This window comes from Salmo salar, unplaced genomic scaffold (assembly GCF_965601325.2).
Source record: "Salmo salar unplaced genomic scaffold, fSalSal1 ptg000432l, whole genome shotgun sequence".
NCBI lineage: Eukaryota > Metazoa > Chordata > Actinopteri > Salmoniformes > Salmonidae > Salmo > Salmo salar.
This window is the reverse complement of record NW_027675387.1, coordinates 1451772-1523860: the sequence shown is the minus strand read 5'-3', so window position 1 is coordinate 1523860 and position 72089 is coordinate 1451772. Positions and strand designations below refer to the sequence as shown.

At 40.2% G+C, this 72089-nt stretch overlaps 3 pseudogenes; 1 reads left to right on the top strand and 2 right to left on the bottom strand.

Moving 5' to 3' along the window:
* Positions 1-15811: 15811 nt before the first annotated feature.
* On the bottom strand, positions 15812-22915 carry LOC145876049 (uncharacterized; annotated as a pseudogene).
* Positions 22916-27529: 4614 nt separating this feature from the next.
* On the top strand, positions 27530-41915 carry LOC145876048 (uncharacterized; annotated as a pseudogene).
* Positions 41916-44751: 2836 nt separating this feature from the next.
* LOC145876047 (uncharacterized) lies at positions 44752-46505 on the bottom strand (annotated as a pseudogene).
* Positions 46506-72089: the final 25584 nt, after the last annotated feature.

Here is a 72089-nt window from a genome sequence, read left to right as displayed (position 1 = left end):
TGAAAGACTGTGATTATGCAAACAAGGATGAGATGGTCAGGGACCGTATTGTATTTGGAATACACTCACCGCGAGTGAGAGAGAAACTTTTGAATGTTGGGTCTGAGCTAACGCTGGACAAAGCTATCGACATAGCCAGATCTCATCGCACAGGCTCAGATGAAAAGCATTTCGCGCCGCAGCACGAGCGCATCACGTGAACAAGCAGTGCACGCAGTCAGGCAGACATCAAAGCACACCTCCGGTGCCCGGAGAGAGCGTTTCAGAACGGAGAGAGACATAACTCCAAAACAGAGCGACACAGACTCAAAACATGTGGATATTGTGGATACAAAGTGCATGGCGAACAAGGAAATTGCCCAGCTAAAGGCAAACAGTGTACTAAATGTGGTAAATGGAATCACTTTGCAAAAGTGTGCAGAGCTTACCGTGGAAAAACAGTACACACAGTGAGTGAAGATGAAATGTCAATCAAAGAGTCAAATGATGATGAACTGTTTATTGATTCAGTGACACAAAAAAGTCACATATCAGAGACAGAGCAAGCCTTTGCTGACATTGAGATTGGAATACAAGGCACAAAGCTAAAGTTCAAACTAGACACTGGTGCACAAGTAAACATTATTCCTCTGAATAAGTACCGCAGCTTGACATCTGAGTGCGAGCTACAGCCCACCATGCGCAGACTGACTGGTTATGGTGGTGAACAGCTCCCAGTAAAAGGCACATGCACTTTCAAATGCAAATACAAGGAAAGTGACATGATGTTGGACTTTTACGTTGTTGACACTAGAGCACCTGCAGTGCTAGGTCTTAAAGCATGTTTAGACATGGACCTCATCAAGCTAGTTTTATCAGTAACAGCACCAGTAGAGACAGGAAATGTACTGGAGCAGTTTGCTGATGTCTTTACAGGAATAGGATTATTCCCAGGAGAATGTACCATTCACCTTGACCCAGACGCAACCCCTGTGGTCTACCCCCAGAGAAAGATTCCCCTTGCTCTCCGTGCCCGTCTCCGTGCCCGTCTGAAGAAAGAGTTGGAGAGCATGGAGCAATCTGACATAGTCACCAAGGTTACAGAACCGACTGACTGGGTAAACGTGTTAGTGGTGGTGGAGAAACCACGCACAGGCAAGCTCCGAGTATGTCTCGACCCAAGAGACTTGAACAAGGCTATCAAACAGCCCCATTACCCTTTACCGACGCTAGATGGTATCACGCACAAGCTAGCGGGAGCACACTACTTCAGTGTCATGGACGCTAGATCAGGCTACTGGGCTATCAAGCTCACAGAAGAGTCATCTAAGCTCACAACATTCAACACACCGTTTGGACGCTACAGGTTCCGTCGCCTGCCTTTTGGGATTATCTCAGCCCAAGACGAGTTTCAGCGAAAGATCGACGAAGTGTATGAAGGCCTCGACGGAGTTGTGGCAATTGTGGACGACATCCTTGTTTATGGTCGAACCAAAGAGGAGCACGACCAAAACCTCCGCGCGATGCTGCAAAGGTCCCGTGAGAGAGGAGTCCGGCTCAACCCAGAGAAGAGCACAGTCAGCGCTACAGAGGTCAGCTACTTCGGACATCTTCTCACAGCGAATGGAACCAAGCCAGATCCACAGAAGATCTCAGCCATAAAAGAAATGGAGCCACCAAAGAACCGTGCAGAGCTGGAAACAGTGCTTGGCATGGTCAACTACTTAGCCAAGTTCGCACCCAGCCTCTCCAATGCTAATGCACCCCTTCGTCAACTGCTAAAGCAGTCCAGTGAGTTTCTCTGGGACAAGCAACACGACATTGCTTTCCAGAATTTGAAAGACTTGATCACGAGAGAACCAGGACCAATCCTTGCCTACTACGACCCCAACAAAGAGCTCAGACTCCAAGTGGACGCGTCGAAGTATGGACTAGGTGCAGTGCTACTGCAAGAAGGAAAGCCCATCGGCTACGCTTCCAAATCTCTCACAGACTGTGAAATCAACTACGCTCAAATCGAAAAGGAGCTCTATGCCATTCTGTTCGGATGTAAACGTTTCCATCAGTACGTATATGGACGACAAGTCATTGTGGAATCCGACCACAAGCCCCTTGAGTCAATCATGAGGAAACCACTAGCTGCAGCCCCGCCAAGGCTACAGAGAATGATCCTTCAACTACAAAAATACGACTTCACAATCACTCACCGTCCAGGCAAAGACATCCCTGTCGCAGACACACTCTCCAGGAAGTTTCTGACCTACAAGGACAGCAGCCTCAGTGAGGGCATGGACATGCAAGTGCACACTGTGTACAGCAACTTACCAGTTAGTGACACGAAACTGAAGGAGATCCAAGCTGAAACAGACAAGGACTCACAACTCACACAGCTGAGGGAAGTCATACAGGATGGATGGCCTGAGGAGAGGAGAAAATGCCCTCAGAGCGTCTCAGAATTCTGGAACCATCGTGATGAACTATCACAGATCAACGGAATCATTTTCAAAGGAGAGAAAATCATTATTCCTACCAGTCTCAGAGAAGAGATTTTGACAAAGATCCATGTTGGACACATGGGCATGGAAAAGTGCAAACAGAGAGCACGGGACATTTTGTTTTGGCCTGGAATGTGCAAACAAATAGAGGACATTGTTGGTAGATGCACCATCTGTCTTGAAAGACGCCCCTCAAACACCAAAGAGCCAATGTTACCTCACTGTATCCCAGACCGACCCTGGCAGGTCGTGGCAACCGATCTGTTCACCTGGAACAACGAGGACTACATCGTAACAGTGGACTACTACAGCAGATACTTCGAACTCGACAAGCTTCACAGCACCACGTCTGCAGCTGTGATACACAAGCTGAAAGCAGCCTTTGCCAGGCATGGCATTGTAGAGACTTTAATATCTGACAATGGGCCCTGTTACAAATCAAATGAGTTTGAATCCTTCACAAAAGCATGGGAGTTTACACATGTCACCACAAGCCCACATTACCCTCAAAGTAATGGCCTTGCTGAAAAATCTGTGCAGATTTCTAAATCACTCATGGACAAAGCAAAAGCAGACAAGAGAGACCCCTACCTCAGTCTCCTTGAATACCGCAACACTCCAGTTGACAACTTCAAATCACCAGCCCAGCTGTTGATGAGCCGCAGACTTCGCTCAACCCTTCCCAGCACCAACCAGCAGCTGCAACCTGAGGTCGTCAGCTACAAGGAAATGCATGAAAAACGTGCACAACAACAAAAGCGATACTACGACAGGTCAGCTAGACCACTGCCACCACTGATCGACGGAGAGTCAGTTAGAATCCAGGAGCATGGCCTCTGGAAGCCAGCAGTCATCATCCAGCCAGCTGACACTGAACGTTCATATCACGTCCGCACAGCAGAAGGAGCGGTGTACCGCCGCAATCGTCGTCACTTACTGAACACAAAAGAACAACACACTGATGAGATGAACTGTTCCCCTGAAAGAGAACGTGATGGACTAAACACACACACAGCACAACATACACCACACTTACCTGCAACACCACAAGAGCTGTTGACTGACACAGAAGCATGCTCAACATCATATCGCACAAGGTCAGGAAGAGAGGTCAAGCCCAGAGCTCTCCTCGACCTGTGAAATGTCAAAGGGTGTAGGCGGATCGCTGCCCTAAAAGCGTTCCAGACTGTAAACTTGTTATTGAAAGTTCACTTGACATGCTTTGGTATTGTATTTGTTTGAAATGTTAAGATGTCATTTCTACAGTGAAAGCTGAGTTGCTGAGAATCCCTTGTTTGAAAAGTAACAGTATGTTGGATCATTGTTTCAGAGTCTATGTTGATTAGGTTGGTGTATTATGCAATATAAATGGTTACTTACCTTGAGTTCAAACTACAGAGCATGTATCCAAAAGAAAAGCTTAGAATATGTAAAACATTTGTATTTTGTTTAAAAGAAGGGGGATGTAATATTCATATGTGAATACATACTGAATTATAATTGGATGCATTTTACCGCCGTATCATACTGTGCGGTGATTGGTTAAGACCACCCAGACGGTTAGGTCATGTTCAGTTGATCGTGGTTGGAGATAGGCTAACATGTAGTTGTAACTAGTTAATAAAGAGTTATGTTAAGAAACATCCTGTGGTTCTGCGTTTTATTATTTTGTACAAAGCGTACAAAACAAGACAATATGTATTATCAACTCTATGCTACCGAGTTTGTATGCCAGTGTAACGGTGTAATGAAGTTACATTTAAAAAATGTATTTAACCATTATTTAACCAGGCAAGCCAGCTAAGAACAAATTATTATTTACAATGACCGACCTACCCCTGCCAAACCCTAACCCAGACGATGCTGGGCTACTGTGCGTTGCCCTATGGGACTCCCTATCCCGGCCTGTTATGATACAGCCTAGTTTTGAACCAGGGTCTGTGGTGACGCCTCTAGCACTGAGATGCAGTACCTTAAATCTCTGTTCGTGTGTTTGCATTACAGTCAGTGATAAAGGATGTGATTCTGGGTAACCCAATGTGATTCTGGGTAACCCACAGCAGATTTCTGGAGAAATTGGAAATTGAGTGGTCCTGGGATAGAAATGTATAAAGTTGACATTACATCATAAAATCCACCTTTTACATCATAAATTAGCAATTTATGTTTTAGTAACTTCTGTTGTTGGTTTGGCCTCTCTTTATATGTTATTTGCCGAATCTCAGTTTTCCATGTGGGTTTTATGCTAAAGTTCCCTCTTTCAAGTTGGTAGCAAACTGGAAAATGCATCTTCTTTAGGAGTGCTATTTATATCCTGTCACTACTGATCATTCATCCACACTGCATCTTCTTTAGGAGTGCTATTTATATCCTGATCATTCATCCTCACTGCATCTTCTTTAGGAGTGCTATTTATATCCTGATCATTCATCCACACTGCATCTTCTTTAGGAGTGCTATTTATATCCTGATCATTCATCCACACTGCATCTTCTATAGGAGTGCTATTTATAACCTGTCATTACTGTTCATTCATCCACACTGCATCTTCTTTAGGAGTGCTATTTATATCCTGTGACTACTGATCATTCATCCACACTGCATCTTCTTTAGGAGTGCTATTTATATCCTGATCATTCATCCACACTGCATCTTCTTTAGGAGTGCTATTTATATCCTGATCATTCATCCACACTGCATCTTCTATAGGAGTGCTATTTATATCCTGATCATTCATCCACACTGCATCTTCTTTAGGAGTGCTATTTATATCCTGTCACTACTGATCATTCATCCACACTGCATCTTCTTTAGGAGTGCTATTTATATCCTGTCGACTACTGATCATTCATCCACACTGCATCTTCTTTAGGAGTGCTATTTATATCCTGTCACTACTGATCATTCATCCACACTGCATCTTCTTTAGGAGTGCTATTTATATCCTGATCATTCATCCACACTGCATCTTCTTTAGGAGTGCTATTTATATCCGGATCATTCATCCACACTGCATCTTCTTTAGGAGTGCTATTTATATCCTGATCATTCATCCACACTGCATCTTCTTTAGGAGTGCTATTTATATCCTGATCATTCATCCACACTGTGTGTCTCATCAATGCAGGTAATTTATGACATGTATAAAGTATGTGTTTTATAAACTCATGAACACCAGCCAGTTTATCAGCCCGGTTCTGTTAGTTTAGGTGGATTATACTTCTCCACCACCAGAGGGGGACGTTGAGTAATATTCCAGGTTAATTTGATATATTTTGATACTAAAATGGATGACAGTTTATTCTGATGTAGTGAATATGAGATTACACATGGAAACTATGTATTTATTTTATTATAGTAAATTAGGAATTATTAGGAACTGTTAAATCCACTATATGATCATAATAACTTTGACAGACATCTTGATTGTTTTTTGTTAGTATATTATAGGGCAGATTTATGGAGAATTGCTATGGGAGTGCTATTTATATCCCATCACTACTGATCATTCATCCATACTGTGTGTGTCCCATCATTGCAGCTTTGGAAATAAATGAACTTTCCATCCATTGCTCCTTCCTGTGTTGACTCACTGACTTGAGGGACCAGGAAGGTCACACAAGGTCGATATCTAGCTCAAGCTTGCAAACGTTAAACACATCTCCATCTCCATTAACTACATCACACCTGCCCAGACCCACTAGAACACACCCCCATCTCCATTAACTACATCACACCTGTCCACTAGAACACATCTCCATCTCCATTAACTACATCACACCTGTCCACTAGAACACATCTCCATCTCCATTAACTACATCACACCTGCCCAGACCCACTAGAACACACCTCCATCTCCATTAACTACATCACACCTGCCCAGACCCACTAGAACACACCTCCATCTCCATTAACTACATCACACCTGTCCAGACCCACTAGAACACACCTCCATCTCCATTAACTACATCACACCTGTCCACTAGAACACATCTCCATCTCCATTAACTACATCACACCTGTCCACTAGAACACACCTCCATCTCCATTAACTACATCACACCTGTCCACTAGAACACACCTCCATCTCCATTAACTACATCACACCTGTCCACTAGAACACACCTCCATCTCCATTAACTACATCACACCTGTCCACTAGAACACACCTCCATCTCCATTAACTACATCACACCTGTCCACTAGAACACATCTCCATCTCCATTAACTACATCACACCTGCCCAGACCCACTAGAACACACCTCCATCTCCATTAACTACATCACACCTGTCCACTAGAACACATCTCCATCTCCATTAACTACATCACACCTGTCCACTAGAACACACCTCCATCTCCATTAACTACATCACACCTGTCCACTAGAACACACCTCCATCTCCATTAACTACATCACACCTGTCCACTAGAACACATCTCCATCTCCATTAACTACATCACACCTGCCCAGACCCACTAGAACACACCTCCATCTCCATTAACTACATCACACCTGCCCAGACCCACTAGAACACACCTCCATCTCCATTAACTACATCACACCTGTCCAGACCCACTAGAACACACCTCCATCTCCATTAACTACATCACACCTGTCCACTAGAACACATCTCCATCTCCATTAACTACATCACACCTGTCCACTAGAACACATCTCCATCTCCATTAACTACATCACACCTGTCCACTAGAACACATCTCCATCTCCATTAACTACATCACACCTGTCCACTAGAACACATCTCCATCTCCATTAACTACATCACACCTGTCCAGACCCACTAGAACACACCTCCATCTCCATTAACTACATCACACCTGTCCACTAGAACACATCTCCATCTCCATTAACTACATCACACCTGCCCAGACCCACTAGAACACACCTCCATCTCCATTAACTACATCACACCTGTCCACTAGAACACACCTCCATCTCCATTAACTACATCACACCTGCCCAGACCCACTAGAACACACCTCCATCTCCATTAACTACATCACACCTGTCCACTAGAACACATCTCCATCTCCATTAACTACATCACACCTGTCCACTAGAACACACCTCCATCTCCATTAACTACATCACACCTGCCCAGACCCACTAGAACACATCTCCATCTCCATTAACTACATCACACCTGTCCACTAGAACACAGCTCCATCTCTATTAACTACATCACACCTGTCCAGACCCACTAGAACACACCTCCATCTCCATTAACTACATCACACCTGTCCAGACCCACTAGAACACATCTCCATCTCCATTAACTACATCACACCTGTCCACTAGAACACACCTCCATCTCCATTAACTACATCACACCTGTCCACTAGAACACATCTCCATCTCCATTAACTACATCACACCTGTCCACTAGAACACACCTCCATCTCCATTAACTACATCACACCTGTCCAGACCCACTAGAACACACCTCCATCTCCATTAACTACATCACACCTGCCCAGACCCACTAGAACACACCTCCATCTCCATTAACTACATCACACCTGTCCACTAGAACACACCTCCATCTCCATTAACTACATCACACCTGTCCACTAGAACACACCTCCATCTCCATTAACTACATCACACCTGTCCACTAGAACACATCTCCATCTCCATTAACTACATCACACCTGTCCACTAGAACACACCTCCATCTCCATTAACTACATCACACCTGTCCACTAGAACACATCTCCATCTCCATTAACTACATCACACCTGTCCAGACCCACTAGAACACACCTCCATCTCCATTAACTACATCACACCTGTCCACTAGAACACATCTCCATCTCCATTAACTACATCACACCTGTCCAGACCCACTAGAACACACCTCCATCTCCATTAACTACATCACACCTGCCCACTAGAACACACCTCCATCTCCATTAACTACATCACACCTGTCCACTAGAACACATCTCCATCTCCATTAACTACATCACACCTGTCCACTAGAACACACCTCCATCTCCATTAACTACATCACACCTGTCCACTAGAACACACCTCCATCTCCATTAACTACAACACACCTGTCCACTAGAACACACCTCCATCTCCATTAACTACATCACACCTGTCCACTAGAACACACCTCCATCTCCATTAACTACATCACACCTGTCCACTAGAACACACCTCCATCTCCATTAACTACATCACTCCTGTCCACTAGAACACACCTCCATCTCCATTAACTACATCACACCTGTCCAGACCCACTAGAACACATCTCCATCTCCATTAACTACATCACACCTGTCCACTAGAACACACCTCCATCTCCATTAACTACATCACACCTGTCCAGACCCACTAGAACACATCTCCATCTCCATTAACTACATCACACCTGTCCACTAGAACACACCTCCATCTCCATTAACTACATCACACCTGTCCACTAGAACACACCTCCATCTCCATTAACTACATCACACCTGCCCAGACCCACTAGAACACACCTCCATCTCCATTAACTACATCACACCTGTCCAGACCCACTAGAACACACCCCCATCTCCATTAACTACATCACACCTGTCCACTAGAACACATCTCCATCTCCATTAACTACATCACACCTGTCCACTAGAACACATCTCCATCTCCATTAACTACATCACACCTGTCCAGACCCAGTAGAACACACCTCCATCTCCATTAACTACATCACACCTGTCCACTAGAACACATCTCCATCTCCATTAACTACATCACACCTGTCCACTAGAACACATCTCCATCTCCATTAACTACATCACACCTGTCCACTAGAACACATCCCCATCTCCATTAACTACATCACACCTGTCCAGACCCACTAGAACACACCTCCATCTCCATTAACTACATCACACCTGTCCACTAGAACACATCTCCATCTCCATTAACTACATCACACCTGTCCACTAGAACACACCTCCATCTCCATTAACTACATCACACCTGCCCACTAGAACACATCCACATCTCCATTAACTACATCACACCTGTCCACTAGAACACACCTCCATCTCCATTAACTACATCACACCTGTCCACTAGAACACATCTCCATCTCCATTAACTACATCACACCTGTCCACTAGAACACACCTCCATCTCCATTAACTACATCACACCTGTCCAGACCCACTAGAACACACCTCCATCTCCATTAACTACATCACACCTGTCCACTAGAACACACCTCCATCTCCATTAACTACATCACACCTGTCCAGACCCACTAGAACACACCTACATCTCCATTAACTACATCACACCTGTCCACTAGAACACACCTCCATCTCCATTAACTACATCACACCTGTCCAGACCCACTAGAACACACCTCCATCTCCATTAACTACATCACACCTGTCCAGACCCACTAGAACACATCTCCATCTCCATTAACTACATCACATCTGTCCAGACCCACTAGAACACATCTCCATCTCCATTAACTACATCACACCTGTCCACTAGAACACACCTCCATCTCCATTAACTACATCACACCTGTCCACTAGAACACACCTCCATCTCCATTAACTACATCACACCTGTCCACTAGAACACACCTCCATCTCCATTAACTACATCACACCTGTCCACTAGAACACACCTCCATCTCCATTAACTACATCACACCTGTCCAGACCCACTAGAACACACCTCCATCTCCATTAACTACATCACACCTGTCCAGACCCACTAGAACACACCTCCATCTCCATTAACTACATCACACCTGTCCACTAGAACACATCTCCATCTCCATTAACTACATCACACCTGTCCACTAGAACACACCTCCATCTCCATTAACTACATCACACCTGTCCACTAGAACACACCTCCATCTCCATTAACTACATCACACCTGTCCAGACCCACTAGAACACACCTCCATCTCCATTAACTACATCACACCTGCCCACTAGAACACATCTCCATCTCCATTAACTACATCACACCTGTCCACTAGAACACATCTCCATCTCCATTAACTACATCACACCTGTCCAGACCCACTAGAACACACCTCCATCTCCATTAACTACATCACACCTGTCCAGACCCACTAGAACACACCTCCATCTCCATTAACTACATCACACCTGTCCACTAGAACACATCTCCATCTCCATTAACTACATCACACCTGTCCACTAGAACACACCTCCATCTCCATTAACTACATCACACCTGTCCACTAGAACACATCTCCATCTCCATTAACTACATCACACCTGCCCAGACCCACTAGAACAAACCTCCATCTCCATTAACTACATCACACCTGTCCACTAGAACACATCTCCATCTCCATTAACTACATCACACCTGTCCACTAGAACACATCTCCATCTCCATTAACTACATCACACCTGCCCACTAGAACACATCTCCATCTCCATTAACTACATCACACCTGTCCACTAGAACACACCTCCATCTCCATTAACTACATCACACCTGCCCAGACCCACTAAAACACACCTCCATCTCCATTAACTACATCACACCTGTCCACTAGAACACACCTCCATCTCCATTAACTACATCACACCTGTCCAGACCCACTAGAACACACCTCCATCTCCATTAACTACATCACACCTGTCCAGACCCACTAGAACACCCCCATCTCCAGCGCCCGAATCAGCACCATTTTATTTCTCTCCGTCACTTTCATCTTTTAGATAATAAAGCATTATACCTTTCTATTGAATTAACAACAGAGGATTGGTTGATTTCCAGGTTTTAATGAAGTATAATATTTAAGATGATTGACGAGAAAAGTATCGTCCAACTCTGGGGGTATCTCACTGCACCCTCAAATGCCATGTCCTGAAATATGCAGACAGACGGATTAAAAGTAAGTTTACATTATAATCCTGTACTTCTGACAGACAACTTTCTAACTCCTCCCATAACTTTATGACATCATCACATTCCCAGAAGGATTATTGAGTCATTGTTAGTTTTACACTGAAGACATGACTCTGCCGTTGTGCTGTAGAATTAGGGGATTTTGTCTCTTGTATAATAAGGGACTTTCATCTGTCCCAACATCACAGGCCACAGACTTTGATACAGTTAAAGACTTCCAAAAGTGTTTTAATGGGGTTTCTCCCTGTGCACCTGCCAATGTAAATCCATTGAACGAGACAAGTTACCAGACAGGACATATTGCTAATGCACTTCCCATTGATAACCTGAATGACAATTAACTAGTGGGCGGTAGTCGTGACGACGGCCTATTCGATGACGTCGTCCATCGGGATTCTCCAAAGAAGAAGACACTCTGGATTGATCATCAGGAGTCAGATGTGAAGGAGGAGGTTGATCATCAGGAGTCAGATGTGAAGGAGGAGGTTAATCATCAGGAGTCAGATGTGAAGGAGGAGGTTGATCATCAGGACTCAGATGTGAAGGAGGAGGTTGATCATCAGGAGTCAGATGTGAAGGAGGAGGTTGATCATCAGGAGTCAGATGTGAAGGAGGAGGTTGATCATCAGGAGTCAGATGTGAAGGAGGAGGTTGATCATCAGGAGTCAGATGTGAAGGAGGAGGTTGATCATCAGGAGTCAGATGTGAAGGAGGAGGTTGATCATCAGGAGTCAGATGTGAAGGAGGAGATTGATCATCAGTGAACCTCTAGGATTGTGGCTGGGCTGGCGTTTACACTTCCAGCTTGGTCATATATTCTGATACATTGAATGTTGATATTGTGAACCTATGTTATATATTTGTACCTCATGTTTAATGAAGTGATGTCACTAAGTACTTCCCCAATATATACAGTGCAGTCGGAAAGTATTCAGACCCCTTCACCTTTTCTACATTTTGTTACGTTACAGCCTTATTCTAAAATGTATTAAATCATTTTTTCCCCTCATCAATCTACACACAATACCCCATAAGACATCACATTGCCCCATAATGACATCACGTTGCCCCATAATGACATCACAATGCCCTATAATGACATCACAATACCCTATAATGACATCACAATACCCCATAATGACAAAGCAAACACAGGTAAATAAATGAAACATTTTGATTTTCTTTCAAAAACAAGGACATTTCTAAGTGACCCCAAACTTTTTGTATAGACCTAGGCTGTTCATTATATACATCTACATGATGTATTGTTACACCATGTAGGAGCAGTATAGACCTAGTCTGTTCATTATATGCATCTACATGATGTATTGTTACACCATGTAGGAGCAGTATAGACCTAGTCTGTTCATTATATACATCTACATGATGTATTGTTACACCATGTAGGAGCAGTATAGACCTAGTCTGTTCAGAGAATAACGACACTGAAATGTTTTATGAGATTAGAGAACACATTCCTCCATACAGAATCTCTATCTGTCCTTGATTTATTTTGTCTGCGCTTGTGGACTGCCCTGTTCAATTCAAACCACAGGTTTTCAATGGAGTTCAAGTCCGAAGACTGAGATGGCCATTGAAAATGTGGATTTTGTGCCCAATTAACCATTTCTTTGTGGATGTTGATGTGTCTTGCTGGAACATCCACTTATGGCCAAGTTTCAGCCTCCTAGCAGAGGTAACCAGGTTTTGGGCTAAAATATCCTGGTAGAGGGTAAAGTTTATTTATTTATTTCATACAGTAATTTTAGCTCATCTTTATCAAGGGTACCAATAACTAGGTGCCTATTTTGATATATAGTCATTTGACTGAATCAGAAATACAGATGTGAAGTAGAGGTTAAGTTTGTTTTAAATTTTCATTAAAAATCTGAACTAAACAAACAACACTTGTTGCTCTTTATACGTGTTGATATAATATTCATATTTGATGGAGAGAAAAAAAAACGTTTCCCTAAACTGCTTTATAATATTATAATTCAATGAAGAATAAAAATAGTTTTCCCTCCTCAACTGCGTTTCCTCCCTCCAGACAACAGATGGCGATATGTGTCTTTCAGGCGATGTTTCTAGTGTGACGTATAATCTAGTGGACGGAACGCTTCTTCAACAACTGCAGCCACCTCGGTAGCTCGCTAGCCGACAAAGTCTGAACATTCAAGTTCTTTAGACACTTTCCTGGTTTAACTGTAACTGTGATTTAAACATACTTATGTGTAAACAACTAGCTACCCCATTTAATGTAATATTTACGTTGTAAGTCAACTAGCTGGCTGGTTAAGTTAGCACTAGCCTAGCTAGCTAACATCCCCGACCATGCGCTCACTAAGTTACTCTCCTCCTGCTAAAGAAGCGGGCTGTTGGACGGAGAAAGAAGCTCTGGGGCTGAACATTGTCGTGAAAGAGGAGAAGGAAGAGGAGGATGTCACAGTAAAACAAGAAGTAGAGGGTGAGGCTGTTACCGTGAAAGAAGAAGAGAAAGACGTTACAGAGAAAGAAGAGGAAGACGCGTTCAGAGTGAAAGAGGAGGAGGATGTTACTGTGAAAGAAGAGGAGGATGCAGTTTATGGAGTGAAAGAGGAAGAGGGGGAGATGTTACTGTGAAAGAAGAGGAGGAAGTGAAAGAAAATGAAGACGTTTTTGGAATGAAGGATGAAGAGGGGGAGATTACTGTCACATTAGAGGAGGACGAAGAAGAGAAGACTGGAGAACTGATTAACACCAGTAAATACAGTGAGGACTATCTAATAAAACAGGAACATTGATCTGATTAACACCAGTAAATACAGTGAGTACTATCTAATAAAACAGGGACATTGATCTGATTAACACCAGTAAATACAGTGAGTACTATCTAATAAAACAGGGACATTGATCTGATTAACACCAGTAAATACAGTGAGTACTATCTAATAAAACAGGGACATTGATCTGATTAACACCAGTAAATACAGTGAGTACTATCTAATAAAACAGGGACATTGATCTGATTAACACCAGTAAATACAGTGAGTACTATCTAATAAAACAGGGACATTGATCTGGTTAACACCAGTAAATACAGTGAGTACTATCTAATAAAACAGGGACATTGATCTGATTAACACCAGTAAATACAGTGAGTACTATCTAATAAAACAGGGACATTGATCTGATTAACACCAGTAAATACAGTGAGTACTATCTAATAAAACAGGGACACAAACTCTGCAGTTGTTGAACTAATGTGTGATTTTTAAAAGGGCATTCTACACTTGAATATGTTTTTGTACGGTATGAATTGTTCATGACCTCCAGTGATTTTGTAAAAAACTTTGCCCGTTGAAAAGTGATATAATAATAAATGAAAACTTAACTTTATTGACAACACCCAAATGGATACTGTCATTAACGCGGTTCTTCAATAATTACACATAATACTTAATACTGTAGCTGTTTAGTTACAGTCACATGTTAAACTATCATCAGCTGATACAGGAAATCATTTTCTGAATGACAGTCACATGACAAACATCGCATTTACATTTTAGTCATTTAGCAGACGCTCTTATCCAGAGCGACTTACAGTAGTGAATGCATACATTTCATACATTTTTTTTTTTCCCGTACTGGTCCCCCGTGGGAATCGAACCCACAACCCTGGCGTTGCAAACACCATGCTCTACCATCTGAGCCACACGGGACACACGGCATGCAACAACAACCAAAGTGCTTTTTCATTCATTACTCTGGTAAAGACAGTTATGCCGTGCTCCACATTGGATCCATCATCCCTAACAAATTGATGTTTATAAAGTGTTATTGTCTGCTTGATTTCCAGTAGGGTCTCGTTAGTCCGTTTGACACAGAGATACTTACCTCATAATGTGTAGAGAACTGTTCCTTGATGGATAGGCTACTGTACAACACACAGAGCTATTTTCCTTTATTCAGGACATTTAGAATGACAACACATTACAGAGTAGCCTAGTGGGATTATTCACAAAATGATCTGGTGATCAGGTTATGAAATGTCATGACAAAGACATTTTAGTTTCCATGTTTCACCTGAGATATTTAATATATAGTCCTAGGTCTATGTTATTGTTGTTAGGTGAAGTTATGGGTCCGACAGTAGGTCTATGTTATTGTTAGGTGAAGTTATGGGTCCTACAGTAGGTCTATGTTATTGTTAGGTGAAGTTATGGGTCCTACAGTAGGTCTATGTTGTTGTTAGGTGAAGTTATGGGTCCTACAGTAGGTCTATGTTATTGTTAGGTGAAGTTATGGGTCCTACAGTAGGTCTATGTTATTGTTAGGTGAAGTTATGGGTCCTACAGTAGGTCTATGTTATTGTTAGGTGAAGTTATGGGTCCTACAGTAGGTCTATGTTATTGTTAGGTGAAGTTATGGGTCCTACAGTAGGTCTATGTTGTTGTTAGGTGAAGTTATGGGTCCTACAGTAGGTCTATGTTGTTGTTAGGTGATGTTATGGGTCCTACAGTAGGTCTATGTTGTTGTTATGGGTCCTACAGTAGGTCTATATAAAGCCCTTCTTACATCAGCTGATATCTCAAAGTGCTGTACAGAAACCCAGCCTAAAACCCCAAACAGCAAGCAATGCAGGCGTAGAAGCACGGTGGCTAGGAAAAACTCCCTAGAAAGGCCAAAACCAAGGAAGAAACCAGGCTATGAGGGGTGGCCAGTCCTCTTCTGGCTGTGCCGGAAGGAGATTATAACTGAACATGGCCAAGATGTTCAAATGTTCATAGATGACCAGCAGGGTCAAATAATAATAATCACAGTGGTTGTCGAGGGTGCAACAGGTCAGCACCTCAGGAGTAAATGTCAGTTGGCTTTTCATAGCCGATCATTCAGAGTATCTCTACAACTTCCATTTCACGTAATCATCTACAAAGCTTCACCTTCTACAATATAAACATGGTGTCTACTGGCTACACGTATTTCTAAATAATAATATACAATCATACTTTTTTATCCTTTCTCTTTCTATAGAATCCTAAAACTCACTAGCTTCTAGAACTCTCGTCCCCTTGGAACGAGCCCAAACAAAACTCATCTCCAATACATTTATTGTATATATACAATACAGTGTGTTCTCTGGTGTAATGTCAGCTGGCTAGATTGACCAAAACTCTTCCCACATTGATCACAGCTATAAGATTACTCCCCTGTGTGTGTTCTCTGGTGCACTGTCAGATTGCCAGATTGACAAAAACTCTTCCCACATTGACCACAACTGTAAGGTTTCTCTCCTGTGTGTGTTCTCTGGTGTAATGTCAGCTGGCTAGATTGACCAAAACTCTTCCCACATTGACCACAGCTATAAGGTTTCTCTCCTGTGTGTATTCTCTGGTGTAAAGTCAGCTGGCTAGATGTAGTAAAACTCTTCCCACATTGATTACAGCTATAAGGTTTCTCTCCTGTGTGTATTCTCCGGTGTAAAGTCAGAGAGCCAGATGTAGTAAAACTATTCCCACACTGATCACAGCTGTAAGATTTCTCTCCTGTGTGTATTCTCTGGTGTTGAGTCAGATGGCAAGATCGACCAAAACTCTTCCCACATTGATCACAGATATAAGATTTCTCTCCTGTGTGTGTTCTCTGGTGTAGATTCAGAGAGCCAGATGTAGTATAACTCATCCCACATTGATCACAGCTGTAAGGTTTCTCTCCTGTGTGTGTTCTCTGGTGCACTGTCAGCTGTCCAGAATGACCAAAACTCTTCCCACATTGACCACAGCTATAAGGTTTCTCTCCTGTGTGTATTCTCTGGTGCACTGTCAGCTCTCTAGATTGACCAAAACTCTTCCCACATTGATCACAGCTATAAGGTTTCTCTCCTGTGTGTATTCTCTGGTGTTGAGTCAGATGGCAAGATTGGCCAAAACTCTTCCCACATTGATCACAGCTATAAGGTTTCTCTCCTGTGTGTATTCTCTGGTGTTGAGTCAGATGGCAAGATTGACCAAAACTCTTCCCACATTGATCACAGCTATAAGGTTTCTCTCCTGTGTGTGTTCTCTGGTGTAGATTCAGAGAGCCAGATGAAGTAAAACTCTTCCCACATTGATCACAGCTGTAAGGTTTCTCTCCTGTGTGTGTTCTCTGATGAATTTTAATGCCTGATGAGGTGAATCTCTTCCCACAGTCAGAGCAGCAGTGAGTTCTCTTCCCTCTGGGTCTTTGCAGGTGTTTATTGAGGTGTTCTGATCTGGAGAGACTCTTCTCTGCCTCTTCAGCATCACGAGGTTGTTGAGGCTCCCCAGAGGACCCACGATAGTCACGTCTCTCTCCTGTGTGAACAACAAAGTCAGACAGATGATTAAAGGCCCACAACAGCGGAAATCCACTGTAAAAGGTGATGCCAACAGTGGAGCCATGATGTTGTACAACAATTGACGTCTGTAATGAATGTTAAAATGATTTGACAATTGTCTTAAAATGAGTAGGAATAGTCATATTTTGTCTTCTTTTCACATTAGTAGTGACATCGATGATTGTAGGCTAGAAATAAGTTATTCATGTTGTTGAAACTCTAAGCAGTGTGCCAGACGACTTTTGGTCTCCAATATAGGCCCCTTTCTGTGTTAGGACTATAAGGGCGACACAATTTGGTTGCAGAAACTCCTCCCTGCTAATGAGGAAACCACTAGTTATGGATGTAGTATATCTGGTAATGAGGAAACCACTAGTTATGGATGTAGTATATCTGGTAATGAGGAAACCAGTAGTTATGGATGTACTATATCTGGTAATGAGGAAACCACTAGTTATGGATGTAGTATATCTGCTAATGAGGAAACCACTAGTTATGGATGTAGAATATCTGGTAATGAGGAAACCACTAGTTATGGATGTAGTATATCTGGTAATGAGGAAACCACTAGTTATGGATGTAGTATATCTGGTAATGAGGAAACCACTAGTTATGGATGTAGTATATCTGCTAATGAGGAAACCACTAGTTATGGATGTAGTATATCTGGTAATGAGGAACCCACTAGTTATGGATGTAGTATATCTGCTAATGAGGAAACCACTAGTTATGGATGTAGTATATCTGGTAATGAGGAAACCACTAGTTATGGATGTAGTATATCTGGTAATGAGGAAACCACTAGTTATGGATGTAGTATATCTGGTAATGAGGAAACCACTAGTTATGGATGTAGTATATCTGGTAATGAGGAAACCACTAGTTATGGATGTAGTATATCTGGTAATGAGGAAACCGCTAGTTATGGATGTAGTATATCTGGTAATGAGGAAACCGCTAGTTATGGATGTAGTATATCTGCTAATGAGGAAACCACTAGTTATGGATGTAGTATATCTGGTAATGAGGAAACCACTAGTTATGGATGTAGTATATCTGCTAATGAGGAAACCACTAGTTATGGATGTAGTATATCTGGTAATGAGGAAACCACTAGTTATGGATGTAGTATATCTGGTAATGAGGAAACCACTAGTTATGGATGTAGTATATCTGGTAATGAGGAAACCACTAGTTATGGATGTAGTATATCTGGTAATGAGGAAACCACTAGTTATGGATGTAGTATATCTGCCTGGAGCAAAAATGGTGAGAAAAGATTTTAGTTTTTCACGATTTATTCTGAATGGGGGAAAACTCAGGGGAGTAACCTCCATTACCAGGTTGCTTATGAGTTCATTTCACACTACTTTGGATTATAATTGTAAGGCTCGTTTTAATGTTCTATTTAATATAATGTTTGTGTTGTCATCGCAAATCAACCACTTTGTACTTAAAAAACACTTCAACCAGTAAAATGCTCTTTGGCTTTTCCATCAGCCTGACAATGAGGGTTTGTACACTGTTTGCCAAATTGGCCCATAACTTCACCTAACAACAAACATACCTATGTAATGAACGAAGCACTTTGGTTGTTGTTGCATGACATACATAGTGTCCTCTAGGACCCATAACAATAACATAGACCTACTGTAGGACCCATAACAACAACATAGACCTACTGTAGGACCCATAACTTCACCTAACAATAACATAGACCTACTGTAGGACCCATAACTTCACCTAACAACAACATAGACCTACTGTAGGACCCATAACTTCACCTAACAACAACATAGACCTACTGTAGGACCCATAACTTCACCTAACAATAACATAGACCTACTGTAGGACCCATAACTTCACCTAACAATAACAGACCTACTGTAGGACCCATAACTTCACCTAATAACAACATAGACCTACTGTAGGACCCATAACGTCACCTAACAACAACATAGACCTACTGTAGGACCCATAACTTCACCTAACAACATAGACCTACTGTAGGACCCATAACTTCACCTAACAACAACATAGACCTACTGTAGGACCCATAACGTCACCTAACAATAACATAGACCTACTGTAGGACCCATAACTTCACCTAATAATAACATAGACCTACTGTAGGACCCATAACTTCACCTAACAATAACATAGACCTACTGTAAGACCCATAACTTCACCTAACAACAACATAGACCTACTGTAGGACCCATAACAACAAATATAGGAAAATATCTCTGTGTGTTGTACAATAGCCTATCCATCAAGGAACAGTTCTCTACACATGATGAGCTAAGTATCTCTGTTTCCAAACAGACTAACGAGACCCTACTGTAAATCAAGTAGACAATAACACATTATAAACATCAATTTGTTAGGGATGTTGGATCCAACGTGGAGCACGGCATAACTGTCTTTACCAGAGTAATGAATGAAGAAGCACTTCGGTTGTTGTTGCATGTCGTGATGTTTGTCATGTGACTGTCATTCAGAAAATGATTTCCTGGATCAGCTGATGATAGTTGAACATGTGACTGTAACTAAACAGCTACAGTATTATGTGCAATTATTGAAGAACCGCGTTAATGACAGTAACCATTTGGGTGTTGTCAATAAAGTTAAGGTGACTCTCGGTTAGAACCATTGGATTTAGCAAACTCTGAAATGATTTAGGATTTCTGTGCCCATGAAAACTATTTTCCCAGCGTCATATAAGGAGACACTAAATGTTACGTAGTTAGAGAGCATTTCAGAGATCTGAATACAAAAAACTGTCCTAACAGGACAATAACCTAAACCACAAGGCCAAATCTACACTGGAGGAGCTTACCAAGATGACATTGAATGTTCCTGAGTGGCCTAGTTACAGTTTGGACTTAAATCATCTTGAAAGTCTATAGCAAGACTTGAAAATGGCTTTCTAGCAATGATCAACAACCAACTTGACAGAACAGGAAGGATTTTAAAAAGAATAATGAATATTCACATGAAGATCAGTCTCCTATTGGATGACATCACGACTTCCCATCAAGCCAACTCCTTGGAGGCCTTACTATGACATCATTCACTCCTTCTAGTTTGCAGTTGTTAAAAAAACACTATTTTGCTCAAAACATTTATTTGTTTCCCTTTAGTGTGTTTATAATTTACTGCATTTATATCACTTTTCAACAGGAAAAGTTTAAAAATCCCTGGAGGACGTCATGAACAATTCATACAGTACAAAAACATATTTGAGTGTAGAATGCCCTTTTAAAAATCACACATTAGTTCAACAACTGCAGAGTTTGTGTCCCTGTTTTATTAGATAGTACTCACTGTATTTACTGGTGTTAATCAGATCAATGTCCCTGTTTTATTAGATAGTACTCACTGTATTCACGGGTGTTAATCAGATCAATGTCCCTGTTTTATAAGATAGTACTCACTGTATTTACTGGTGTTAATCAGATCAATGTCCCTGTTTTATTAGATAGTACTCACTGTATTTACTGGTGTTAATCAGATCAATGTCCCTGTTTTATTAGATAGTACTCACTGTATTTACTGGTGTTAATCAGATCAATGTCCCTGTTTTATTAGATAGTACTCACTGTATTTACTGGTGTTAATCAGATCAATGTCCCTGTTTTATTAGATAGTACTCACTGTATTTACTGGTGTTAATCAGATCAATGTCCCTGTTTTATTAGATAGTACTCACTGTATTTACTGGTGTTAATCAGATCAATGTCCCTGTTTTATTAGATAGTACTCACTGTATTTACTGGTGTTAATCAGATCAATGTCCCTGTTTTATTAGATAGTACTCACTGTATTTACTGGTGTTAATCAGATCAATGTCCCTGTTTTATTAGATAGTACTCACTGTATTTACTGGTGTTAATCAGATCAATGTCCCTGTTTTATTAGATAGTACTCACTGTATTTACTGGTGTTAATCAGATCAATGTCCCTGTTTTATTAGATAGTACTCACTGTATTTACTGGTGTTAATCAGATCAATGTCCCTGTTTTATTAGATAGTACTCACTGTATTTACTGGTGTTAATCAGATCAATGTCCCTGTTTTATTAGATAGTACTCACTGTATTTACTGGTGTTAATCAGTTCTCCAGTCTTCTCTTCTTCGTCCTCCTCTAATGTGACAGTAATCTCCCCCTCTTCATCCTTCATTCCAAAAACGTCTTCATTTTCTTTCACTTCCTCCTCTTCTTTCACAGTAACATCCTCCTGTCCTTTCACTCTGAACGCGTCTTCCTCTTCTTTCACTGAAACGTCTTTCTCTTCTTCTTTCACGGTAACAGCCTCACCCTCTACTTCTTGTTTTACTGTGACATCCTCCTCCTCCTTCTCCTCTTTCACGACAACGTTCAGCCCCAGAGCTTCTTTCTCCGTCCAACAGACCTCCTCTTTAGCAGGAGGAGAGTAGCTTAGTGAGCGCATGGTCGGGGATGTTAGCTAGCTAGGCTAGTGCTAACTTAACCAGCCAGATAGTTGCAACGTAAATATTAAATTAAATGGGGTAGCTAGTTGTTTACACATAAGTATGTTTAAATCACAGTTGCAATTAAACCTGGAAAGTGTCTAAAGAACTTGAATGTTCAGACTTTGTTGGCTAGCGAGCTACCGAGGTGGCTGCAGTTGTTGAAGAGTTCCGTCCACTAGATTACACGTCACACTAGAAACATCGCCTGAAAGACACATATCGCCATCTGCTGTCTGGAGGGAGGAAACGCAGTTGAGGAGGGAAAACTATTTTTATTCTTCATTGAATTATAATATTATAAAGCAGTTTAGGGAAACGTTTTTTTCTCTCCATTAAATATCAACACGTACAAAGAGCAACAAGTGTTGTTTGATTAGTTCAGATTTTTTTATGAGAATTTAAAACAAACTCTACATCTACTCCACTGTCACGGGCTGGCTCGAAAAAACAACAGGAGAGGTAGAGTCAGGCGCAGGAGACAGAGAGTTCTTGACCACACTTCTTTATTTAAGAAAACTGGATGTGGTCGCCAAAAATATAGGGACGCAGCCCTTAAATTATTCTGCGGTGGTGTACACAATAAAACAAACCACAGGCAGAGGAAAAAACCAGTGCACGTTCCTATTGCACGAAAACCGGACAAGAAACACAATCACGCACAAACACAGACATCCTACTAAATAACCCCCCCCTACTAATGACTAACCCAAAACAGGTGCGTGCCTACCTAGACCTAACCAACAGAAAGTGAAACAAAAAGGGATCGATGGCAGCTAGTAGGCCGGCGACGACGACCGCCGAGCTCCGCCCGGCCGAGGAGGGGCGCCACCATCCGTCACTGTCGTGACATCCACATCTGTATTTCTGATTCAGTCAAATAACTAGATATCAAAATAAGCACCTAGTTATTTATACCCTTGATAAAGATGAGCAAAAATTACTGTATAAAATGAATAAATAAACTTTACCCACTACCAGGATATTTTAGCCCAAAACCTGGTTACCTCTCTGCTAGGAGGCTGAAACTTGGCCATAAGAGGATCTTCCAGCAAGACACATCAACATCCACGAAGAAATTGGGCACAAACTCAACAATTTTCTATGGCCATCTCAGTCTTCGGACTTGAACTCCATTGAAAACCTGTGGTTTGAATTGAACAGGGCAGTCCACAAGCGCAGACAAAGTCAATCAAGGTTCTGGAGAGATTCTGTTTGGAGGAAGGGTCTAAGATCCCACCCAATGTGTTCTATAATCTCATAAAACATTTCAGTGTCGTTATCCTCCCAAAGGGAGAGTGCCGGAGAATTGAAAACATGGGTGGCAATAATTCAGACGCCTACCTTTTGAGATTTACATGTTAAACTAAATCTCTTTCTCTGAGCAATTGTATTACTATAAAATAATATAATCTCCCTTTTTTTTGTTGGTGTAACAATACATCATGTAGATGTATATAATGAACAGACTAGGTCTATACTGCTCCTACATGGTGTAACAATACATCATGTAGATGTATATAATGAACAGACTAGGTCTATTCTGCTCCTACATGGAGTAACAATACATAATGTAGATGTATATAATGAACAGACTAGGTCTATACTGCTCCTACATGGTGTAACAATACATCATGTAGATGTATATAATGAACAGACTAGGTCTATACTGCTCCTACATGGTGTAACAATACATCATGTAGATGTATATAATGAACAGACTAGGTCTATACTGCTCCTACATGGTGTAACAATACATCATGTAGATGTATATAATGAACAGACTAGGTCTATACTGCTGCTACATGGTGTAACAATACATCATGTAGATGTATATAATGAACAGACTAGGTCTATACTGATCCTACATGGTGTAACAATACATCATGTAGATGTATATAATGAACAGACTAGGTCTATACTGCTGCTACATGGTGTAACAATACATCATGTAGATGTATATAATGAACAGACTAGGTCTATACTGCTCCTACATGGTGTAACAAAAGTTTGGGGTCACTTAGAAATGTCCTTGTTTTTGAAAGCAAATCACATTTTTTGTCCATTAAATTAACATCAAATTGATCAGAAACAGTGTCGACATTGTTAATGTTGTAAATGACTATTGTAGCTGGAAACGGCTGATCTTTAATGGAATATCTACATAGGCTTACAGAGGCCCATTATCAGCAACCATCACTCCTGTGTTCCTATGGCACGTTGTGTTAGCTAATCCAAGTTTATCATTTTAAAAGGCTAATTGATCATTAGAAAAACCCTTTTGCAATTATGTTAGCACAGCTGAAAACTGTTGTGCTGATTTAACAAAGCTTTTGTAAACAGTGTTGTTGCATAACAATCAGGCAGTAGAACAACAATAATCATCACCCTCTTGACCAATCTTCCCTCCCCTTAACATTGGTTTGATTCAGACCCTGTCAGTGTACCAGTTGGACATTGGGTTGATTCAGACCCTGTCAGTGTACCAGGTGGACATTGGGTTGATTCAGACCCTGCCAGTGTACCAGGTGGACATTGGGTTGATTCAGACCCTGTCAGTGTACCAGGTGGACATTGGGTTGATTCAGACCCTGCCAGTGTACCAGGTGGACATTGGTTTGATTCAGACCCTGTCAGTGTACCAGGTGGACATTGGGTTGATTCAGACCCTGCCAGTGTACCAGGTGGACATTGGGTTGATTCAGACCCTGCCAGTGTACCAGGTGGACATTGGGTTGATTCAGACCCTGCCAGTGTACCAGGTGGACATTGGGTTGATTCAGACCCTGTCAGTGTACCAGGTGGACATTGGGTTGATTCAGACCATGTCAGTGTTCCAGGTGGACATTGGGTTTAATTCAGACCCTGTCAGTGTACCAGGTGGACATTGGGTTTGATTCAGACCCTGTCAGTGTACCAGGTGGACATTGGGTTGATTCAGACCCTGTCAGTGTACCAGGTGGACATTGGGTTGATTCAGACCCTGTCAGTGTACCAGGTGGACATTGGGTATATTCAGACCGTGTCAGTGTACCAGGTGGACATTGGGTTGATTCAGACCCTGTCAGTGTACCAGGTGGACATTGGGTTGATTCAGACCCTGTCAGTGTACCAGGTGGACATTGGGTTTAATTCAGACCCTGTCAGTGTACCAGGTGGACATTGGGTTTGATTCAGAGCCTGCCAGTGTACCAGGTGGACATTGGGTTTGATTCAGACCCTGCCAGTGTACCAGGTGGACATTGGGTTGATTCAGACCCTGCCAGTGTACCAGGTGGACATTGGGTTTGATTCAGACCCTGCTAGTGTACCAGGTGGACATTGGGTTTGATTCAGACCCTGCCAGCATGGCCAGAAATGTATTCCAAGGTCAGTAACTTATAACCACAGAACCACCCCAGACCTTTCATGGATGACTAAAAACACCTAAGTATTAGATTTACTGTCATGGTCTAGTATGTCACTGCATCAGACACCAGTCACAATGCTGGCTGAGGTACTAGTAAAACATTACATATTATTTCCTAACCATTCACAATGCTGGCTGAGGTACGAGTAAAACATGAAATATTATTTCCTAACCATTCACAATGCTGGCTGAGGTACGAGTAAAACATGACATATTATTTCCTAACCATTCACAATGCTGGCTGAGGTACGAGTAAAACATGACATATTATTTCCTAACCATTCACAATGCTGGCTGAGGTACGAGTAAAACATGACATATTATTTCCTAACCATTCACAATGCTGGCTGAGGTACGAGTAAAACATGACATATTATTTCCTAATTGTAAAAAAAATCCCCACTCCTTAATCAACTAGTCTCTCTCTGTTTAACCAGAATAACATGAGTTGTGTCCTTCAAACTGTTAGTCCATAATCATATTCAGCTACTTAGATGTCATGTATTGTCATGTTCTCTATAATGAAACATCACCACTGTAGATGTCATGTATTGTCATGTTATGTTCTCTATAATGAAACATCACCACTGTAGATGTCATGTATTGTCATGTTCTCTATAATGAAACATCACCACTGTAGATGTCATGTATTGTCATGTTATGTTCTCTATAATGAAACATCACCACTGTAGATGTCATGTATTGTCATGTTCTCTATAATGAAACATCACCACTGTAGATGTCATGTATTGTCATGTCATGTTCTCTATAATGAAACATCACCACTGTAGATGTCATGTATTGTCATGTTATGTTCTCTATAATGAAACATCACCACTGTAGATGTCATGTATTGTTATGTTATGTTCTCTATAATGAAACATCACCACTGTAGATGTCATGTATTGTCATGTCATGTTCTCTATAATGAAACATCACCACTGTAGATGTCATGTATTGTTATGTTCTCTATAATGAAACATCACCACTGTAGATGTCATGTATTGTTATGTCATGTTCTCTATAATGAAACATCACCACTGTAGATGTCATGTATTGTCATGTTATGTTCTCTATAATGAAACATCACCACTGTAGATGTCATGTATTGTTATGTCATGTTCTCTATAATGAAACATCACCACTGTAGATGTCATGTATTGTCATGTTATGTTCTCTATAATGAAACATCACCACTGTAGATGTCATGTATTGTTATGTTATGTTCTCTATAATGAAACATCACCACTGTAGATGTCATGTATTGTCATGTTCTCTATAATGAAACATCACCACTGTAGATGTCATGTATTGTTATGTCATGTTCTCTATAATGAAACATCACCACTGTAGATGTCATGTATTGTTATGTTCTCTATAATGAAACATCACCACTGTAGATGTCATGTATTGTCATGTTCTCTATAATGAAACATCACCACTGTAGATGTCATGTATTGTCATGTCATGTTCTCTATAATGAAACATCACCACTGTAGATGTCATGTATTGTTATGTCATGTTCTCTATAATGAAACATCACCACTGTAGATGTCATGTATTGTTATGTTCTCTATAATGAAACATCACCACTGTAGATGTCATGTATTGTTATGTTCTCTATAATGAAACATCACCACTGTAGATGTCATGTATTGTCATGTCATGTTCTCTATAATGAAACATCACCACTGTAGATGTCATGTATTGTTATGTCATGTTCTCTATAATGAAACATCCCCACTGTAGATGTCATGTATTGTTATGTCATGTTCTCTATAATGAAACATCACCACTGTAGATGTCATGTATTGTCATGTTCTCTATAATGAAACATCACCACTGTAGATGTCATGTATTGTCATGTCATGTTCTCTATAATGAAACATCACCAAGTGAAATAAAGTTGATCAGATATTCTTAATAGACATTCAACAATCATTACCACTGCTGATATTCACAGAGAATAATTACAAGGATCATATTTCACAATCATTACCACTGCTGATATTCACAGAGAATAATTACAAGGATCATATTTCACAATCATTACCACTGCTGATATTCACAGAGAATAATTACAAGGATCATATTTCACAATCATTCCCACTGATGATATTCACAGAGAATAGTTACAAGGATCATATTTCTCAGTTGCATTGACCTGCAGACATCAGACACCACCTCTCCCTTATGCACATGTGACTGAAATGGAACCAATCACAAAAATCCCTGACACAGCTTTGATGGCCCAATAAAAACGAAACTGCACGTTTCTGCCAGCCAATGGGATAATTCCAGTGCAGTACATGTGTAGAGGGGTAATTCCAATTCAGGAAGTTCCTACCGTTTAACTTTTTGTCTGAACATTATAATATACATTTTACTCAACTATGTTACCCACTCCAGTCAGCAGATGGCGGTGTGGGAATTTAAGGTAATGCTGTTGTTGTGACGTATAATCTAGTGGACGGAACGCTTCTTTCAACAGCAACAACAGTTAGTCAGCCACCTCAGTAGCTTGCTAGACAAAATAGCCAAACCAATAAAGCTCTTTAGATGCTTTCGTGTATATTAGCCACTGTGTTTTAAACCCACTTCTGTCGTCTAGTTAGTTATCCGATTTAATTTCATATTTACGGTGTTGTTGTTATTATTCAGCTAGCGGGCTGGTTAAGTTAGCATTAGCCTAGCTAGCTAACATCTCCGACCATGCGTTCACTAAGCTACTCTCCTGCTAAAGAAGAGGTCTGTTGGACGGAGAAAGAAGCTCTCGTCAAAGAGGAGGAGGAAGAGGAGGCTGTTTCAATGCAAAAACAAGTAGAGGGTGAGGCTGTTACCGTGAAAGAAGAAGAGAAAGACGTTTCAGTAAAAGAAGAGGAAGATGCGTTCAGAGTGAAAGAGGAGGAGGATGTTACTGTAAAAGAAGAGGAGGAAGATGCAGTTTATGGAGTGGAAGAGGAGGGGGAGATGACTGTCACATCGAAAAAGGAAGAAGAGGAGGAAACTGTATATCTGGGCCCGGTTTCCCAAAGGCATGTTAAGGCATCCAATGGTTTTAACAATGAACGGGCCCTGATAAACACTAGTAAGTACTGTCTTAAATACAGAGGCACAAACTCTGCAGTTGTTGAACTGATGTGTGGTGTTAAAGCGGAAATATGCAATAGCTACATCCATATTGTGACTTTATAATTATTAATTTATAGCCATTGATTCTTGAAGAATATAACACATGCCTCATGAGCTTAGTTCAACTGTTGTACCCCATCAGAACCCCCAAAGAAACTTTTTTTACTCCAATGTTTAGAAACAATGTAAATCAACACTGTATAGCCTCAACATAGTTAAAACTATAATGTTGATATCATGGATGGTCAGTCCTTGCATCCATAGGTCTGTCTATGAATTTGAAAGTAGTTACATTTCTCCAACCCCATAATCATCTTATTACCAAAACAGTGGTGGAATTACAGCTTTGTTATTGTATGAACTGCAGATTGGTTGATTGATTGTGTGGCTTTTTTAAAGGGGCAACCTAGTTTTAAAACAGAAACAAAATGGCTGCCCAGAGACTTGGTTTGGTAAACAGCTGAGGGATGGGGGAAGGAGAAGTGTAACCACTCTCAAATTCATAGGGACCTCGTCAAGAAGTTCAGATAATCATGGCGTAACAGTTATAAGGTGTTGGCTTGACAGTCACTGGACCCAGGTTTGAGTTCAGCTCAGGGCCTCCCCCTGAATTCACTACACTATGAATACAAGGACTGGCCATCCATGAGGTCATAATGATAGTTTAACCAGGTTTCTAGGCTATATAGTATATTCTAGAATTCATCCATGATGTTATAATGATAGTTTACCCTGTTTGGGATAGGGGGCAGTATTTTCACGTCCGGATAAAAAACGTACCCGATTTAATCTGGTTACTACTCCTGCCCAGAAACTAGAATATGCATATAATTAGTAGATTTGGATAGAAAACACTCTAAAGTTTCTAAAACTGTTTGAATGGTGTCTGTGAGTATAACAGAACTCATATGGCAGGCAAAAACCTGAGAAGATTCCATACAGGAAGGCCCTGTCTGATAATTTGTTGTCCTTCTGCATCTCTATCGACATTACAGCATCTGTGCTGTAACGTGACACTTTCTAAGGCTTCCATTTGCTCTCTAAAGCCACCAGAAAGTGGAATGGGGTGTCTGCTGTCTCTGGGCAAAGTACAGCAGCTCTGTTTGTGATCAGTCAGCCTGGGGACAGTGAGACTGAGATGCGCGTTCACGAGAATTAAATTTTTTTTTCTTTCAGCCTTTGAATGAATACAACGTTGCCCGGTTGTAATATTATCGCTATTTTACGAGAAAAGTAGCATAAAAATAGATTTTAAACAGCGTTTGATATGTCACAAAAACCAAAACCACAGCTAAATGCAGTACTAACCTTTGATAATCTTCATCAGATGACACTCCTAGGACATTATGTTATACAATACATGCATGTTTTGTTCAATCAAGTTCATATTTATATCAAAAACCAGCTTTTTACATTAGCATGTGACGTTCAGAACTAGCATACCCCCCGCAAACTTCCGGGGAATTCGCTAACATTTTACTAAATTACTCACGATAAACGTTCACAAAAAGCATAACAATTATTTTAAGAATTATATATACAGACCTCCTCTATGCACTCGATATGTCCGATTTTAAAATAGCTTTTTGGTGAAAGCACATTTTGCAATATTCTAAGTACATAGCCCAGGCATCACGGGCTCGCTATTTAGACACCCGGCAAGTTTAGCACTCACCATAATCATATTTACTATTATAAAAGTTTGATTACCTTTTGTTGTCTTCGTCAGAATGCACACCCAGGACTGCTACTTCAATAACAAATGTTGGTTTGGTCCAAAATAATCCATCGTTATATCCGAATAGCGGCGTTTTGTTTGTGCGTTCCAGACACTATCCGAAATAGTAAAGAAGTGTCGCGCGCATGGCGCAATTCGTGACAATAAAATTCTAAATATTCCATTACCGTACTTCGAAGCATTTCAACCGCTGTTTAAAATCAATTTTTACGACATTTTTCTCGTAGAAAAGCGATAATATTCCGACAGGGAATCTCCTTTTCGGCAAACAGAGGAAAAAATCCCAAAGGCGGGGGCGGTCGGGTCACGCGCCTAAGCCCAGTGTCCCTTGATCGGCCACTTGAGAAAGGCGATAATGTGTTTCAGCCTGGGGCTGGAATGACGACATTCTGTTTTTTCCCGGGCTCTGAGCGCCTATGGACGACGTGGGAAGTGTCACGTTAGAGCAGAGATCCTTAGTAAATGATAGAGATGGAAAAGAAGTTCAAGAAATGGTCAGACAGGCCACTTCCTGTAAAGGAATCTCTCAGGTTTTGACCTGCCATTTGAGTTCTGTTATACTCACAGACACCATTCAAACAGTTTTAGAAAATGTAGGGTGTTTTCTATCCATATGTAATAAGTATATGCATATTCTAGTTACTGGGTAGGAGTGGTAACCAGATTAAATCGGGTATGTTTTTTATCCAGCCGTGTCAATACTGCCCCCTAGCCCTAACAGGTTAACTTCGGCGATGTCATTTTCAAAATAGCCTCCAACACTCTACTCAGCAAACTGGATGCAGTCTATCACAGTGCCATCCGTTTTGTCACCAATGCCCCATATACCACCCACCACTGCGACCTGTACGCTCTCGTCGGCTGGCCCTCGCTAAATATTCGTCGCCAAACCCACTGGCTCCAGGTCATCTATAAGTGTTTGCTATGTAAAGCTCCGCCTTAACTCAGCTCACTGGTCACCATAGCAACACCCACCCATAGCACACGCTCCAGGAGGTATATCTCACTGGTCATCCCCAAAGCCAACACCTACTTTGGCCGCATTTCCTTCCAGTTCTCTGCTGCCAATGACTGGAACAAATTGCAAAAATGTCTGAAGTTGGAGACATATATCTCCCTCACTAACTTTAAGCATCAGCTATCTGATCAGCTTACCGATCGCTGCAGCTGTACACAGCCCATCTGTAAATAGCCCATCTGTAAATAGCCCATCCAACTGCCTACCTCATCCCCATGTTTTTATTTACTTTTTTGCTCTTTTGCACACCAGTATTTCTACTTGCACATCATCATCTGCACATCTATCTCTCCAGTGTTAATTTGCTAAATTGTAATTACTTCACTACTATGGTCTATTTATTGCCTTGCCTCCGTACTCCATTTGCACACATTGTATGTAGATTTTTCTATTGTGTTATTGACTGTACGTTTGTTTATCCAACGTGTAACTCTGTTGTTTTTTTGTCGCACTGCTTTGCTTTATCTTGGCCAGGTCGCAGTTGTAAATGAGAACTTGTTCTCAACTGGCCTACCTGGTTAAATAAATAAATAAAATCTTAACTTTATTGACAACACCCAAATGGATACTGTCATTAACGCGGTTCTTCAATAATTACACATAATTCTTAATGCTTTAGCAAGCATTATATTAAACAGGACATTCAAATATCCTTACAATTATAATCCAAAGTAGTGTGAAATGAACTCATAAGCAACCTGGAAATGGAGGTTACTCCCCTGAGTTTCCCCCATTCACATTCAGAATACATTGTGAAAAACTAAAATCTTTGCTCACCATTTTTGCTCCAGGCAGATATAGTACATCCATAACTAGTGGTTTCCTCATTAGCAGGGAGGAGTTTCTGCAATCAAATTGCCCTCGTGCCGCAATTTTAGCAAATACAGAAAGGGGCCTATATTGGAGACCAAAAGTCGTCTGGCACACTGCTTAGAGGTTCAACAACATGAATAACTTATTTCTAGCCTACAATCATTGATGTTACTACTAATGTGAAAACAAGACAAAATATGACTATTCTTGCTCATTTTAAGGCAAATATCAAATAATTTTAACATTCATTACAGACCTCAATTGTTGTCCAACATCATGGCTCCGCTGTTGGCATCACCTTTTACAGTGGATTACCGCTGTTGTGGGCCTTTATATCATCTGTCTGACTTTGTTGTTCACACAGGAGAGATATGGGACTATCGTGGATCCTCTGGGGAGCCTCAACAACATCATGATGCTGAAGAGGCAGAGAAGAGTCTCTCCAGATCAGAACACCTCAAGAAACACCTGCAGAGACCCACAGGGAAGAGAACTCACTGCTGCTCTGACTGTGGGAAGAGATTCACCTCATCAGGCATTAAAATTCATCAGAGAACACACACAGGAGAGAGACCTTATAGCTGTGGTCAATGTGGGAAGAGTTTTGGTCGATCTGACTCTCTGACTCTACACCAGAGAATACACACAGGAGAGAAACCTTATAGCTGTGATCAATGTGGGAAGAGTTTTACTACATTTGGCACTCTGACTCTACACCAGAGAATACACACAGGAGAGAAACCTTATAGGTGTGATCAATGTGGGAAGAGTTTTGGTCGATCTGACTCTCTGACTCTACACCAGAGAATACACACAGGAGAGAAACCTTATAGCTGTGATCAATGTGGGAAGAGTTTTACTACATTTGGCACTCTGACTCTACACCAGAGAACACACACAGGAGAGAAACCTTATAGCTGTGGTCAATGTGGGAAGTGTTTTGGTCAATCTGGCCATCTCGTATCACACCAGAGAATACACACAGGAGAGAAATCTTATAGGTGTGATCAATGTGGGAAGAGTTTTACTACATCTAGATATCTGACTTTACACCAGAGAATACACACAGGAGAGAAATCTTATAGCTGTGATCAATGTGGGAAGAGTTTTAGTCAATCTGGTTCTCTGACTCTACACCAGAGAATACACACAGGAGAGAAACCTTATAGGTGTGATCAATGTGGGAAGAGTTTTGGTCGATCTGGCTCTCTGACTCTACACCAGAGAACACACACAGGAGAGAAACCTTATAGCTGTGGTCAATGTGGGAAGAGTTTTACTACATCTAGCACTCTGACTCAACACCAGAGAACACACACAGGAGAGAAATGTTATAGCTGTGGTCAATGTGGGAAGAGTTTTACTACATCTAGATATCTGACTTTACACCAGAGAACACACACAGGATAGAAATCTTATAGCTGTGGTCAATGTGGGAAGAGTTTTACTACATCTAGCACTCTGACTCAACACCAGAGAACACACACAGGAGAGAAACTTTATAGCTGTGGTCAATGTGGGAAGAGTTTTACTACATCTAGATATCTGACTTTACACCAGAGAACACACACAGGAGAGAAACCTTATAGCTGTGGTCAATGTGGGAAGAGTTTTACTACATCTAGCACTCTGACTCAACACCAGAGAACACACACAGGAGAGAAACCTTATAGCTGTGGTCATTGTGGGAAGAGTTTTACTACATCTAGCACTCTGACTCAACACCAGAGAACACACACAGGAGAGAAACCTTATAGCTGTGGTTAATGTGAGAAGAGTTTTGCTGCATTGAGCACTCTGACTCTTCACCATAGAACACACACAGGAGAGAAGCCTTATAGCTGTGATCAGTGTGACAAGAGATTCACAGATAAAAGACCTCTGATCAAACATCAGAAAATACATACATGAAGGAGTTGTTTCATGATATCAATGAAATGATGTCACAATGTAGAATGTTTTAACATTGTAGAAGGAGTATTTTAATGATGTCACAATGTAGAACCCTAAACGTTTGTCCCCTGTTCTATTGATTTCAACATGATATGGATATTAGCCTCAGGGGGAAAATCCAGGCTCTGAAATGGAAGAGTTACTATTTATGAGATTTAACAAAAAGTGACTAACACAAAAAGAGTTGTGTTACACTTACCATGTTGGTGACCCACTTGAATCAAAATGCATCACTTCAAAATGTAGCGAGCTGTTTTCTACAAGTTGTCCTCTAACCAGGGATGTACACATTATTCCCAGATTCCGTGTGGTTTTTGAGCTGTTCGTTTTAACAGGATGTGTAAACTCATCTTCCTCCTTTCGCACAATTGATTGCCAGCAGCATACCACCCTGCATCCCACTGCTTGCTTGCTTCTGAAGCTAAGCAGGGTTGGTCCTGGTCAGTCCCTGGATGGGAGACCAGATGCTGCTGGAAGTGGTGTTGGAGGGCCAGTAGGAGGCGCTCTTTCCTCTGGTCTAAACAATATCCAAATTCCCCAGGGCAGTGATTGGGGACAGTGCCCAGTGTAGGGTGCCGTCTTTCAGATGGGACGTTAAACGGGTGTCCTGACTCTCTGAGGTCATTAAAGATCCCATGGTGCTTATCGTAAGAGTAGGGGTGTTAACCCCTGGTGTCCTGGCTAAATTCCCAATCTGGCCCTCATACCATCATGGATATCTAATCATCCCCAGCTTACAATTGGCTCATTCATCCCCCTCCTCTCCCCTGTAACTATTCCCCAGGTTGTTGCTGTAAATGAGAATGTGTTCTCAGTCAACTTAACTGGTAAAACAACGGTAAAGAAGAAAAAAACTCCACATGATATCTATGAGTTATGACAAATAAGTGTTGTGTTCCTTTGTTTAGGGACCCCTAAATTTAAATGCATCACTCCAAAATGTAGCTGACTGTCTTCTGCAGGTTGTCCTCTAACCAGTGAGGTAAAATATATCTCCATTTCCATGTGTTTTTTTGTTTTGTTGTGTTAGTTTCAACAGCACGTACAACCTGATTTCACCCCTAATGGATATCAGTGATTTATTGCTACTTGTCAAAACAACAGCGTTTTTCGTGCTTGTGCAGTTTATAAGCTGCTTGTTTTAAATAATACAAGTAATATGATTATTGTGGCAGATGTTTGTGTATATAGCACATTTTATGTTTAGATTTGGACATGTTAAAATTGTGTTTTGACATTGGGGATATCCCACCTAGCAACATGTAATTGAAAAGCTGTTGAAAATAAGACTATGCAACCAAATATTTCATATTTACATTTCATGTAACATTTAGTAATAATTATTTATGTAACCAACTGACTATTATATTGACATTGTTACCCTGCTTTTATAATATCAGGGTTAATTCTCAGATGTGCCAAACCAAATGTACTAGAGCATGACATTTTGGACTGGGCCTGATCCAACAACATGCCTATCTAGTGAACCCTGAAAAGAGAGAGAAGCTCTGCAGTGAGGTGGAAAGTTACTATGGATATTGCAGGAGTTTCCTCTTGAAATCAGACATGTCAGTGGTGAGGACAACTTGGTTGCTGATTGTCTCAAGGGTGGGCAGTTAAAAAGTTGAGTGTTTTGTGTTTAGCCAGTCCGTTGCCATGGATCACAATTTATTATAACTGCATGTTTTTCCGTATTGGAGATGAGTTTTGTTTGGGCTCGTTCCAAGGAGACGAGAGTTCTAGAAGCTAGTGGGATTTAGGAAGACGAGAGTTCTAGAAGTGTATATATATTGTCTTGAATTGTTGACAGCCAGTGGACACCATGTTTATATTGGTGAAGCAGTTGATTATAATGTGAATTGGAAGTTTTTTTCTGTTGTTGGTAAGCATTCTCTTAAGGTGTTACCGTCTTTGGTTTTTCCATTTATGTTTTGAGGTTTGGAATTTAGCACGTCTAGCTCGTTAGCTCGTTAGCTCGTTAGCCCGTCTAGCTTCGTTAGCCCGTCTAGCTCGTTAGCACGTCTAGCTCGTTAGCACGTCTAGCTCGTTAGCACGTCTAGCTGGTTAGCACGTCTAGCTCGTTAGCCCGTCTAGCTCGTTAGCACGTCTAGCTCGTTAGCACGTCTAGCTCGTTAGCCCGTCTAGCCCGTTAGCACGTAGGACGCACTGATTGGTGTCACCTCGTTAGTCAGTATGTGTTACACCTGTGCTGGCTTGTCCATCTCGTTAGTGGGAAGGTGTTTCACCTGAGCTGGTCCAGGTTCTATTTAAGAGTGTCTGGCCCAGTGCTCCAGTTGTCTTGATACATGTGGAGAGTCAACACCTTTAGTTGCTCCACCTTTTTGGTTTACTTCCTGTCTTTAAGTTTGGTGTGGGTTTTTCTTTTGTTTTCCTCTTCTTGGGCAGATTTAGTGGGTCTCATGGTGGGTGTCTTTTATGTCCCAGTTGTTGTTACTAGTCAACTTTCAGTGGACACTGAGAGCAAAACTGCAAGATTATGTTATAATACTTTTATTGCATCAAATGGTTGTTTTATGCAACAGAATAGAGGGTTCTTAGAACTATTGTGTCTGTGTGTTCTACTGAGGATGGGCCTCTGGGAGAAAACACTGACAGGAGATTTACAATGTCTTTTGGGTGATAAAACCTAAAGAGACTGCATTCCAGAACATGAGTTAATGTTTCTGTTCTATATGGTACCAGGGAGAGATGACCTCAGGGCCAGACCCTGGTCTCTACACAAAGAGTAGTGTTTTTACAGCAGATACTGTCTGCTGAGAATTATAAGTATCTTTCATACAAATCTTAACCTTGTGACCCGTTCTATACATCTGTTGTTGGTCATGTAGGTTGAAAGGGGTGTATCTTGGCTGTAAAAGACCTTTGTACTTTTGTCTCATGGCTCTCAATGAATCATCTGGGGGTGATTCATCTCTCAATGAATCATCTGGGGGTGATTCATCTCTCAACGAATCATCTGGGGGTGATTCATCTCTCAACGAATCATCTGGGGGTGATTCATCTCTCAACGAATCATCTGGGGGTGATTCGTCGACCAGCCATCATTATCGTAGAGCACTCAATTGATTCACCCTATATTTGCGTGTTGTATTGACCTGCTCCCTTATTAATAAGTGAATAAAGATTTAGTTTAAGATTAACTCTGACTTGTGTGATAAGTTTGTCTCTCCTCATTTGATATTAAAGAAATTAACCACATTTGGCGATGGGGATGTGAATCTTGACTTGGTGACCGCTCCTGGTGACCTGGGTAAATGGTGCAGCAGGGATCCCTCTAACTTGGGATCTCAGGGAGACCACACTTCAGGAACGGAGCAGATGGTCCCACCTTTGATCTGAGAGGCAGCGAGCCGAGTATAGCTAACCATGAGATAGAAATGTGAAAATATTCCTGCAGGTTAAAATATTGTTGGAAAAACAACTACTTGATTAGGTACGTTTGGGAATAGCATTGTGTGACTGAGTCTTAATCTGATGTTTGGATAGTAACAGATCTGTAGTTCCTCATATAGAAATATGCTTAATCAGATGACTGACATGTGGATACATTTTAGTCATTTAGCAGATGTTATTATCCAGAGTGACTTACAGTAGTGAATGCATACATTTCATAAAAAATTTTTTTTTGTACTACCCCTCCGTGGGAATCGAACCCACAACCCTGGCGTTGCACACACCATGCTGGCGTTGCAAACACCATGCTCTACCAACTAACGTTATCTTGGGGTTCCGTTCCTTTCACGGGGTGGTATTGAGAGGGGAATGATATTTTAGAAAGCAGAGGAAGGTCTATAGTTCCTGGGAGGCTTGATTTTGCCGTGGTCTCTGGGAGGTTAGAGAACCGTTGAGGATCCCATGGTCATTGTCCGGGAAACTAAAGTTTATTTTTGGTTCTGCTGGGAGGATGTTTGGAGAGATGCTTCGTAGCTATGGAGAGTCCCTGAAAAAGCAAATGGAATGGTTGTCGTGACTACCTGAGAATTTCTTACGTTTTATATGGGTTCTGTGAATATATGAAAATATGATGAATTGTATGTGTGTATAATCGATTACTAGAGATTTGATGAAGTAATACTGGGAATATAATTAGATACAATTTAAACAACCCATATGTAGACGAACGTAGGTTTTGAGTTGGTATCTTTAATGGATCATATGATAAAGATGAGGTTTAAGCATTATTAAACTGTCTACAAAGTCTGGGCAGTTGTCTCAGAAACTGATGGGAGTGTGTCCACTTTAGGGTAAATTACCCTAACGATGTAACTATAAAACGCTTATTGGATTTTCTCCGTCCGGGTACTACATTTGAAATAAAACTGAAATGAAAAGGTCAATTCTGAAAATTCGGGGAGATGAGTGAGAACTGCTCTAGATTGGAAACTTACATTAATGAGTGTAAAGCCATGTTGGTCTTACTACACTTGCTAATTTTATTACAAAATACATTAGAGAAAGGGAAGGAATAAGAGCTGTTGTTGGCTTTATGGAAACGATATACAATATATGGGAAAGAATATAGTTGAGGAAATAATCCAAACCTAGTTGTGCCTAGTTAGGACATAACGTTAGCTAGCTAGCTAACGGTACTGTACTGTAGCTCATACAACGCCGACGGTCAAACCCGGCTTTCTAATATTTACGTTCATTAACTATAGTAACGTTATGGAAGATATTCACAGAAAACCATCATTGTCTTCGTTATTCATTATTAGTATGTTATATTATTATAATAAATTATTTCGAGACATATTCAGAGCCAAACATCAACCCAACTTAACCTTTTTAACTGTTGTCGCATCCAAACTTGTCACCATCGTTTTCAGTTGTAATTGCGAAGTTCCCGGAAGAAGTCCAGCAACAACGGAGGTTCCTCGATGAACCCACCTTCTAACAAGTTCTTTGAAGAACCTTTTGGGTCTGTTTTTCATTGACCAAGAACCCTACGGTTCTTAGGGGATCTGAGAACAACTCCAGTTGAACCCTTCATTTTTAGAGTGTAGTCGGCTCTATTTACTCTCAGATTCAAACATGATGAATAGCATCAACGATCAAGTCAGCTGCTGCTGCTCCAATACAGTATGAGGTGAGACGGTGAACTGATGTTGAACTGGGCAGTCAGCTGCTGCTGCTCCAATACAGTGTGAGGTGAGACGGTGAACTGTTGTTGAACTGGGCAGTCAGCTGCTGCTGCTCCAATACAGTATGAGGTGAGACGGTAAACTGATGTTGAACCGGGCAGTCAGCTGCTGCTGCTCCAATACAGTATGAGGTGAGACGGTGAACTGATGTTGAACTGGGCAGTCAGCTGCTGCTGCTCCAATACAGTATGAGGTGAGACGGTGAACTGGGCAGTCAGCTGCTGCTGCTCCAATACAGTATGAGGTGAGACGGTGAACTGGGCAGTCAGCTGCTGCTGCTCCAATACAGTATGAGGTGAGACGGTGAACTGATGTTGAACCGGGCAGTCAGCTGCTGCTGCTCCAATACAGTATGAGGTGAGACGGTGAACTGATGTTGAATCATAATGATTAAGTTAATTAAAATGAATTAGTGAAACTATTAAAAAATAGTATTTGTCATATTAAATATATTACTCTATTGTTATCATATAGAAACATCATGGAATATTATACATCATATTAAATATATTACTCTATTGTTATCATATAGAAACATCATGGAATATTATACATCATATTAAATATATTACTCTATTGTTATCATATAGAAACATGATGGAATATTATACATCATATTAAATATATTACTCTATTGTTATCATATAGAAACATCATGGAATATTATACATCATATTAAATATATTACTGTATTGTTATCATATAGAAACATCATGGAATATTATACATCATATTAAATATATTACTCTATTGTTATCATATAGAAACATCATGGAATATTATACATCATATTAAATATATTACTCTATTGTTATCATATAGAAACATCATGGAATATTATACATCATATTAAATATATTACTCTATTGTTATCATATAGAAACATCATGGAATATTATACATCATATTAAATATATTACTCTATTGTTATCATATAGAAACATCATGGAATATTATACATCATATTAAATATATTACTCTATTGTTATCATATAGAAACATCATGGAATATTGTACATCATATTAGCATCAACATACATTATTGTTTCATTCAATTTCACATAATGAGGATATTTAATATTTTCAAGTTCAGAAGTCAGAACCCATCACCTGCTATGTAAAAGAGACAGAAGAATGCACAATGGTCAATGCTATCTGGGATCCTTGGGACATCCCTACCCTAACCCCTAACCTTAACCCCTACCTTAACCATTTAAAATGTCAACTTCAACTGGCTAGGGACGTCCCAAGGATGTATCTCTACCTGAAAATACATGATCTAAGTGATTGATAGTTGGTATTCAGCAGTCATAAAGCCTTATTTACTTTAATGAACTACTAAAATAGTGATTTTGTCAGACAGCATAGACAGCAGCTCTACACATTATTGACTGACTGATCCATTCATCCTTCCATCCCTCCTCAGCCTTCCTCTCCTCTGAAGACCCAGTGAGGGTGGAGCTCAGTCAGAGAGCTGTTGAGGGACTGGTTAGGCAGAACACTTCTACAGCCAGAGAGGTGAGAGGTCACACATGGTTTAGATGGTAAATATTTATGTCCCCTTAGTGGTTCATCACGTCAGCAAAAGGGAATATGTTCCATCTATGTTTATTTACATTAGTGCAAATTGTCCACTGATATTGGTGTAATTTCTCACCCCTCTTGGCTGTATGAAGTTAATTTCCCCTCAGGCACACACATTTGTTCTTTGATATTACAAAGGTCATTTGTGTATAATGTACTTTTCCCAACATCTCTTTACATTGCTGATGCATATTCAGTGGCCTGACTGCATCCAGACTATGTCAAAAGCCCATCCTGGTAGATCTGAACCTAATGCAGCTTGGAGTGATCAGATGACAGAAGTCACATTTAGGTGCCAGGTGTAACTGAGGCCATAGATGCTCCATATCCATTACTTTGAATGTTTTATATAATATGACTAAATGTGTTTATTTCTGTGTTGCAGGGGCAGTCAGAAATGGAACAGCAAGGCCACAGAACATGACATAAGCAGAGCTGTGGGAGACCACCTCAAGTCCCTGGTAGAGCCGGGGGTGGTGTTTACCACTCCACCACGCCTTCAGCAGGCTGGAAAAGTGATACTGTTTTTCATACCAAGAGTCTGTTGATTGGCCAGTCATTGGGTTAATTTGTTGAAATCAAATCAAGCTTTATTTATACAGCACATTTCAGACATGGATGCAACACAATGGCTTCACAGGAAAAAATAAAAAAATGAAAATATTTAGTAAACAACAAACAGAAGACTAACAACTGAAAGACTAATGAACATTCTAAGGAAATGCCATTGATTAAAATATTAATTGGATGCAATATCCAACCCAAAATACCAGCTTGTTTTACTACTTTGTTTGTTGTTACGTTCCCCAGCAAGAAAAATCTCAAATGTTGCTCAAATAGAAGAGGAACTAACAAAGAGTCACTGACAACAACCACAACTAAACAGGTGGGGTTTTAGGAGGGGCTCTGAAAGACACTATGGGGGTGTCCACTGGAAGTTGACTAGTAACAACAACTGGGACCTAAAAGACACCCACCATGAGACCCACTAAATCTTCCCAAGAAGAGACAAACTAAAGAAAAACCCACACCAAACTTAAAGACAGGAAGTAAACCAAAAAGGTGGAACAACTAAAGGTGTTGACTCTCCACATGTATCAAGACAACTGGAGCACTGGACCAGACACTCTTAAATAGAACCTGGACCAGCTCAGGTGAAACACCTTCCCACTAACGAGATGGACAAGCCAGCACAGGTGTAACACATACTGACTAACGATGTGACACCAATCAGTGCGTCCTACGTGCTAACGAGCTAGCTTGTTATGGATAGGGGGCAGTATTTTCACGGCCGGATAAAAAACGTACCCGATTTAATCTGATTATTACTCCTGCCCAGAAACTAGAATATGCATATAATTATTAGCTTTGGATAGAAAACACTCCAAAGTTTCTAAAACTGTTTGAATGGTGTCTGTGAGTATAACAGAACTCATTTGGCAGGCCAAAACCTGAGAAGATTCCAAACAGGAAGCGCCCCCTCTGATCATTTCTTGGCCTTCTTGATCATCTCTATCCAAAACAGGGGATCTCTGCTGTAACGTGACATTTTCTAACGCTCCCATAGGCTCTCAGAAGGCGCCAGAACTTTGAACTTTGCAGGCCATGGCTGAAAAACTGTAGCGCATTTGGATAGTGGTCGATCTGAAAACAATGAGACTGGGGGCGCGTGCTCGAGCCGACACCATGTTTTTATTTTTTCGTCTTTGAACGAAAACAGGGTTTCCCAGTCGGAATATTATCGCTTTTTTACGAGAAAAAATTGCATAAAAATTGATTTTAAACAGTGTTTGACATGCTTTGAAGTACGGTAATGGAATATTTTGAAATTTTTTGTCACGAAACGCGCCGGGCGCGTCACCCTTCTTTACTCTTCGGATAGTGTCTTGAACGCACAAACAAAACGCCGCTATTTGGATATAACTATGGATTATTTGGAACCAAACCAACATTTGTTATTGAAGTAGAAGTCCCGGGAGTGCATTCTGACGAAGAACAGCAAAGGTAATCCAATTTTTCTTATAGTAAATCTGAGTTTGGTTAGTACCAAACTTGGTGGCTGTCAAAATAGCTAGCCATGATGGCCGGGCTATCTACTCAGAATATTGCAAAATGTGCTTTCACCGAAAAGCTATTTTAAAGTCGGACACCGCGATTGCATAAAGGAGTTCTGTATCTATAAATCTTAAAATAATTGTTATGTTTTTTGTGAACGTTTATCGTGAGTAATTTAGTAAATTCACCGGAAGTGTTCGGTGGGAATGCTAGTTCTGAACGTCACATGCTAATGTAAAAAGCTGGTTTTTGATATAAATATGAACTTGATTGAACAAAACATGCATGTATTGTATAACATAATGTCCTAGGAGTGTCATCTGATGAAGATCATCAAAGGTTAGTGCTGCATTTAGCTGTGGTTTTGGTTTTTGTGACATTATATGCTAGCTTGAAAAATGGGTGTCTGATTATTTCTGGCTGGGTAATCTCCTGACATAATCTAATGTTTTGCTTTCGTTGTAAAGCCTTTTTTGAAATCTGACAGTGTAGTTAGATAAAGGAGAGTCTTGTCTTTAAAATGCTGTAAAATAGTCATATGTTTGAAAAATGGAAGTTTTCGGATTTTCGAGGACTTTGTATTTCGCGCCACGCCCATCATTGGATATTGGAGCAGGTGTTCCGCTAGCGGAACGTCTAGATGTAAGAGGCTAGACGTGCTAACGAGCTAGACGTGCAAAAATCCAAACCTCAAAACATAAATGGAAAAACCAAAGACTGTAACACCTTAAGAGAATGCTTACCACCAACAGAAAACAACTTCCATTTCACATTATAATCAACTACAATGCTTCACCTTCACCAATATAAACATGGTGTCTACTGGCTGTCAACAATTAAAAAACAAGAAAAAAACGTATTTTTTCCCCACTAGCTTCTAGAACTCTCGTCTCCTTGGAACGAGCCCGAACAAAACTCATCTCCAATACGGAAAAACGTGCAGTCAAAAAAAGATCCATGGCAACTCACTGGCTAAACGCTAAACACAAAACTTTTTGACTGCCCACCCTTGAGACAGTTACAAACCAAATTGTCCTCATCATGGACACAACAATCAAAAACACTGTTGTTTTGACAAGTAGCAATAAATCAATGATATCGATTAGGGGGAAATCAGGTTGTACGTGCTGTTGAAACTAGCATAACTAAAAAAACACATGGAAATGGGAGATATATTTTACCTCACTGGTTAGAGGACAACCTGCAGAAGACAGTCAGCTACATCTTGGAGTGATGTATTTAAATGTAGGGGTCGCTTAACAAAGGAACGCAAAACTTATTTGTCATAACTCATCGATATCATGTTGAAATCAATTGTGCCGAGAGGAGGGAGATGAGGTTGCACGTCCTGTTAAAACTAACAGCTCAAAAACCACATGGAATCTGGGAATAATGTGTACATCACTGGTTAGAGGACAATTTGTAGAAAACAGCTAGCTACATTTTGAAGTGTTGCATTGTGATTGAAGTGGGTCACCAACATGGTAAGTGTTACACAACTCTATTTGTGTTAGTCACTTTTTATTAAATCACATAAATAGTAACTCTTCCATTTCAGAGCCTGGATTTTCCCCCTGAGGGTAATATCCATATCATGTTGAAATCAATAGAACAGGGGACAAACGTTTAGGGTTCTACAATGTGACATCATTAAAAATCTCCGACTACAATGTTAAAACATTCTACATTGTGAGATTTAATTTCATTTATATCATGAAACAACTCCTTCATGTATGTATTCTCTGATATTTGATCAGAGATCTTTTATCAGATTATCTCTGGGCACAGCTATGAGGTTTCTCTTCTGTGTGTGTTCTCTGGTGTACAGTCCTCTGCCCAGATCGACCAAACCTCTTCCCATATTGAGCACAGATATAAGGTTTCTCTCCTGTTTGTGTTCTCTGGTGGTATGTTAGGCGGCTTTGCTGAGTAAAACTCTTCCCACATTGATCACAGCTATAAGATTTCTCTCCTGTGTGTGTTCCCCTGTGGTATATCAGGCTGCTTGACCGAGTAAAACTTTTCCCACATTGATTACAGCTATAAGGTTTCTCTCCTGTGTGTGTTCTTTGGTGTGATATCAGGTTGCATAGCTGAGTAAAACTTTTCCCACATTGATTACAGCTATAAGATTTCTCTCCTGTGTGTGTTCTCTGGTGCACTGTCAGATATCTAGATTGACAAAAACTCTTCCCACAGTGACCACAGCTATAAGATTTCTCTCCTGTGTGTATTCTCTGGTGCACTGTCAGATCTCCAGATTGACAAAAACCTTTTCCACATTGACCACAGCTGTAAGGTTTCTCTCCTGTGTGTATTCTCTGGTGTAAAGTCAGAGAGACAGATGTAGTAAAACTCTTCCCACATTGATCACAGCTATAAGGTTTCTCTCCTGTGTGTGTTCTCTGGTGTAAAGTCAGAGCGCTAGATTGACTAAAACTCTTCCCACAGTGACCACAGCTATAAGGGTTCTCTCCTGTGTGTATTCTCTGGTGCACTGTCAGCTCTCCAGATTGACAAAAACCTTTTCCACATTGACCACAGCTGTAAGGTTTCTCTCCTGTGTGTATTCTCTGGTGTAAAGTCAGAGAGACAGATGTAGTAAAACTCTTCCCACATTGATCACAGCTATAAGGTTTCTCTCCTGTGTGTGTTCTCTGGTGTAAAGTCAGAGCGCTAGATTGACTAAAACTCTTCCCACAGTGACCACAGCCAGAAGGTTTCTCTCCTGTGTGTATTCTCTGGTGTAAAGTCATAGAGCCAGATGTAGTAAAACTCTTCCCACATTGATCACAGCTATAAGGTTTCTCTCCTGTGTGTGTTCTCTGGTGCACTGTCAGATAGCGAGACTGACTAAAACTCTTCCCACATTGATCACAGCTATAAGATTTCTCTCCTGTGTGTATTCTCTGGTGTGATATCAGGCTGGTTGACTGAGTAAACCTCTTCCCACATTGACTACAGCTATAAGGTTTCTCTCCTGTGTGGATTCTCTGATGAATTTTAATGCCTGATGAGGTGAATCTCTTCCCACAGTCAGAGCAGCAGTGAGTTCTCTTCCCTGTGGGTCTTTGCAGGTGTTTCTTGAGGTGTTCTGATCTGGAGAGACTCTTCTCTGCCTCTTCAGCATCATGAGGTTGTTGAGGCTCCCCAGAGGATCCACGATAGTCCCGCCTCTCTCCTGTGTGAACAACAAAGTCAGACAGATGATTAAAGGCCCACAACAGCGGTAATCCACTGTAAAAGGTGATGCCAACAGTGGAGCCATGATGTTGGACAACAATTGACGTCTGTAATGAATGTAAAAATTATTTGACAATTGTCTTAAAATGAGCAAGAATAGTCATATTTTGTCTTGTTTTCACATGAGTAGTAACATAGGCTAGAAATACGTTATTCATGTTGTTGAAACTCTAAACAGTGTGCCAGACGACTTTTGGTCTCCAATATAGGCCCCTTTCTGTGTTTGCTAAAATTGCGGCACGAGTGCGATGCACATGCAATTTGGTTATAGAAACTCCTCCAGCTAATGAGGAAACCACTTGTTATGGATGTACTATATCTGCCTGGAGCAAAAATGGCGAGCAAAGATTTTAGTTTTTCACAATGTATTCTGAATGTGAATGGGGTTAAACTCAGGGGAGTAACCTCCATTTCCAGGTTGCTTATGAGTGCATTTCACACTACTTTGGATTATAATTGTAAGGCTTGTTTGAATGTCCTGTTTAATATAATGTTTGCTACAGTATTATGAATTATGTGTAATTATAGAAGAACCACGTTAATGACAGTATCCATTTGGGTGTTGTCAATAAAGTTAAGATTTTATTTTTTATTTCTCCTTTGTTTAACCAGGAAGGCCAGTTGAGAACAAGTTCTCATTTATAACTGCGACCTGGCCAAGATAAAGCAAAGCAGTGCGACACAAACAACAGAGTTACACGTGGGATAAACAAACGAACAGTCAATAACACAATAGAAAAATCTATATACAGTGTGTGCAAATGGAGTACGGAGGCAAGGCAATAAATAGACCATAGTAGTGAAGTAATTACAATTTAACACTGGAGTGATAGATGTTCAAGTAGAAATACTGGTGTGCAAAAGAGCAAAAAAAGTCAATAAAAACATGGGGATGAGGTAGGCAGGTGGATGTGCTATTTACAGATGGGCTATTTACAGATGGGCTGTGTACAGCTGCAGCAATCGGTAAGCTGCTCAGATAGCTGATGCTTGAAGTTAGTGAGGGAAATATAAGTCTCCAACTCCAGCGATTTTTGCAATTTGTTCCAGTCATTGGCAGCAGAGAACTGGAAGGAAATGCAGCCAAAGTAGGTGTTGGCTTTGGGGATGACCAGTGAGATATACCTCCTGGAGCGTGTGCTATGGGTGGGTGTTGCTATGGTGACCAGTGAGCTGAGTTAAGGCGGAGCTTTACATAGCAAAGACTTATAGATGACCTGGAGCCAGTGGGTTTGGCGACGAATATGTAGCGAGGGCCAGCCGACGAGAGCGTACAGGTCGCAGTGGTGGGTGGTATATGGGGCATTGGTGACAAAACGGATGGCACTGTGATAGACTGCATCCAGTTTGCTGAGTAGAGTGTTGGAGGCTATTTTGAAAATGACATCGCCGAAGTTAACCTGTTAGGGCTAGGGGGCAGTATTGACACGGCTGGATAAAAAACATACCCGATTTAATCTGGTTACCACTCCTACCCAGTAACTAGAATATGCATATACTTATTACATATGGATAGAAAACACCCTACATTTTCTAAAACTGTTTGAATGGTGTCTGTGAGTATAACAGAACTCAAATGGCAGGTCAAAACCTGAGAGATTCCTTTACAGGAAGTGGCCTGTCTGACCATTTCTTGAACTTCTTTTCCATCTCTATCATTTACTAAGGATCTCTGCTCTAACGTGACACTTCCCACGTCGTCCATAGGCGCTCAGAGCCCGGGAAAAAACAGAATGTCGTCATTCCAGCCCCAGGCTGAAACACATTATCGCCTTTCTCAAGTGGCCGATCAAGGGACACTGGGCTTAGGCGCGTGACCCGACCGCCCCCGCCTTTGGGATTTTTTCCTCTGTTTGCCGAAAAGGAGATTCCCTGTCGGAATATTATCGCTTTTCTACGAGAAAAATGTCGTAAAAATTGATTTTAAACAGCGGTTGACATGCTTCGAAGTACGGTAATGGAATATTTAGAATTTTATTGTCACGAATTGCGCCATGCGCGCGACACTTCTTTACTATTTCGGATAGTGTCTGGAACGCACGAACAAAACGCCGCTATTCGGATATAACGATGGATTATTTTGGACCAAACCAACATTTGTTATTGAAGTAGCAGTCCTGGGTGTGCATTCTGACGAAGACAACAAAAGGTAATCAAACTTTTATAATAGTAAATATGATTATGGTGAGTGCTAAACTTGCCGGGTGTCTAAATAGCGAGCCCGTGATGCCTGGGCTATGTACTTAGAATATTGCAAAATGTGCTTTCACCAAAAAGCTATTTTAAAATCGGACATATCGAGTGCATAGAGGAGGTCTGTATCTATAATTCTTAAAATAATTGTTATGCTTTTTGTGAACGTTTATCGTGAGTAATTTAGTAAAATGTTAGCGAATTCCCCGGAAGTTTGCGGGGGGTATGCTAGTTCTGAACGTCACATGCTAATGTAAAAAGCTGGTTTTTGATATAAATATGAACTTGATTGAACAAAACATGCATGTATTGTATAACATATTGTCCTAGGGTTGTCATCTGATGAAGATTATCAAAGGTTAGTGCTGCATTTAGCTGTGGTTTTGGTTTTTGTGACATATCAAACGCTGTTTAAAATCAATTTTTATGCTACTTTTCTCGTAAAATAGCGATAATATTACAACCGGGCAACGTTGTATTCATTCAAAGGCTGAAAGAAAAAACATTTGAATTCTCGTGAACGCGCATCTCAGTCTCACTGTCCCCAGGCTGACTGATCACAAACAGAGCTGCTGTACTTTTCCCAGAGACAGCAGACACCCCATTCCACTTTCTGGTGGCTTTAGAGAGCAAATGGAAGCCTTAGAAAGTGTCACGTTACAGCACAGATGCTGTAATGTCGATAGAGATGCAGAAGGACAACAAATTATCAGACAGGGCCTTCCTGTATGGAATCTTCTCAGGTTTTTGCCTGCCATATGAGTTCTGTTATACTCACAGACACCATTCAAACAGTTTTAGAAACTTTAGAGTGTTTTCTATCCAAATCTACTAATTATATGCATATTCTAGTTTCTGGGCAGGAGTAGTAACCAGATTAAATCGGGTACGTTTTTTATCCGGACGTGAAAATACTGCCCCCTATCCCAAACAGGGTAAACTATCATTATAACATCATGGATGAATTCTAGAATATACTATATAGCCTAGAAACCTGGTTAAACTATCATTATGACCTCATGGATGGCAAGTCCTTGTATTCATAGTGTAGTGAATTCAGGGGGAGGCCCTGAGCTGAACTCAAACCTGGGTCCAGTGACTGTCAAGCCAACACCTTATAACTGTTACGCCAAGATGTCTGAACTTCTTGACGAGGTCCCTATGAATTTGAGAGTGGTTACATTTCTCCTTCCCCCATCCCTCAGCTGTTTACCAAACCAAGCCTCTGGGCAGCCATTTTGTTTCTGTTTAAAAACTAGGTTGCCCCTTTAAAAAAGCCACACAATCAATCAACCAATCTGCCGTTCATACAATAACAAAGCTGTAATTCCACCACTGTTTTGGTTATAAGATGATTATGGGGTTGGAGAAATGTAACTACTTTCAAATTCATAGACAGACCTATGGATGCAAGGACTGACCATCCATGATGTCAACATTATAGTTTTAACCATGTTGAGGCTATACAGTGTTGATTACATTGTTTCTAAACATTGGAGTAAAAAAAGTTTCTTTGGGGGTTCTGATGGGGTACAACAGTTGAACTAAGCTCATGAGGCATGTTATATTCTTCAAGAATCAATGGCTATAAATTAATAATTATAAAGTCACAATATGGATGTAGCAATTGCAGATTTCCCCTTTAACACCACACATCAGTTCAACAACTGCAGAGTTTGTGCCTCTGTATTTAAGACAGTACTTACTAGTGTTAATCAGGGCCCGTTCATCGTTAAAACCATTGGATGCCTTAACATGCCTTTGGGAAACCGGGCCCAGATATACAGTTTCCTCCTCTTCTTCCTTTTTCGATGTGACAGTCATCTCCCCCTCCTCTTCCACTCCATAAACTGCATCTTCCTCCTCTTCTTTTACTGTAACATCCTCCTCCTCTTTTACTCTGAACGCATCTTTCTCTTCTTCTTTCACTGTAACAGCCTCACCCTCCACTTGTTTTTGTATTGTAACATCTTTCTCTTCCTCCTCCTCTTTCACAAGAGCTTCTTTCTCCGTCCAGCAGGCCTCTTCTTTAGCAGGACAGTAGCTCAGTGACCGCATGGTCGGAGATGTTAGCTAGCTAGGCTAATGCTAACTTAACCAGCCCGCTAGCTGAATAATAACAACAACACCGTAAATATGAAATTAAATCTGATAACTAACTAGACGACAGAAGAGGGTTTAAAACACAGTGGCTAATATACACGAAAGCATCTAAAGAGCTTTATTGGTTTGGCTATTTTGTCTAGCAAGCTACCGAGGTGGCTGAATAACTGTTGTTGCTGTTGAAAGAAGCGTTCCGTCCACTAGATTATACGTCACACCAACAGCATTACCTTACATTCCCAGACCGCCATCTGCTGACTGGAGTGGGTAACGCAGTTGAGTAAAATGTATATTATAATGTTCAGACAAAAAGTTAAACGGTAGGAACTTCCTGAATTGGAATTATCACTCTACACATGTACTGCACTGGAATTATCCCATTGGCTGGCAGAAACGTGCAGTTTCGTTTTTATTGGGCCATCAAAGCTGTGTCAGTGATTTGTGTGATTGGTTCCATTTCAGTCACATGTGCATAAGGGAGAGGTGGTGTCTGATGTCTGCAGGTCAATGCAACTGAGAAATATGATCCTTGTAACTATTCTCTGTGAATATCAGCAGTGGGAATGATTGTGAAATATGATCCTTGTAATTATTCTCTGTGAATATCAGCAGTGGTAATGATTGTGAAACATGATCCTTGTAATTATTCTCTGTGAATATCAGCAGTGGGAATGATTGTGAAATATGATCCTTGTAATTATTCTCTGTGAATATCAGCAGTGGTAATGATTGTGAAATATGATCCTTGTAATTATTCTCTGTGAATATCAGCAGTGGGAATGATTGTGAAATATGATCCTTGTAATTATTCTCTGTGAATATCAGCAGTGGTAATGATTGTGAAATATTTAGTTCATTTCATCAGAGCAACATGATAATTAATGATTTCTGAACAACCATTTTTTATTTAATGTCTATTAAGAATATCTGATCAACTTTATTTCACTTGGTGATGTTTCATTATAGAGAACATAACAATACATGACATCTACAGTGGTGATGTGTCATTATAGAGAACATAACAATACATGACATCTACAGTGGTGATGTTTCATTATAGAGAACATAACATGACAATACATGACATCTACAGTGGTGATGTTTCATTATAGAGAACATGACATAACAATACATGACATCTACAGTGGTGATGTTTCATTATAGAGAACATAACAATACATGACATCTACAGTGGTGATGTTTCATTATAGAGAACATAACATGACAATACATGACATCTACAGTGGTGATGTTTCATTATAGAGAACATGACATAACAATACATGACATCTACAGTGGTGATGTTTCATTATAGAGAACATAACATGACAATACATGACATCTACAGTGGTGATGTTTCATTATAGAGAACATAACATAACAATACATGACATCTACAGTGGTGATGTTTCATTATAGAGAACATAACAATACATGACATCTACAGTGGTGATGTTTCATTATAGAGAACATGACAATACATGACATCTACAGTGGTGATGTGTCATTATAGAGAACATAACATAACAATACATGACATCTACAGTGGTGATGTTTCATTATAGAGAACATAACATAACAATACATGACATCTACAGTGGTGATGTTTCATTATAGAGAACATGACATAACAATACATGACATCTACAGTGGTGATGTTTCATTATAGAGAACATGACATAACAATACATGACATCTACAGTGGTGATGTTTCATTATAGAGAACATGACATAACAATACATGACATCTACAGTGGTGATGTTTCATTATAGAGAACATGACATAACAATACATGACATCTACAGTGGTGATGTGTCATTATAGAGAACATAACAATACATGACATCTACAGTGGTGATGTTTCATTATAGAGAACATGACAATACATGACATCTACAGTGGTGATGTTTCATTATAGAGAACATAACATAACAATACATGACATCTACAGTGGTGATGTTTCATTATAGAGAACATGACATAACAATACATGACATCTACAGTGGTGATGTTTCATTATAGAGAACATGACATAACAATACATGACATCTACAGTGGTGATGTTTCATTATAGAGAACATAACAATACATGACATCTACAGTGGTGATGTTTCATTATAGAGAACATGACATAACAATACATGACATCTACAGTGGTGATGTTTCATTATAGAGAACATAACATAACAATACATGACATCTACAGTGGTGATGTTTCATTATAGAGAACATAACAATACATGACATCTACAGTGGTGATGTTTCATTATAGAGAACATAACATAACAATACATGACATCTACAGTGGTGATGTTTCATTATAGAGAACATGACATTGTGAATGGTTAGGAAATAATATGTCATGTTTTACTAGTACCTCAGCCAGCATTGTGAATGGTTAGGAAATAATATGTCATGTTTTACTCGTACCTCAGCCAGCATTGTGAATGGTTAGGAAATAATATGTCATGTTTTACTCGTACCTCAGCCAGCATTGTGAATGGTGTCTGATGCGATGACATACTAGACCATGACAGTAAATATAATACTTTGGTGTTTTTAGTCATGCATGAAATGTCTGGGGTGGTTCTGTGGTTATAAGTTACTGACCTTGGAAAACATTTCTGGCCATGCTGGCAGGGTCTGAATCAAACCCAATGTCCACCTGGTACACTGGCAGGGTCTGAATCAAACCCAATGTCCACCTGGTACTCTGGCAGGGTCTGAATCAAACCCAATGTCCACCTGGTACACTGACAGGGTCTGAATCATACCAATGTCCACCTGGTACACTGACAGGGTCTGAATCAAACCAATGTCCACCTGGTACACTGACAGGGTCTGAATCAAACCCAATGTCCACCTGGCACACTGACAGGGTCTGAATCAACCCAATGTCCACCTGGTACACTGACAGGGTCTGAATCAACCCAATGTCCACCTGGTACACTGGCAGGGTCTGAATCAAACCAATGTCCACCTGGTACACTGACAGGGTCTGAATCAAACCCAATGTCCACCTGGCACACTGACAGGGTCTGAATCAACCCAATGTCCACCTGGTACACTGACAGGGTCTGAATCAACCCAATGTCCACCTGGTACACTGACAGGGTCTGAATCAAACCCAATGTCCACCTGGTACACTGACAGGGTCTGAATCAACCCAATGTCCACCTGGTACACTGACAGGGTCTGAATCAAACCCAATGTCCACCTGGTACACTGACAGGGTCTGAATCAAACCCAATGTCCACCTGGTACACTGACAGGGTCTGAATCAACCCAATGTCCACCTGGTACACTGACAGGGTCTGAACCAACCCAATGTTAAGGGGAGGGAAGATTGGTCAAGAGGGTGATGATTATTGTTGTTCTACTGCCTGATTGTTATGCAACAACACTGTTTACAAAAGCTTTGTTAAATCAGCACAACAGTTTTCAGCTGTGCTAACATAATTGCAAAAGGGTTTTCTACTGATCAATTAGCCTTTTAAAATGATAAACTTGGATTAGCTAACACAACGTGCCATTGGAACACAGGAGTGATGGTTGCTGATAATGGGCCTCTGTACGCCTATGTAGATATTCCATAAACAATCAGCTGTTTCCAGCTACAATAGTCATTTACAACATGAACAATGTCTACACTGTATTTCAGATCAATTTGATGTTATTTTAATGGACAAAAAAAGTGTTTTTCTTTCAAAAACAAGAACATTTCTAAGTGACTCCAACCTTTTGAACGGTAGTGTTAATCATTTTAGAATAAGGCTGTAATGTAACAAAATGTGGAAAAAGTGAAGGGGTCTGAATACTTTCCGAATGCACTGTATTGTTACACCATGTAGGAGCAGTATAGACCTAGTCTGTTCATTATATACATCTACAAGATGTATTGTTACACCATGTAGCAGCAGTATGGAGGTACAGTGGGGGACAAAATTGTTGACACCCTTGATAAAGATGAGCAAAAACAACTCTATAAAATAAAGAATTCAAATACTTCTATGTAAAAAAAAGGGTGAATTATATTATTTTATACTAATACAATTGCTCAGAGAAAGAGATTTAGTTTAACATGTAATTCTCAAAAGGCAGGGGTCTGAATTATTGCCACCCATGTTTTCAATACTCCAGCACCTTCCCCTTGGGAAAATAACGACACTGAAATGTTTTATGAGATTAGAAAACACATTGGGTGGGATCTTAGACCCTTCCTCCATACAGAATCTCTCCATGTCCTTGATTTATTTAGTCGGTCTTATGGACTGCCCTTTTCAATTCAAACCACAGGTTTTCAATGGAGTTCAAGTCCGAAGACTGAGATGGCCATTGAAAATGTTGATTTTGTGCCCAATTAACCATTTCTTTGTGGATGTTGATGTGTCTTGCTGGAAGATCCACTTATGGCCAAGTTTCAGCCTCCTAGCAGAGAGGTAACCAGGTTTTGGGCTAAAATATCCTGGTAGTGGGTAAAGTTTATTTATTTATTTCATACAGTAATTTTAGCTCATCTTTATCAAGGGTATCAATAACTAGGTGCTTATTTTGATATGTAGTTATTTGACTGAATCAGAAATACAGATGTGAAGTAGATGTAGAGTTTGTTTTAAATTCTCAGAAAAAATCTGAACTAATCAAACAAAACTTGTTGCTCTTTGTACGTGTTGATATAATATTCATATTTAATGGAGAGGAAAAAAACGTTTCCCTAAACTGCTTTATAATATTATAATTCAATGAAGAATAAAAATAGTTTTCCCTCCTCAACTGCGTTTCCTCCCTCCAGACAGCAGATGGCGATATGTGTCTTTCAGGCGATGTTTCTAGTGTGACGTATAATCTAGTGGACGGAACTCTTCAACAACTGCAGCCACCTCGGTAGCTCGCTAGCCGACAAAGTCTGAACATTCAAGTTCTTAAGACAATTTCGTGGTTTAATTGCCACTGTGATTTAAACATAGTACTCCATTTTATGTAATATTTACGTTGTAAGTCAACTAGCTGGCTGGTTAAGTTAGCACTAGGCTAGTCGCTAATGCTAACTAGCTAACATCCCCGACCATGAGTTCACTAAGCTACTCTCCTCCTGATAAAGAAGAGGAGGTCTGCTGGACGGAGAAAGAAGGTCTGGTGAAAGAGGAGGAGGAAGAGGAGGCTGTTACAATTCAAAAACACGTAGAGGGTGAAGCTGTTACAGTGAAAGAAGAAGAGAAAGACGTTACAGAGAAAGAAGAGGAAGACGCGTTCAGAGTGAAAGAGGAGGAGGATGTTACTGTGAAAGAAGAGGAGGAAGTGAAAGAAAATGAAAACGTTTTTGGAATGAAGGATGAAGAGGGGGAGATTACTGTCACATTAGAGGAGGACGAAGAAGAGAAGACCGGAGAACTGATTAACACCAGTAAATACAGTGAGTACTATCTAATAAAACAGGAACATTGATCTGATTAACACTAGTAAATACAGTGAGTACTATCTAATAAAACAGGGACATTGATCTGATTAACACCAGTAAATACAGTGAGTACTATCTAATAAAACAGGGACATTGATCTGATTAACACTAGTAAATACAGTGAGTACTATCTAATAAAACAGGGACATTGATCTGATTAACACCAGTAAATACAGTGAGTACTATCTAATAAAACAGGGACATTGATCTGATTAACACCAGTAAATACAGTGAGTACTATCTAATAAAACAGGGACATTGATCTGATTAACACCAGTAAATACAGTGAGTACTATCTTATAAAACAGGGACATTGATCTGATTAACACCAGTAAATACAGTGAGTACTATCTAATAAAACAGGGACATTGATCTGATTAACACCAGTAAATACAGTGAGTACTATCTAATAAAACAGGGACATTGATCTGATTAACACCAGTAAATACAGTGAGTGCTATCTTATAAAACAGGGACACAAACTCTGCAGTTGTTGAACTAATGTGTGATTTTTAAAAGGGCATTCTACACTTGAATATGTTTCTGTACTGTCGGAATTGTTCATGACGTCCTACAGTGATTTAAAAAAAAAAACTTTTCCTGTTGAAAAGTGATATAAATACAGTAAAGTATAAACACACTAATGGGAAACAAATAAATGTTTTGAGCAAAATAGTGTTTTTTTAACAACTGCAAACTAGACGGAGTGAGTGATGTCATAGTAAGGCCTTCAAGGAGTTGGCTTGATGGGAAGTCGTGATGTCATCCAATAGGAGGCTGATCTTCATGTGAATATTCATTATTCTTTTTAAAATCCTTCCTGTTCTGTCAAGTATGTTGTTGATCATTGCTAGAAAGCCGTTTTCAAGTCTTGCATTGACTTTCAAGATGATTTAAGTCCAAACTGTAACTAGGCCACTCAGGAACATTCAATGTCATCTTGGTAAGCTCCTCCAGTGTAGATTTGGCCTTGTGGTTTAGGTTATTGTCCTGTTAGGACAGTTTTTTGTATTCAGATCTCTGAAATGCTCTCTACCTACGTAACATTTAGTGTCTCCTTATGTTACGCTGGAAAAACAGTTTTCATGGGAACAGAAATCCTAAATCATTTCAGAGTTTGCTAAATCCAATGGTTCTAACCAAGAGTCACCTTAACTTTATTGACAACACCCAAATGGATACTGTCATTAACGTGGTTCTTCAATAATTACACATAATTCTTAATACTGTAGCTGTTTAGTTACAGTCACATGTTCAACTATCATCAGCTGATCCAGGAAATCATTTTCTGAATGACAGTCACATGACAAACATCAGGACATGCAACAACAACCAAAGTGCTTCTTCATTCATTACTCTGGTAAAGACAGTTATGCCGTGCTCCACGTTGGATCCAACATCCCTAACAAATTGATGTTTATAATGTATTATTGTCTACTTGATTTACAGTAGGGTCTCGTTAGTCTGTTTGGACACAGAGATACTTAGCTCATAATGTGTAGAGAACTGTTCCTTGATGGATAGGCTATTGTTCAACACACAGAGCTATTTTCCTTTATTCAGGACATTTAGAATGACAACACATTACAGAGTAGCCTAGTGGGATTATTCACAAAACTATCTGGTGATCAGGTTATGAAACGTCACGACAGACATTTTAGTGTCCATGTTTCACCTGAAATATTAAATGATTTATAGTCCTACGTCTATGTTGTTGTTAGATAAAGTTATGGGTCCTACAGTAGGTCTATGTTATTGTTAGGTGAAGTTATGGGCCAATTTGTTAAACACTTAGTGTACAAACCCTCATTGTCAGGCTGATGTTAAAGCTAGCCAAAGAGCATTTTACTGATTGAAGTGTTTTTTAAGTGTAAAGCGGTTGATTTGCGACAATAACACAAACATATTAAGCAGGAGGTTCAAACGAGCTTTACAATTATAATCCAAAAGTAATGTGAAATGCACTCATATGCAACCTGTAAATGGAGGCTATTTTTGCTGTCAGCCTATGAGAACTCTCCTGAGTTTTCCCCCACAGTGCTGAATTAGTGAATAGACAGAACTTAATGTGAGTTTACTTGAGTAGCACTCCTGATCTTGTCCTGATAGTGCGCTGTAATATTCAGAATACATTGTGAAAAACGATCATCTTCGCTCACCATTTTTGCTCCAGGCAGATATACTACATCCATAACTAGTGGTTTCCTCATTACCAGATATACTACATCCATAACTAGTGGTTTCCTCATTACCAGATATACTACATCCATAACTAGTGGTTTCCTCATTACCAGATATACTACATCCATAACTAGTGGTTTCCTCATGACCAGATATACTACATCCATAACTAGTGGGTTCCTCATTACCAGATATACTACATCCATAACTAGTGGTTTCCTCATTACCAGATATACTACATCCATAACTAGTGGTTTCCTCATTAGCAGATATACTACATCCATAACTAGTGGTTTCCTCATTAGAATGGAGGAGTTTCTACAACCAAATTGCGTGTGCATCGCTGCAATTTTAGCAAACACAGAAAGGGGCCTATATTGGAGGCCAAAGGTCATCTGGCACACTGCTTAGGTCTTGACTGTCTTGTCAAATGTTGTACAACTTCATGGGTACTCTCTGGTCATCCCTTTTTACCTCAAATAAACAGTGGATTTCTGCTGTTGTGGGCATTTAACCATCTGTATGACTTTGTTGTTCACACAGGAGAGAGACGGGACTATCGTGGATCCTCTGGGGAGCCTCAACAACCTCATGATGGTGAAGAGGCAGAGAAGAGTCTCTCCAGATCAGAACTCCTCAAGAAACACCTGCAGAGACCCACAGGGAAGAAATCTTACTTCTGCTCTGACTGTGGGAAAAGATTCAACTCCTCAGTAAAACTTAAAATACATCAAAGAATTCACACTGAAGAGAAACCTTTTGGCTGTACTCAATGTGGGAAGAGTTATGCCCTGTCAGGTAGCCTGATATCACATCAGAGAACACACACATGAGAGAAACCTTTTAGCTGTACTCAATGTGGGAAGCATTTTGTTAATTCTAGCTGTCTGAAGAGACACCAGATAACACACACAGGAGAGAAACCTTTTAGCTGTAATCAATGTGGGAAGAGTTTTACCCAGTCATGAAGCCTGATATCACATCAGAGAACACACACAGGAGAGAAACCTTTTAGCTGTAATCAATGTGGGAAGAGTTTTACCCAGTCAAGAAGCCTGATATCACATCAGAGAACACACACAGGAGAGAAACCTTTTAGCTGTACTCAATGTGGAAGGAGTTATGCCCTGTTAGGTAGCCTGACAGCACATCAGAGAACACACACAGGAGAGAAATCTTTTAGCTGTACTCAACGTGGGAAGTTTTTTTCGTTCTAGCCATCTGAAGGTACACCATAGAACACACAGGAGAGATACGAGAGAAATCATATAGCTGTACTCAATGTGGGAAGAGTTTTTTTCGTTCTAGCAGTCTGAATATACACCATAGAACACACACAGGAGAGAAACCTTTTAGCTGTGATCAATGTGGGAAGAGTTTTACTACATCTGGCCAGCTGACTATACACCAGAGAACACACACAGGAGAGAAACCTCCTAGCTGTGATCAATGTGGGAAGAGATACTCTGGTAAAAGACATCTGATCAAACATCAGAAAATACATGAAGGAGTTGTTTCATGATATCAATGAAATAATGTCACAATGTAGAATGTTTTAACATTGTAGAAGGAGTATTTTAATGATGTCACAATGTAGAACCCTAAACGTTTGTCCCCTGTTCTATTGATTTCAGCATGATATGGATATTAGCCTCAGGGGGAAAATCCAGGCTCTGAAATGGAAGAGTTACTATTTATGTGATTTAACAAAAAGTGACAAAAAAAATGTATTACACTTACCATGTTGGTGACCCACTTGAATCAAAATGCAACACTTCGAAATGTTTAGGTTTTCAGTTTATCACCAACTGTTTCTGCTTATTGGTTATTGATTTGGACACGTTAAAACTGTGTTTTGACATTGGGGATATCCCACCTAGCAACATGTCATTGAGAAGACGTTGAAAATAAGACTATGCCCGACATCCAATATATGTTCGTTGAAAGTGAAAGTTGAAAAGAGGTCTTTTCTGGTCGTTTTTTCAATGACTTGAAAACAGCTTCATTTCAACGTACTTGCACCCTATACACATGGACGCAGTATAATAAATTGGTCTATAATCAATTTTATTAACAATCCTACATCACTCCAGTATTTATTTACAACATTCAAGTGCTAATTGTCTTTATTCCACTACTGAAGAAGCATGACTCAAATCACCTCATATTTTAAAAAAAATTTATGAAATGTAAACATTTTTTTTAAATGAAATGTATGCATTCACTACTGTAAGTCGCTCTGGATAAGAGCGTCTGCTAAATGACTAAAATGTAAAATGTAACAAATTTCAAACATTCAGCCTGAGAAAATCAGATTTTTTTTATTATTTCCTGCCTCACCATTAGGTTCATTATTGTCAATATGTATTAACAAAGGGGTGTACATTTGGTTTTGATATTTCATATTTACAATTCATGTAATACTTATTCATGCAACCAACTGACAATTTTTGGGTACAATTATATTCACATTGTTGCCGTGTTTTTAGAATGTCAGGGTTCATTCTCAGATGTGCCAACCCAAATGTACTAGAGCATGACATTGGGGACTGGGCCCCGATCCAACAACATGCCTATCTAGTGAACCCTGAATAGAGAGAGAAGCTCCGCAGTGAGGTGGAAAGTTACTATGGATATTGCAGGAGTTTCCTCTTGAAATCAGACATGTCAGTGGTGAGGACAACTTGGTTGCTGATTGTCTCAAGGGTGGGCAGTTAAAAAGTTGAGTGTTTTGTGTTTAGCCAGTGCGTTGCCATGGATCACAATTTATTATGACTGCATGTTTTTCCGTATTGGAGATGAGTTTTGTTTGGGCTCGTTCCAAGGAGACGAGAGTTCTAGAAGCTAGTGAGTTTTAGGAAGACGAGAGTTCTAGAAGCTAGTGAGTTTTAGGAAGACGAGTTCTAGAAGCTAGTGAGTTTTAGGAAGGATTCTATGGAAAGAAAAAGGACAAAAGATACTATTGTATATTATTATTTAGAAATACGTGTTTTTTTCTTCTTTTTAATTGTTGACATCCAGTAGACACCATGTTTATATTGGTGAAGGTGAAGCATTTTAGTTGATTATAATGTGAAATGGAAGTTGTTTTCTGTTGGTGGTGAGCAAACTTTTCCAACAAAAATGTAGGACATATTTGTTGTCTTAAGGTGTTACAGGCTTTGGTTTTTCCATTTATGTTTTGAGGTTGAACTTTAGCTCGTTAGCACGTCTAGCTCGTTAGCACGTCTAGCTCGTTAGCCCGTCTAGCTCGTTAGCACGTCTAGCTCCGTCAGCACGTCTACCTCGTTAGCCCGTCTAGCTCGTTAGCACGTAGGACGCACTGATTGGTGTCACCTCGTTAGTCAGTATGTGTTACACCTGTGCTGGCTTGTCCATCTCGTTAGTGGGAAGGTGTTTCACCTGAGCTGGTCCAGGTTCTATTTAAGAGTGTCTGGCCCAGTGCTCCAGTTGTCTTGATACATGTGGAGAGTCAACACCTTTAGTTGCTCCACCTTTTTGGTTTGCTTCCTGTCTTTAAGTTTGGTGTGGGTTTTTCTTTTGTTTTCCTCTTCTTGGGCAGATTTAGTGGGTCTCATGGTGGGTGTCTTTTAGGTCCCAGTTGTTGTTACTAGTCAACTTCCAGTGGACACCCCCATAGTGTCTTTCAGAACCCCTCCTAAAAAACAAGTTATATTTTGGGTTGGATATTGCATCATATTGTTGATATTTTAATCAATGGCGTTTCCTTAGGGTTTATTAGTCTTTCAGTTGTTAATCTTCTGTTTTTTATCCTCTTATGTTTGTTTACTAAATATTTCTGTTTATTTTCATAATTTTTTCCTGTGAAGCCATTGTGTTGCATCCTTGTCTGACATGTGCTGTATAAATAGAGCTTGATTTGATTTGAACATATTGCAAAACAAATGAACCCAATGACTGATCTATCAACAGACTCTTGCTAAACCAATGAACAAATATGTGCAAAAGCAACACATCTTTATCCATCTTAGTATGAAAAACAGTATAAAGTCAGTACATCTCCCACTATGTCAAAATAGTGCTGGTATGTAAGTTTTGTATCACTTTTCAACCAACCCAGTGCATTTGTTGAAGATAAATGTTTAATTCAACAATATGTCAAAGGATTCAACTACTTCAAACCGAAACAAACAAATGGATCAACCAGATCAATCCCACTTTTCCAGCCTGCTGAAGGCGTGGTGGAGTGGTAAACACCACCCCCGGCTCTACCAGGGGCTTGAGGTGGTCTCCCACAGCTCTGCTTATGTCATGTTCTGTGGCCTTGCTGTTCCATTTCTTGACTGTCCCTGTAACACAGAAACACATTTAGTCATATTATATAAAACACTCAAAGTAATGGATATGGAGCATCTATGGCCTCAGTTACACCTGGCACCAACATGTGACTTCTGTCATCTGATCTCTCCAAGCTGCATTAGGTTCAGATCTACCAGGATGGGCCTTTGACATAGTCTGGATACAGTCAGGCCACTGAATATGCATAAGCAATGTAAAGATATGCTGGGAAAGTACATTTGACACAAATTACCTTCGTAATAAATAAATGTTGTTGGTCACATACAGGTGTTCAGCAGATGTTATTGCAGGTGTAGTGAAATGCTTGTCCTTCTAGTTCCCACAGTGCAGTAATATCTAACAAGTGATGTTTCTATATGATAACAATAGAGTAATATATTTAACGCCCCTCCCTCTGTCTGCCGTATTCTCTCTGCTCTTGTTTCCTTATTAGGATGCCGGTGGGCGGAGCTGGGAGGGTCGTCAGCTAAATGGGAAGCACCTGGGCCCGGGTGTGTCCCAGGATAAATAGACCTCTTCCACAGTCATGAAGGGAGACTCTCTCCATGCAGACACCTTGTTGATTTTGGTTGTGTTATCTAATAAATATATATTTTTGATACTCCTTGTCTCCACATTGTCTCCCTTTTGTTGCGAACTCAGAGCTGGTTCGTAATGGAATTAGGAATATATGGATAAACAATGTCAGAGCAGCATAGACTGAGATACAGTTTATACATATGAGATGAGAAATGATATGTAAACATTATTAAAGTGACTAGTGTTCCATTTATTAAAGTGGCCAATGATGTCAAGTCTATATGTAGGCTGCAGCCTCTCTGTGCTGTTTAACAGTCTGATGGCCTTGAGATAGAAGCTGTCTTTCGGTCCCAGCTTTGATGCACCTGTACTGATCTCGCCTTCTGAATGATAGCGGGGTGAACAGGCAGTGGCTCGGGTAATAACAAAGAACATGTATGTATGCCTGGGGGGAAATTCACTTTCATACAGCAATACCAGTGGACAATTTGCACTAAATAAACATAAATGGAACATATTCCCTTTTGCTGACGTGATGAACCACTAAGGGGACATAAATATTTAATCCCAAAACTTTCCCTTTGGTTTAACTGTTTAAGACGGTCCCCTTTTCTAATAGAGGCCGGAACGTGATCAATACCCACAGCTAGTAGGTGTAACCGATGTGAAATGGCTAGTTAGTTAGCGGTGGTGCGCGCTAATAGCATTTCAATCGGTGACGTCACTCGCTCTGAGACCTTGAAGTAGGGTTTCCCCTTGCGTTGCAAGTGCCGCGGCTTTTGTGGCGCGATGGGTAACGTTGCTTCGTGGGGTGTCAGTTGTTGATGTGTGCAAGGCTCCCTGGTTTGAGCCCGGGTTGGGGCGAAGAGAGGGAGGCAGGGTTGCCTTGGTGTAAGGACTTATAGTGCCTTGCCATGGGGTAGTCGTCATTGCCTACCCGTATGGCGTACTTGTGTTCCGCTAAACGGTCTTGAAGGCGTCTCTTTGTCCGTCCAATGTAGAACACCTTGCACTGTGGACATTCCAATCTATAGATGACATGAGTGGTTTTGCAGTTAATGAAATGCTTGACGTAATACTCCATTTTGGAAGCTGTGTCTACAAAATACTTTTTCTGTGCAATATTTCTGCAGTGGTTATATTTAAAAGAGCCCTTGGGTTTGTGGTCAAGCCAAGTTTTTTTGAGAGTCACCCGGAAGATAACTGTGTACTAATTTATCATTTAGGGTAGGACATCTTTTAAAGCTTATGACTGGTGGCTCAGGAAAGACTTGGCGTAGTAGAGTATCACTTTGGATAATTCCCCAATTATTTTTAATGATTATTTTAATGTTCTCTGCTTCAGTACTGTATTTTGTGGGTATTGATCACATCCCGGCCTCTATTAGAAAAGGGGACCGTCTTAAACAGTTAAACCAAAGGGAAAGTTTTGGGATTTACAAACTACAGGCCACTAAATACCCTGGTTTACATGAAGATATGGATTTACAAACTACAGGCCACTAAATACCCTGGTTTACATGAAGATATGGATTTACAAACTACAGGCCACTAAATACCCTGGTTTACATGAAGATATGGATTTACAAACTACAAGCCACTAAATACCCTGGTTTACATGAAGATATGGATTTACAAACTACAGGCCACTAAATACCCTGGTTTAAATGAAGATATGGATTTACAAACTACAGGCCACTAAATACCCTGGTTTACATGAAGATATGGATTTACAAACTACAGGCCACTAAATACCCTGGTTTACATGAAGATATGGATTTACAAACTACAGGCCACTAAATACCCTGGTTTACATGAAGATATGGATTTACAAACTACAGGCCACTAAATACCCTGGTTTACATGAAGATATGGATTTACAAACTACAGGCCACTAAATACCCTGGTTTACATGAAGATATGGATTTACAAACTACAAGCCACTAAATACCCTGGTTTACATGAAGATATGGATTTACAAACTACAAGCCACTAAATACCCTGGTTTACATGAAGATATGGATTTACAAACTACAGGCCACTAAATACCCTGGTTTACATGAAGATATGGATTTACAAACTACAAGCCACTAAATACCCTGGTTTACATGAAGATATGGATTTACAAACTACAGGCCACTAAATACCCTGGTTTACATGAAGATATGGATTTACAAACTACAGGCCACTAAATACCCTGGTTTACATGAAGATATGGATTTACAAACTACAGGCCACTAAATACCCTGGTTTACATGAAGATATGGATTTACAAACTACAGGCCACTAAATACCCTGGTTTACATGAAGATATGGATTTACAAACTACAAGCCACTAAATACCCTGGTTTACATGAAGATATGGATTTACAAACTACAGGCCACTAAATACCCTGGTTTACATGAAGATATGGATTTACAAACTACAGGCCACTAAATACCCTGGTTTACATGAAGATATGGATTTACAAACTACAGGCCACTAAATACCCTGGTTTACATGAAGATATGGATTTACAAACTACAGGCCACTAAATACCCTGGTTTACATGAAGATATGGATTTACAAACTACAAGCCACTAAATACCCTGGTTTACATGAAGATATGGATTTACAAACTACAGGCCACTAAATACCCTGGTTTACATGAAGATATGGATTTACAAACTACAGGCCACTAAATACCCTGGTTTACATGAAGATATGGATTTACAAACTACAGGCCACTAAATACCCTGGTTTACATGAAGATATGGATTTACAATCTACAGGCCACTAAATACCCTGGTTTACATGAAGATATGGATTTACAAACTACAGGCCACTAAATACCCTGGTTTACATGAAGATATGGATTTACAAACTACAAGCCACTAAATACCCTGGTTTACATGAAGATATGGATTTACAAACTACAAGCCACTAAATACCCTGGTTTACATGAAGATATGGATTTACAAACTACAGGCCACTAAATACCCTGGTTTACATGAAGATATGGATTTACAAACTACAGGCCACTAAATACCCTGGTTTACATGAAGATATGGATTTACAAACTACAGGCCACTAAATACCCTGGTTTACATGAAGATATGGATTTACAAACTACAGGCCACTAAATACCCTGGTTTACATGAAGATATGGATTTACAAACTACAGGCCACTAAATACCCTGGTTTACATGAAGATATGGATTTACAAACTACAGGCCACTAAATACCCTGGTTTACATGAAGATATGGATTTACAAACTACAGGCCACTAAATACCCTGGTTTACATGAAGATATGGATTTACAAACTACAAGCCACTAAATACCCTGGTTTACATGAAGATATGGATTTACAAACTACAGGCCACTAAATACCCTGGTTTACATGAAGATATGGATTTACAAACTACAGGCCACTAAATACCCTGGTTTACATGAAGATATGGATTTACAAACTACAAGCCACTAAATACCCTGGTTTACATGAAGATATGGATTTACAAACTACAAGCCACTAAATACCCTGGTTTACATGAAGATATGGATTTACAAACTACAGGCCACTAAATACCCTGGTTTACATGAAGATATGGATTTACAAACTACAGGCCACTAAATACCCTGGTTTACATGAAGATATGGATTTACAAACTACAAGCCACTAAATACCCTGGTTTACATGAAGATATGGATTTACAAACTACAGGCCACTAAATACCCTGGTTTACATGAAGATATGGATTTACAAACTACAGGCCACTAAATACCCTGGTTTACATGAAGATATGGATTTACAAACTACAGGCCACTAAATACCCTGGTTTACATGAAGATATGGATTTACAAACTACAGGCCACTAAATTCCCTGGTTTACATGAAGATATGGATTTACAAACTACAGGCCACTAAATACCCTGGTTTACATGAAGATATGGATTTACAAACTACAAGCCACTAAATACCCTGGTTTACATGAAGATATGGATTTACAAACTACAAGCCACTAAATACCCTGGTTTACATGAAGATATGGATTTACAAACTACAGGCCACTAAATACCCTGGTTTACATGAAGATATGGATTTACAAACTACAGGCCACTAAATACCCTGGTTTACATGAAGATATGGATTTACAAACTACAAGCCACTAAATACCCTGGTTTACATGAAGATATGGATTTACAAACTACAGGCCACTAAATACCCTGGTTTACATGAAGATATGGATTTACAAACTACAGGCCACTAAATACCCTGGTTTACATGAAGATATGGATTTACAAACTACAGGCCACTAAATACCCTGGTTTACATGAAGATATGGATTTACAAACTACAGGCCACTAAATACCCTGGTTTACATGAAGATATGGATTTCTCACCCTTCCTGTAGGGTTGTGATAGGTCCATTCCTGTAGGGTTGTGATAGGTCCATTTGCTATCATCTAGTGGTCTTTCTTCTCAATTGCCCTCAGCTATGTTTAGACTGTTGTTCATGTTTTGTTGGGTTCAAGTGTACTAGGGAATAGATTGCTTTCTTGTTCTTGACTTCTCTCCCAGACATGTTTAGGGTTGGAACTACCTTGCTGGGTGTTCTAGTGCCTCTAGCTTGGAGTTGTATTATCTTTCCTTTTTTGTGATGACACAGCCACAGTGTTTCACTTTTTAATGTGTATAGTATTGCTTACTAGGTGTGTCCAATCAATTTTGTAACCACTCCCTCTCCAATTAGGGCTAATTGGAAAAGCTGTTAAAAAGAGGACATTGTATCATTTCTTTGTATTCCCTGACGAAGGCCATGCAGCCGAAACGCGTTGGATTTTTTTTTAAACATTGTTTCTATTGAACCTGCCATACTAATAAAGGCATTTTAATCAATTATATGAAGAGTGCCTTGGTCCTCCTTTCTTTTTGATGACCTACTCACCCCTTTTACCAAAGAGCACCTTCTGTCTACCAACATTTACTATTGTGTACCTTAGTAGCGCTTCCCTTCCTCATTTTTCTACTAGTTGAAAATAACTTCTATTTCACATTATAATCAACTACAATGCTTCACCTTCACCAATATAAACATGGTGTCTACTGGCTGTCAACAATTAAAAACAAGAAAAAATATATATATTCTCCCCACTAGCTTCTAGAACTCTCATCTTCCTAAAACTCACTAGCTTCTAGAACTCTCGTCCCCTTGGAACGAGCCCAAACAAAACTCATCTCCGACACGGAAAAACGTGCAGTCAAAATAAATTGTGATCTATAGCAACGCACTAGCTAAACGCAAAAAAACTAATCTTCTTGACTGCCCACCCTTGAGACAATCAGAAACCAAGTTGTCCTTACCACAGACATGTCTGATTTCAAGAGGAAACTCCTGCAATATCCGTAGTAACTTTCCACCTCACTGCGGAGCTTCTCTCTCTATTCAGGGTTCACTAGATAGGCATGTTGTTGGATCGGGGCCCAGTCCCCAATGTCATGCTCTAGTACATTTGTGTTGGCACATCTGAGAATGAACCCTGATATTATAAAAGCAGGGCAACAATGTCAATATAATTGTACCAAAAAAATTGTCAGTTGGTTGCATAAATAATTATCACTACTAAATGTTACATGAAATGTAAATATTTGATTGCATAGTCATATTTTCAACGTCATTTTGCTAGATGGGATATCCCCAATGTCAAAACAGTTTTAACGTGTCCAAATCAATAACCAATATGCAGAAACAGTTTGTGATAAATTGAAAACCTAAACATAACATGTGCTATATAGACAAACATCTGCCACAATAATTATATTACTTGTATTATTTAAAACAAGCACCTTATAAAACTGTACAAGCACCAGAAACACTGTTGGTTTGACAAGTAGCAATAAATCACTGATATCGATTAGGGGGGAAATCAGGTTGTACGTGATGTTGAAACTAACACAACTAAAAAAACACATGGAAATGGGAGATATATTTCACCTCACTGATTAGAGGACAACCTGCAGAAGACAGTCAGCTACATTTTGGAGTGATGCATTTAAATTTAGGGGTCCCTAAACAAAGGAACACAACACTTATTTGTCATAACTCATCGATATCATGTGGATTTTTTTTTCTTTTTACCGTTGTTTTACCAGTTAAGTTGACTGAGAACACATTCTCATTTACAGCAACAACCTGGGGAATAGTTACAGGGGAGATGAGGGGAATGAACGAGCCAATTGTAAGCTGGGGATGATTAGGTGGCCGTGATGGTATGAGGGCCAGATTGGGAATTTAGCCAGGACACCGGGGTTAACACCCCTACTCTTACGATAAGTGCAATGGGATCTTTAATGAGCTCAGAGAGTCAGGACACCCGTTTAACGTCCCATCCGAAAGACGGCACCCTACACTGGGCAGTCACTGCCCTGGGGCATTGGGATATTGTTTAGACCAGAGGAAAGAGTTCCTCCGACTGGCCCTCCAGCAGCATATGGTCTCCCATCTAGGGACTGACCAGGACCAACCCTGCTTAGCTTCAGAAGCAAGCAAGCAGTGGGATGCAGGGTGGTATGCTGCTGGCAATCAATTGTGCGAAAGGAGGAAGATGAGTTTACACGTCCTGTTAAAACGAACAGCTCAAAATCCACATGGAATCTGGGAATAATGTGTACATCCCTGGTTAGAAGACAATTTGTAGAAAACAGCTAGCTACATTTTGAAGTGTTGCATTTTGATTCAAGTGGGTCACCAACATGGTAAGTGTAACACAACTCTTTCTTTTGTTAGTCACTTTTTGTTAAATCTCATAAATAGTAACTCTTTCAATTCAGAGCCTGGATTTTCCCCCTGAGGTTAATATCCATATCATGTTGAAATCAATAGAACAGGGGACAAACGTTTAGGGTTCTACATTGTGACATTAAAATACTCCTTCTACAATGTTAAAACATTCTACATTGTGAGATTTCATTTCATTGATATCATGAAACAATTCCTTCATGTATGTATTTTCTGATGTTTGATCAGAGATCTTTTATCAGAGTATCTCTTCCCACATTGACCACAGCTATAAGATTTCTCTCCTGTGTGTATTCTCTGGTGTCGAGTCACAGTGCCAAATGTAGTAAAACTCTTCCCACATTGACCACAGCTATAAGATTTCTCTCCTGTGTGTGTTCTCTGGTGTGTTCTCTGGTGTGCAGTCAGATTTCCAGACCCACCAAAACTCTTCCCACATTGACCACAGCTATATGGTTTCTCTCCTGTGTGTGTTCTCTGGTGCACTGTCAGCCATCCAGATCCACCAAAACTCTTCCCACATTGATCACACCTATATGGTTTCTCTCCTGTGTGTATTCTCTGGTGTCGAGTCACAGTGGCAAATGTAGTAAAACTCTTCCCACATTGATCACAGCTATAAGATTTCTCTCCTGTGTGTGTTCTCTGGTGTGCAGTCAGATTTCCAGATCGACCAAAACTCTTCCCACATTGATCACAGCTATACGGTTTCTCTCCTGTGTGTGTTCTCTGGTGCACTGTCAGCCCTCCAGATCCACCAAAACTCTTCCCACATTGACCACAGCTATAAGGTTTCTCTCCTGTGTGTATTCTCTGGTGTGATACCAGATGGCCAGATTGACCAAAACTCTTCCCACATTGACCACAGCTATAAGGTTTCTCTCCTGTGTGTGTTCTCTGGTGTGATACCAGATGGCCAGATTGACCAAAACTCTTCCCACATTGATTACAGCTATAAGGTTTCTCTCCTGTGTGGATTCTCTGATGAATTTTAATGCCTGATGGGGAGGTGAATCTCTTCCCACAGTCAGAGCAGCAGTGAGTTCTCTTCCCTGTGGATGTCTGCAGGTGTTTATTGAGGTGTTCTGATGTGGAGAGACTCTTCTCTGCCTCTTCAGCATCATGAGGGTGTTGAGGCTCCCCAGAGGATCCACGATAGTTAAGTATCTCTCCTGTGTGAACAACAAAGTCAGACAGATGATTAAAGGCCCACAACAGCGGTAATCCACTGTAAAAGGTGATGCCAACAGCGGAGCCATGATGTTGGACAACAATTGACTTCTGTAATGAATGTTACAATTATTTGATATTTGCCTTAAAATGAGCAAGAATAGTCATATTTTGTCTTGTTTTCACATTCGTAGTAACATCAATGATTGTAGGCTAGAAATAAGTTATTCATGTTGTTGAAACTCTAAGCAGTGTGCCAGACGACTTTTGGTCTCCAATATAGGCCCCTTTCTGTATTTGCTAAAATTGCGGCACGAGGGCAATTTGATTGCAGAAACTCCTCCCTGCTAATGAGGAAACCACTAGTTATGGATGTACTATATCTACCTGGAGCAAAAATGGTGAGCAAAGATTTTAGTTTTTCACAATGTATTCTGAATGTGAATGGGGGAAAACTCAGGGGAGTAACCTCCATTTCCAGGTTGCTTAGGAGTGCATTTCACACTACTTTGGATTATAATTGTAAGGATATTTTTGAATGTCCTGTTTAATAAAATGTTTGCTAAAGCATTAAGAATTATGTGTAATTATTGAAGAACCGCATTAATGACAGTATCCATTTGGGTGTTGTCAATAAAGTTCAGATTTTATTTATTTATTTAACCAGGTAGGCCAGTTGAGAACAAGTTCTCATTTACGACTGCGACCTGGCCAAGATAAAGCAAAGCAGTGCGACACAAACAACACAGAGTTACACATGGAATAAACAAGCATACAGTCAATAACACAATAGAAAAATCTATATACAGTTGTGCAAATGGAGTAAGGAGGTAAGGCAATAAATAGGCCATAGTAGCGAAGTAATTACAATTTAGCAAATTAACACTGGAGAGATAGATGTGCAGATGATGATGTGCAAGTAGAAATACTGGTGTGCAAAAGAGCAAAAAAGTAAATAAAAACATGGGGATGAGGTAGGCAGTTGGATGGGCTATTTACAGATGGGCTGTGTACAGCT